The following is a 72,089-nucleotide window of genomic DNA, read 5'->3' on the forward strand; positions in this document are numbered from 1 at the left end:
CCAATGACTGGCTGAAATTTATAGATACTATTTACACACATATCTCACACACATAATAGACAGATAGATCAAATTCACTGTCATAAATGTACCTGATTTGGGTCAAAACAATCCATTTTCTCTTAAATGGTTTTCTACGTGCCGGGAAAAGTTAACCCAGTGTTGTATTATCAATGTAATGATTTTTAGCAGTGGTGCAACTACATTTCTCCAAGGGCCAGAATCTTTCTAACAGTGTGGGGGCCGGACAATCAAATAATAGAAAAGAACATGTATTTAGGGATAATCCTTGTTTAATATTTTCACTTTCTTACAAAATGAATGTTGTTTTTATTGGCCTGTATCCGTGTGAACAGACGCCTAAGAGCATGGGAAATCCATAATGATAGATGCTCTCGGACCTCCACCAAGGAGCTAGTACCCTGAGGAGTGATGGTTAAAATCTGTAATTACGGAAACGTAATTGCAGAATGCAATCCTATAATTCCTGAAATGCAGCTTGCGCTCCTACAGGGCACGCACACCAGACTGACTAAAATGCCCATGTGAAGGCACATTGTTGTGGTTACCATAAGTTTAAATTTAGTATCGTCTAATTGAGTGTGGTTGCATGTACGCAGTGATAAACACTCTTATAGGAGTAGTTATTACTTTGGCATGTTGTGAATCTGCATTCGGAGGCTGCCTGAACGATGTGGAGAGACGGACTCTCCGTCCAGTCTGTTTTTTGTTTTTTTGTTCCGCTAATCGAAACATTCGGTTGACACCGTCATAAATTAAATGTTTGAAGTGTATCCACAGATATACCCGACTTCAGTTGACGAAGTTTGACACCAATCGTTCTAAGTTGAGCTTGACAAACCTGGCTCACCAGGCTAAGCCAACTTGCAGCTGAGCTGATAGACAATAACTGGTTCGCTGCCAAAATGGGTAAAATTCGCACTCCAGAATTTTTGTTCCGCAGGTGCGAGTAGCAGACATAAATAGACTATCCTGAGAGCTCAACAGGCTGCACCTGCTGTACCGGTCGTGGTGAATTCATTAATATTCTGCCGGCCGGATGGGAAGTTTTGGCGGCCCAGATGTGACCCGCGGGCTGCCAATTGCAGATCACTGCTATATTGCATCTTGTTGTTTTCTCTACAGGAAGGGCACTTTTTTAAAAAAAACATGGCTCCAGGTTTTGCCAACACTGATTATTAGTATGTAAGGACCCTCAATAGAGGTATATGAAACTATAAAGACATAAATAAATATTAGAAATTGAACTAAAATTAAAAACTAGGACCATACTAATATTATGTACATAGTTAGCGCAAGTCTACTGTATATTGTCCTGTATTGGTATGACAAGGTGCTGCTGCACTGATAGCATGTCTTTTCTTCATACAAACAAAACAAAACATTTTCCACATAGCCTAGTGAAATTAACCAGAGTCCATCTGCACCCTAAACTGACCCTGAGCCTACTGCTATTAATATCACTATTATGGCTGCAGTATACTTTTTTTACTTTTTACGTTTTTATTACCACTTTCCATTGCTGTCACTGCAATCAGCAGGTTCCAACAGAGAGATAAGACTTCATATTGGTTCAACTTTCCTTTTCAAATCAACAGTATATCTGAGTGCTTTGGAAACATTTGTGATGATCAGTAGAATAAAGAGAACCATATGGAAGCTGCCCTGCATCTGGATAAGGTCTGCTTAGTGTCCCACAGAGTCACAACTAAACATGCAGAAGAAGCAGCGTTCAATTTTTATGCACCAAATATTTGGAACAAGCTCCCAGAAACCTGCAGGACCAACTCCAACTCTGAGTTCTTTCCTGTTTGCTGCTGCTGCCTTTTATTAAACCAGATAATGATCTTATATACTGCACTAGAGCTTGTGTTATACTTTATTTTAGCTTCTATCCTAGCTTTTATTTTTCCCTTGTTTTTATTTTCTAATCTTTAACGTTTTATAACTGTTTTAATTATGTCTTAATGTTCTTTTGCACTTTGTCGCAATGTTCTTGAATGTTTATGTAAAGCACTTTGAATTGCCCTGTTGTTGAAATGTGCTATACAAATAAAGCTGCCTTGACTTGCATGGTGGCAATCAACCAAAGCAAAATGCTAGTGTTACTAGTGGCTCCTTTTGGCCCACAGTAGTTAACTAGTAAGCTGCAAAAGCTTTGACATGTTAACTAGTAAAGGACATATTCACCTCACTGGTTAACAAGTGACCTACAATTTCCTGAACTAGTTAACTGTTGAAGGCCAAAATGTCCACTAGTTAACTACTGAAAGCCTTTTTAACCTTACTAGTTAACTACTGTGGGCCAAAAGGAGCCACTAGTAACACTAGACGTGGTCTTTTTGACCTCACTAGTTAACTAGTGAGACTGTCAGCGTTACTAGTTGGGTCCAGAGGTCCACTAGTGCGTCAAAAAGCTGACTAGTTGGGCTTTGGTCCTACTAGTGTGGTGCAGTCTCACTAGTAAGGCTTCTGTTGGAACTAGTTGGATAAAAGTGCCACTAGTTGCTGAAAAACAGTGACTAGTAAGAGTTTTTATTCTACTAGTGAGACAAAATGGCCAACTAGTGTGATTAAATGTCCAATTAGTGCTGACAAAGACCGAACTAGTGGAGGACACTGACATCTGATATCAAGGATATGGAATAAATGCTCAAACGGCTTTCCATAAGTTAGGGACAAAATGTTCACTAGTAACACTAGTCGTGGTCTTTTTGACCTTACTTAACTAGTAAGACGTCAAAAACCTGACTAGTTGGGCTTTGGTCCTACTAGTGTGGTGCACAGTCTCACTAGTAAGGCTTCTGTTGGAACTAGTTGGATAAAAGTGCCACTAGTTGCTGAAAAACAGTGACTAGTAAGAGTTTTTGTTCAACTAGTAAGACAAAATGTCCAACTAGTGCTGACAAAGACCGAACTAGTGGAGGACACTGACGTCTGATATCAAGGATATGGAATAAATGCTCAAACGGCTTTCCATACCTTTCTATCAGAGAAGGTTACCGCGCCAAACCTGACGCGTGTCGCGCTGAAGCCGAGCGGCAGAGCGGCAGAGCGCGTCGCGGCACAGCGGCAGAGAGCGGCAGAGAGCGGCAGAGCGCGTCGCGGCGGCCTCACTGCGCCTCTCTGCTTGTCCTCCTTCCTGCCGTGTCTCTCTCAATACAGCAGGCAGTGCTGTTGGTCCGTGTTGGGAGCGCATGCAGAGCGCACGGTGCGGCGCTGCCTCTCCGCAGCGACAAAACAAGCCTCCCTTCTTCACATCGGACAGGCGACAGAAAAGACAGGTCGACCCACCGCCCGCATCACATCCACATCCACGTCCACGTCCACGCTTTGACCAGCTGACTGGAGCGAAGAGTGGACCTTCTGATGCGCACTGCTGAGCCTGCAGGGCCATTTACATCAACTATACTCCCTCTCTCTCCTCTCCGCCTGGAGGCTGGAAGTAGAGCGGTTTATCTGCGGTAGGTTATTGAACGTATGAGATTGACAAACTAACGGTAGTTATCTGCGGATGAAATCTGCTGATCAGAGCGCATTATTTGTCAGAGCGATGGTGGAGATGAAACATGTCAGAGCCGGAGAGATCCTCATCTGAGTTGCGTCCTGTGTGAACTGCATCAACGCATCTGCTGAAGCCTGCTCCTCTTGACTCGAGGTAAGAGGAAGTCATATTGAATTTGATTTGATAAGAAGGTGAAGCTTTAATGTAGCAGCTCACAATGAGTCCTGCAAAATGTGTGTGTGCCTGCATCGGTTGGTTTCATTTGTGGTGTTAGAGAGAAGTCTGTATGGACTCACTGGTATATGAACAAAAAACCCACAAACCCCAGAAATCAGCTTTCCAGGATGTGTTTTAGTATTGTTTTAAATGATCACTGGCATTTGCATTTGAATAAGGAAGCTGTCACTTGTTAAAGCACAGACTGAACAATATACTGCAGTGTCTATTCAAAGGCCATATGCTTTGTTTAGAGCCTCAGGTGATAAAAATACCTGAGGGAACTAGTACCTAGAGGTCCAATCTGCTCTCTCTGTGTCTATACACCATACAGTGAAACCCAAGTGTATTATTCTGTTTATTGGACTAGTTGGCTGATACAATTGAGAGGTTTGTCTTATTATTTTTCTGTAATATGTTCCTGTTTGTTTGTATGCTGCTGTGTGTGACAGACATGGAGGTGCTCTCTCCATTATCACATTCAGTGGGCAGTAAAAATGCATTAGTGTCTAACCAGGAGCCTGGTTGCCTGGTGGCCCGCAGGCTGAACGCCCTCATCATTTTACCCAAAGTGTGAAGTCGCTGACTTTCATTAGAGCACTCCTGCTAATTTTTAACCAGAGCTGCAAATCAGAAACAGGCAGGAAGCCTGCATTTCCATCCCTCATGTGTTCCTTTACTTTGTAGATTTTAGTGTTATCAGTGTGTGCAGAGCTTCACTTTTTTGTGCTGTGAACCATTTATTTGTGAATGTTTTAGAACAAGAGTTCAGCTGCTCTGTCTGACTGTGTTTGTCTTTTGTTTTTTTAAGCAAGTATTATCTGGTTCCAGCTTTTCAGATGGGAGGATTTGCTGCTTTTTCTCTGTTTTTCTATCATTGTAAATTGAATATGTTTTGGGATTTTTTTGGACAAAACAACATCAAAATTCAATAATTTATTGCCACATCAACAGTTGATTAGGAATTTGTTTAGGTGCGCTTAACAACAAAACATATAATAACATAACACACACAACAAAATCATACTGCCACATTAACAATACTGTAACCATACAATAAATACAATTATTAAAGCGCATGCTCGTTTGTACAGTTGTTGAAGCATTTAGGATTCATATTGCTTCAGGATAAGATATTTGAATATGTCCTCATGGTTTCTGAGAAATTATAAAGGACATCATTTTCTGACACGTTATAGAAAAATTAATCGAGATCAAAATATGCAGGGTAACTCCTCATGATTTTAAGGAAATTATGCAAATCCAGCTCTCCCGCTCATTGTTTCCGATGACCTCGGTGTGCTGTAGATCACTCTATTGAACCAATCGCTCAGTGTGAAGTGCAGAAGAAGAACATAATGGCTGTGAAAATCAATTCATGAATGGCACTAATTGCTCATTCTGCTGCTATTTCAGCACTTGCATGACAGTAAATAAAAAGCACAGAGCATGACAGACCTCTAGTTATGGCAGCGCTGAATGTAGACCAAAGCAGAACTGATCAATATTATGAATGTCACTGTGAAATAAAAATCAAAGCTCCCTTTCCTCCTAGTTCTAATTTAACCCTCTGGTAATGGCAGTCTCTATCACATCATATAGTAATGCGGTTTCAGCTGGCAGAAAACTATGGACACTCATTTAAAAAATAAAGTCACGTAGATTTTATTTTTGCTAACGGCGGCTGTGCTGTCCTGTGAGCTCAGGCCTCCCTGAGGCAGAAGTGAACGGACGTCAGAGGAATATTCAAAAAACATATTTGTACATATGAGAGGGTGCCGTTCCCACTGCTGCTGTTGCTTTAGTGAACAATCAGGGTCAAAGTATGAGTATCAACCATACCGACTGCACTTAAAAGATTGAATCCAGACGGACGTTTTTGTAAATTTGATGTTGAATTTCAGAAAGAGGCTCAGATATGAAATCCCTCGTGTAGCGGAGGGGTGGCCGGCCACAGAGTGAGAAGGCTTTGAATTCCTCCAGAGCTTATCTCTTCATCCACTTGGCGACCTCTCAGGGACGTGCCATGGATCATATCCCGCGGCCTTTGAAGATCGGCAAGAACTGACAGGAATTACAGTTTGCATGCTTGCGCTATAGCCATTACAGTGAAATAACAGTGGTGTGGTGCGAGCTGTGTGTAGGCTGGGGGGCGGTTACACGCTCCTGATATATCAGCATCAAGAAAGGATGTCAAGATCCTCATTAGAGCGCCTACAAAAATAGCTTGGTGTTAAATACTCTGCTGTCCTCGCCAAAGACGTGCTGAAAGTTTCAGACTGTGATAGTGTCTGACGTTCAAAAGCAGGACGGTAGTTTCGCGCTCGGTGGCTTCGAATTCTATTTTTATTGGTGTGAATTCAAAAACACAAAGGGTATGCCTTAATGTATTATAGTGTGGAATAACTTATTTTGCTCTTCCTCGAAAGAAAAGATGAATCTTGAAAGAGGATCATCTTTAAAACCGTGTTATGGTTACACAGATCAGAGGAGTAGGTCAGCCTCGCTGCATGTGCATCTCAGCCAGATTTTCAGCTTATAGGAGGATTTTATCGCGACACCGGACCTCTTCTGTAAGACGTATCCAGATAATCACCGCCTAGACAGGACTCAGGAAAATACTGGGTGGTGACATCAGAACCAAAACGTTAACTTTAACGGAAGTCTTTGGGATTTGTTGATAGATGTGCATTTATTTCAGGTATGTTACAAACTCAGACTCAAACCTTGAATTTAGACAACACAGCCAACAAAATATATCGTATTAAGGTCCATCTACTGTCTAAACCAAATGCTACGTATTAAGCTTTGTTTTCCATCCTAACTGCTAATGCCGTTAGCAACGACTGAAGAAAAGCTAAATAGCCAATTATGTTTTTGACCTGCTGTTCAGGCTTTTCTCTCAGACAGAGACAGGCACCCTGCTGAGGACATGACTGTGGTTTAATCCAACGAAGGCTAATATGAGGCGGGAAATGGTGTGTGTGTCTGTGTGTGTCTGTGTGTCTGTGTGTGTGTGTGGTAGAGTCAGGGTGCAAGGTTGTGTACTTGTCCATCTCTGAACATGCTGGGAAGCAAATGAAGGCCGTCCCGAGTGTGTTGTCCTTGGAGACGGAGTCATTACATAAGATCATCATTGCACCATGTTACTTTTCTACATTGGGTAGTGAATCTAGCCTGAGTCTTGATAGTTCATGGATAGTGCATGAGACTTTGTTTATTGTTCCTTCATTAATCAGTTTCCTTTAACTACTAGGTTTGTTCTATATCCCCACCCTGCAAGTTTGAGAACTTTGAGTAGTCCATATACTGTGCTCAAACAGCAGCATGTCTGTTCAAAGTTATATCATTTACAGTGTAGTAATTCGATGTAGAAAAAAACCTCTCTCGTCTTCCAAAACTTTGCCCCCGAATGTGGATTATTACAACATTTGCCGTTCATCAGGAGGTCAGTTGGACTCCCAGATGCCAGCGGCATCAACTCTGGCTCCTCTCAGTCTGACCCAAACTCTGTTTGCCCTCCACACCACCAAGACTGACTCACAACTGTGTGAACGTCCATCACTAAACCGCTCAGGGGAGGTAGTTGGGCTTGAAGAGCGAGGAGAGGGGAAGAGAATGTGAAAGCTGTGGAGAAAATGAAAAAAAGAAAAGCGAGACGAGGAGTAGAAGATAAGGAGAGAACAGTGGATATATAAAATCCACATTCTCTGTGGTCCACGGCCGACCTTGAGATGGTGCCAGTGGCCGAGATTAGCACATCACCACTGTAATTGCTCACCTCGAGTAGCAGACCCCCTTGTCCTTTCTTCAACTCGATCCCTGCCTCACAAAAAGGCTTTTGTTGGCATTAAAGCGCTGGGCTCTGTTTTCTGTACCTGCTGCACCAACAGAGCTCCAACCTGGCAACAGCCGAGCCTTGTGTTAGTCTGAGGGGGCTTTTGTCTTTGGCTTAATGCTGGACCTCAAACTAAAGCACCATTTATACTCTAAACTAAATGAGTTCCCACATTAAAAGGTATTTATATATTAATAGGCCAAAGAAAAACGGACTAATGTAGGAATAAATCAGCTTATCCTCATACAACGGTTCGTATAATATCTTATGAAAAGTTAATCCTAATGTTTCATGCGTTTTCCTACGAATGTCCAACAACATGTGACGCACATGTCAATTTCCGCTCCAGTCTTTTCAAAATAAACATATCTTCACAGGAAAAAACTTGGTTAGATTGAAGAAAAGATCGTGGTTTGGGTTAAAATAACACCAGAAGTGGCGTAAGAAGCCATGATAATCAAACTCCAAATCAGTATTCAAATGCTTCATTTTGTTTAGTTTTTTATATATATAAGTATGCTATAATAATGTATACATCCCCAAATAGTCCATGAAAAAAGGAATAATCCCATAAATCATGTTCAACATTAATTATTATTAGTTATTCTCAGACGGATATCGCTGTTTATTGTGTGTAGAGGTGTGTGTGTGTGTGTGTGTACAGTACTGTGTCCATGGTGCTGTCCTGGGCACTGAAACAGGGGAGATAGAGACAGACGGAAGAAAATCTCGGCCTGCTGCGCCGTGCAGCGAAGCTTCAAATACCTTTGAATATTACTCACCGAAGCACCGAAGCCTCAAAAAGAGGTATTCAGGACAGCCTTTAACTTAAGTACGGAAGTTACGTGACAAATAATTCAACGTGGGTATCTGGTATCACACAGGGAACGAACACCAGTCTCCTGGGCAAAGGTCCAGTGTTTTTGACACACCCATCCATCCTTACCTCCTCCGTACGCGATGTTTGACGATCTTCATACTTCCTGGTTCACTATTACGTGGATTACATATGAATTGATTTTGCGGAATATATACGAATTACAGAGCATTACTTTTCATAGGTATGAACATTGTAGAACAGCCTGAATAAATATAACATCCTAATTTTAAGGATGTTGGCTGGAAACGCATTTGACACGACAGCAAACATATAAAGAAGTGTTGTTAAAGCTCTATTAGGTCGATAAAGTAGATATTATATCCAGCCCTGTGGTGTTTTCTCAGCTTTCAGAACATCACTTCAAGCAGTGTTAGTCGATCCGTGAAAACACATCCATCCAAATCCAGACTGCACTGTGAAGATTTAAACAGGCGTTTTGCTTAGAAGAGGATGTCAGGAGATTTTGATAAGCCCTGTCCTAACAATGCTGCGATATACAGCAGCGGGAGCCCCGATGTGCTAAAGAATCAGAAGGGGTGGAGCCCCCTCCGGGTCTGTCAGCCTGTGCAGTCAGTGTCAGCAGCGGCTTCAGATCTCCTTTCAGCGTGCCGGGACCTAATTGGGCTCTCACACTTGCCAGAGAAATTTGTCAGGTTGCTGTGAAATGAGGTACTTGGCCAAATCAAGATGTGCATCCCCCTGTTCCAACCCCTCCACCGCTGTGATTATCATGGAGTAACAGGAGCTTTTAAAACAGATAAACTACTTTTGCTTATTTCCTGTTGGGAATATGTCATTAAAGGGCAAATAGCAGCACGTTCTCATTATAGTTTTGTGCTCGGTAATTGCACCTGCAGGGATTTTGTGTGAAAAATGTACAACGGTAAGCAAGCCTTGTCTATTTATACACACCTTATAAGTAAGGGCTTATTATTTTTACACTCAGCCTTACATGTTGTTCCATTAATTTCCAGCAGCGAGCGGGATGAGCGCCTAAGTCTATCCCCTTATCAGCTACTTTTCTGAATCTAGCACTAAGCAGAGTGCACACATGAGCTCCTCTTGTCTGCAGCGCTAATGTTCTCCATCTGTCAGTAGAGCTGCCCAGGTTGGCCGTGATGTTAGGAGCTATCACATGCAGTAAATGAAGCACGCCCGGTCAGCCACAAGCCCGTTTTGCCACGCCTTGTCAACCCTCATCACCTCCGCTCTCTCTGTGACTGTGCAGATGTCTTTCCCAGGTTGCTCGAGGGTGGGATGACTCAGCTCGAGCTCCCTCTCAGCGCCTCGCTGACTCCGGGTTCAGCCCTCTCCTCCGTCAACCGTGGCAACTCAAATACGGTCTGGCTGAACCGTTAGACTGAGGCCAAAACACAGGCTGCATCATTTGCTGTGTTAGACCCTCTAATGTTGTGGTTCCCAACCTTTTTTTGTCTCACGCACCACCGCAGCACTATGAGATGAGAGGAATGGCTTCATGGAATTGTTCGATAATAATTCACCACAAAGAAAACACAGAGAGGCTGCTGTGGATCGGTAAAAGACGGATTTTACTGGAACTGTTGATGATTAAGCTCACTATCTCCTTCTCTCAGTTTTTTTCTGTCAAGTTTGCATTCATACCACTTCCATTTCAGCCCTTTCGCACGAAAAGGCGTATAAATTAACAATAATGCGATAAGAAAGCCTTTCTTTCTTTTGGCGTACGCTATGTAGTCTGTACTGAATGTAATGTAAACACATCCGCGTAAATATGCTATGCTCAGAGTTAATGATGTAGAATAAAAAGCGAGAAAGACTGCTTATGGCGGAAGGGTGAGGAGGTGGATGGATGCAACAAACACATGACATTTAACCATGAGACCGGTGTTTTGTCACGTTTTTTGGTGACATTTCTGACGTGTTCTCCGTACTTATGTTGCATTGTTTTCATACATATTTTACGTACTTTTTTAAGCCCAACCATGACGTTTTTCATAAACATAAGTGAGTGGTTTTGTTGCCTAAACCCATAGTAACTGCGGATGTTCCCGTGGTCTTGTTGCGTGGGGTACGAATGACACACGAAAAGCCTAAATGCGTCCTCATGACACACGGCATGTCCTTGTAATGTTGTGCTAGTTATACACCTTCCGGCTTGTCCATTTTGAGAAGCAGAAGTTGGACACTTCAACTATTTATTCATTATTTATTATCATTTCGGCTCTTCTGCTTATTAGCTAAGTCGTAGCAGTTTGCGAATGTTACAACTGACTGTCATAGCTGGAAGGTTCCTGCTAATTGTGACATTAACTATACTTACGTTCATCATCAGGGGACCAAAACTCTTTGTATTTTGTGAATTCTGTGCTAACTGAAGCTTAAAGCTGGTCAGTTCAGTCACTTACAAATACTGTGAAATCAATCCATGCAGGTAGTTTCAGTCTAATTTGCTGAAGTTTTGAGATATCTGCCTCTGAGACTGAAAGCATTGACGCAGCATTGAAAAATGTCTGTCCAGAAATGTCTCAGTTACTCAGGAAAATCCACAGGCCTCACTGAGAAACGTTTTCTTTGGAACTGATTTCTACTGAAGAAAGAGTCCCTTTACATTTCAGGGGCAAAACCTGCGCACATAAAACCAAAACTATCTGCATGGCAAGATGCCATTATAGGGAAGTGAGAATATATGTATGAGTGAACTGACCCTTTAGGTAAATGCAACCACGTCCATATTGGATTGAAGTCTAGGTATTCTCTTATGAAAATAATTGAGCATCTCGCTCGTCATCACCTCGCTCTGTTATTTCTGAGATTTCTCTTTCTGTATCTCACACACACACAGTCATAAACACTCGGTCTTTCTTCCGTTGCTTTCGTGATGTTGTCCATGTTGCATCAGAGCAACACTGCTGCATGCTCGTCATATTTTATTCATCTTAGGAGCCGTTGCAGCACTGAGGCTCGCTCCTTCCTGCGAGCGCAAAGCAGGCAGCTGCCAGAAAGCCTGAATCCCCAGACACTTTGCCCATTTCTACTTCTACATACACACGTACACATATAATATAGGCCCATTTAAAGCCCTACTACAGTGCTCCCCTGTGTACACACATACATGTAACCTTTCCATCATTGCAGAAGTGACCATTTCTCAATTTCCTTTGGATTTTAGCTCCATGAGGTAACTGATGACGTTTCAGATTCTGAAATACATGACTATTACAGTAAAAAGTATTACAGAACAAAGCCTCTATCTGGAACCCTGCAGTGAGTACATTATCAACAATAGTATTCACAATGTCCACTGATACTAGATTTTGACCTTTAGTTAGGTCTGACACATTGTTTAACATTTGGCTGTCTTACATGGCTTAAAAACAGACCAAAAATTGGAAATTAAAGAAGGAATAACAGTGAATATATCACTTGTTTAAATTTATTTCCAATCAAACTCACAGACATATCGCCCCCTTCTGACACAAAATGATTTGCCAATCAGCCGTCAGTTAAACGAGTTTGGTTACATCAGTGACGCCGTAACATTAGGTGGTGTAAGCAAGCTATCATGCGCACACCATTTGACAATGACCGTAGACAATAACAAGTCAAATAAAAAGCTACAAATATATTATTTTCATGAGGAATGGTTGGTTTTGTCACGAATGTGAATGCCAAATGTATGCATCTCATTTGCGGTGCGAGCGTGTCAGTTGGTAAAAGATGTAAGATGTCGAGCACCACTTTACCAAAGTCCACGGCAACTTTTCATGGGACTTTCCGACTGTTTGCAGTCTACGAACAGAGAAGGAACTGAAAACAACGCTTAGAAGACAACCGTCTCTGTTTACCTAACCGACGAAGAAGGCCAACGCAGCAACACAGGCTTCGTTTAGTGGCGCAGATCCTAACAAAACACAAAATCTCCTTCGCCTGTGGCGGGATTGTAATTGAGGCGATGACTGCGGTGGCTGAAACATTATTAAAAGACCATAAAAGTAAGACAGAAATTATGCCTGCTATTGGCGATGTAAACTTGGTGCTGTGAGTAGCTCTCTGCCACTTTCATTTAGTCAAATTAGCTCTCAGAGGGAAAAAGGTTGGAGACCCCTGCACTAATACATTCATAACCTCATTTGTAGACTTCAATCTGTATATATTTTAATTCCCCCAGGAGACTCAAGCTGTTCTCAGACAAAAGTTGTACTCTCATTACTTCAACATTTAAACCCACCTAGTTTTAGTCCAGACTTACATGTGAGTTTAACATGTTAATTTACTGAGTAATGGAATTTAATTTCATGTGGAGCTGATGGGACCAACAATTAGGGCATTACTGACAACTTGTCAACAACAACAGTTGACTAAAAATAGGATGTATGAGCAACAAGGACTCTAATGGTGTTCATATTTAATTGGAGAGGATTTGTTGACAGCAGGCCTCTGGTGTTGCTCGACCTTTACAGGCTGATTTGCGTGATGCTGATGAGGCCCATTTGCAAGGCATGCTTACAGAGCACCCTTCTACATACACACTTCATGTTCTTCAGATGGATGCATCCAGACCACTGCACACAGCTTGATGCCCTGCGTGACTGTGCACATCGACGAGATCATCAGAAACTGCTAAGTAGCTTGTGTACAACAACACTCGGAGTGGCAGAGGAGCTGACTGCTCTCATGCCATCCTTTCATTCTCCCTTTATTAAAGGAAAATCAAGTATCAGTCTGTGATGATGTTCAATGCAATTCAGAGGCTCTTTTGTGATAAAGTTCTCTCTGTTGTACCTACTTTCCTCCATCATTTCATCTTCCTTCACTTCATTTAGTGTTAATTTCATAGACAGACTTTGAACACCAAGCAGCAAATGCTTTCGATTCTGCTGTGGGTTGTATGTGTAGGTGGTGTAGTGAAAGCAATATAGAGCTGCATACTTATACTTGCAAGGATATATTTTTCCAGTGGAGAACAAAACAAGATCTGTGTAATGACTCAAAACATGTGCTGCATTATACTCTGTGGGAGTATAATGTGGTAAAAAAGTTGAAACCTCTTGTTTTTGTGGTTGATTTCTCCTCATTTAACTGTCAACTATTATAACAATCTGGTGAGCAAACTCAAATGTTTGTTATTAAACTCTGTAGTTTTACAATTATTTCCAAACATCACTGAACCTAAAAAGAAACAGATGCACTTGACATGTGCAATAAGTGTTTATAAAACATATCTTTTCGTGATATAGATTCCAGTTGGGTCATCCAGTGTAATCTACAGTCAGTGGTGGAAAGTAACCAAGTACGTTTACTCAAGTACAGTACTTTAGAGCTGTCCTTGACCAAAGAACGTATTAATCGACTAACACTCATACGATTTTGTTGACTAATCAATTAGTTGATTTCATCAAGAAATCTGGGAAACTGAGTTTCTCCACAAAGAATCACACAAAAGCGACACTTTAAATCTTGTGTTTACCAGAGATGTGCTCAGAAATGTCTTGGAATAAGTCACTCAGCACGAATAAAGCATAAAACAATGACTAATCAATTAAAAACAATGACTAATTGACTAAAGAAAATCTAAGTCAACTGAGACCAAAATGACCGATTAGTCGACGAATCGACTAAGAGGGGGCAGTCCTACTGTACTTACAAACAGTTTTGAGATTCTTGTACTTAACTTCAATATTTCCATTTTATGGTACTTTATACTAGAGGTCGACCGAGAGCGGATTTTTAAAGGCCGATAAAATAATGATAGTTTGGAGCAGGAAAAAGGCAATAGCCGATTAATTGGCCAATATTAGGATTTAATCACATGCAAAGTCCGAGAAATGATCAGATATGGCCCATATCATGCCATGCAGTTACGGCTAGCCAAATTATACCGACCATGCTTGCTAGTGAAACAGAGACAGTGTGCTTTGGACAGAGTAACATCATATCATCATATCTTCAGTCTAATACATTAATAATGCCAGACTACCCAACTACCTTATCATGCTCATCATTTACGAATAAAGCTGTCTTATATAAAGTTAACTTTCATCAGAATATATCCCAGGTACACATTGAATTCATGTACGGAGCATCCATGCATGAATGAGTTACATCCCTGCATGACTGGTGCCGGCTGCGCAGCTATCGACGACTATCGGAGCCCAGTTCCGTCTTTAATGATAGTTTGTAAAAATGTCCTATCAGTGCCAATTGACCAAACCGATTAATCGGTCAACCTCTAGTTTATACTTCTACTCCACTACATTTCAGAAGGAAATATTGTACTTTTTAATTCTACTACATTTACCTGAAAACCTATCAGTTACTTTGCTGTTTCAGAGTTTCCACACAAAACATACAGTATAATCAAGAAATACAATACAGTGCATTTTTATAGATTAAACTACATACATCAGAATGTAAAATAGAATCAAAAGAGGGATGTTGTAGCTATACGGTAGGTGTCTTTAACTACAGGGCCACTAGGGCGACACTGTATTTTTTATTCTCTTTGAAGACCATGAAAAGTAGACTTCTTTCACACAAAAGTCACAAACTGTGACAGTATCAACAGGATACAAAACACTTGACCGTTTTGCTGAATACTTACTGTTAACTGTGCTTCATGCTGAGACAGCAACATGCAGTTTCAGGATCTTTTATTATCTGAAGTGACCTCTTCTCTAATCCTGTCTTTGCAGACTTAATATCTAGCTCTCAAGGATATACGTTGGTCAAAATCTTAAATGTTAAATTTGTTGACAGTGAGCTGAAAAACGCAGCGAATCAACAAGGCAGGTGGCATGTGCAATGATTTTTCTAGTTGAAAAGGGATTCAGCTTTGCAGGATTAGCCTGTGAGACCACAGAGAGGACTGTAGCAAAGGGGAACTGAGATTTAGTCAATACTGTTAACTTCAAACGCACCCAGCCTCACCCATCTCATTTCACCCCGACTGTCTTCAGTGCTTCTGAAGCACACACTTACTCTAATAGTTGGTGCCTTTGGCAAAATAATTTCAGACTGAACCGTCCTTTATTATATTTCTTTAAAAATAAACTCCAAATGCTCTTTTCATTTCTCCCTCACAGTGAAGGCTTAGCAGCAGAACAACAGTGCTGGAGGATTCAGCTTGTTGCTTAAGGACACTTCAGCAGAGTGGCTGCTCGTTGACACAGCAGCTTGAATGTGTAGAGGGTCTGTCTTCCCTCTCACCGCTCCGCCGAGCACTCGGCTGTTTTTCTCTTCTTACTCCGCTCAACAGAGCAGAAGAAGCTCTGTGATACAAAAGGACAGTTGTGTGAACATCTTCCTCTGTGAAGAACTTCCCCCAGCAACATGATTATTATACCACTGGAGGATACTGCTGTTTTTCTATTTTGGTGTTGGCCAAAAAACTTGAGTAAATATGTTTTTGTGGCAGCAGGATTTAAAGCTCTGATCAATATTTAATGTCACCAATGGATCAAATGACTACGAATACTGTGAGAGGGGTCGCTAGTGGTGATGAATGATGAACTGGAGACCAGCCGGTGAAAACAGTGGAGCATTTAGCAGCTAAAAAGCCAGATATTTCCATCAGGAGTTGGTGGAGACCAAAACAAAGCTAAAAGACATATACCAGCCGACCAGAAACATGACTCCAAATTAATGCTAATGTTGCTCTGTAACTGCTGGATGTGTAAATAAGCAACTGTTTGCTAACAAGTCGACAAATAGATGATCATTGTTTCCACTGATCCTTTAATCAGTTAACGCCGTTTTAACAGAATAATTCAATGTTTTGGTTACTGTGCTTTTTCACTTTCGTTCAGCGAGTGAGACGAGGAGATCAATATCAATCTCATATCTGTGTGTTAAGTACAGAGTCAAGACGGGGTTAGCTTAGCTTAGCATAAAGACTGGAGGTGTGGGGAAACAGCTAGCGTAGCTCTCTCATTGGGGCACGCTCACATGCACGAGCATGCACTAGAAGCACACGCAGCTATATCAACGAAGCGAGGAGAAGCTCTGATTACAACACACAGAGGGAGAGTGACCTCTATATCTTTACATAGCAGATAGTTGTTTGCTGCTATATTAATGCTCTGGATATCGTAAAGAGCACCTTTAATATTGACATTGACAGATTGGCGTTATGTTTTTCTGGCCTCTTCTTTAACAGAACAGTTGTTCAAGATCAGAAATAGTAAATACTGAGTCACATTAATATTAGAAATACTGAATACCAAGTGGTTCCAAATATAACCGAGCCAAACACCCACTCTTTGGCGCTGCCGAGAACACTGAGCGTCCAACATGGAAAAAGAAAGTGCTTTATTCTCAGTTAATGAATAACTGTATTTCTTAGCTGCATGTTGTTTGCCTCAGTTGTGCTTTCACACTTTAACTAATGATGTGCTGTTGAAAATTGCCTCAAATTCCATTCAGAGGCATTTCCTCCTCGTAACCAACTAAACATTTGCTGAAACCCACTGCAATCCCCTCTTAAGTCTATTCAAGCAGAGAGGACTGAGATTCGCAGCAGAACTGAGCCGGGAGAATTCACTTTTAATTAAAGCAGAGAGATCCTCTGTGCTTAGTGAAGGTGGGAGAAGAAAGGGGGAAAAGCTCTTTTCCTCTTTGAAAAAAACTGAGCTGCAGATATATTCTGTAAGGCCGTGAATGAAGAGCTTTGTTAAGGCTGGATAGTGGAAGACATCATTTGATCTCCCATTGACAGCGCCTCCCCGCTGCAGAATAATTACTTCTTTTATGAAGCCATTAGAGAGGACCGATTCAAGTGATTGTTTCTCAAATGTCCATCCGTGTGGCCAACTGGGATCTGGGAGTGGCGGCTACTGAGGGAGGGTCTGAACTCACAAGAGGAATCTGGGATAACTCTCTCTGGTTGGAGCTCATTAATGTCAGGACTGTCTTTCCTGTTGCCATCAAAGATTTTCTTCTTAGTACTTCTCTTCCCAGAATAGCAGAAGTTCCCTCTCCTTTCATTTCTTTCTTTCCCTCAGATATACAAGCGAGAGACATACACTCTGCATAACCAAACGAGGCTACAAGTAGAAGAATTAGTGCTAATCCAGATTTTGTGCAAATGACTTGTTTAGTTTTTGTCTCTCTGCTCATGCCTAATTGAACTCTGCTGCTTTGTGTCCACAATCACAATGGAGCTATTATTCCTTCATTCCCCCATCTTCTTTTTGACTGCGCCATATTGCTTATCACCGTGTACTGGTGGAAATGACGATCACCAGTCACTCTATTACAATGCTGCAGCTTAAAGCTACTGTGCACCAGTCAAAGAAGAGGATTACATTATTTTTAGACCCTTTAATTTACCTCTTCTCTTTCAGAGGAAAAGGTCACCACTGAGCTTAATGGACCATTGAGTATTATCAGGATTACAATGAGCCTTTTCCCTGCCATCCTGGGCTTCATTTTTAAGCTTCATAGGGTGTACTTAAAAACCCTAACTGTGATTGGTCTGCTCAACCTCTCCAATACCAAATGTACTCGTATTTCTAATTATCTCCAGGCTTTGGGAAGGTAACCAACAGGGCTAAACACAGCAATCATTTCATGACAGCAGTAGATCTTTTCGGTAAGTGCCGGTTTAATTTTTGTGCAAACCTAGTCTACCACACAACACAAATCTCATGATTTCTGCCACACAAGATCTGTCAGTGTGTTGACTGTTTCTAAAATTAGTATATAAAAAGAATGACTCTAAAGCCCCTTTCCCACTGCATAAAAAATCCCACTAACATCTGGCTTTTGCCTTCAGTGAGAAAGGTTAGAATCGGCATTCATTTGCGGGACAAATGACTCCAGCTCCGATCGGCAGTGATGGATGACATGGTAATTTTCCCCTTTTACGGTGCAATGCTATATGACGCACATTGAAATGAATATATAATAAATAAAATTAATGGGGACAGGGACAATTGTTTTAATTTATAAAAACATACGCTCCTCAAAGCCACTAGACTCCAGTCATACAACAGTAATTCTACCTCGTCGTAAAACACTCAAACTCGACAGAAACAAAATAAAAGTCGTTCCACTGTTCCAACAATCACCGACTCTGGTTTGAGAGTTTGAAAGAGAGACTAAGAACATTTTTTACTCTTTAGTAACCATGCTTCCGGTGCCGGTGCATCTGTGACGTTGAATGTGACACACCAGGAAAAAAAACAGGAAGGCATACTCATCTAATGGCAATGGGAAAGGAACAAGCCAACCAAATGTTTTGACTGTGTAGTGGAAAAAAGGTGCTGAAAACCTTTGATGGTTTTGAACTTTAAAACCCCATATTTCACAATTTACGAATACATATCTACTGTCAGACCCTTCTGTTATGTAAAATGTGCTTGTGTGCTTTGTTTTTACAGTCTTTTCTTTCCAGTTCAGAACTAGCAGGATTTATACTAACGCAGGTAAAATAGAGCTTCACAGTACAACTGCCACTTTGTTTGCTAATGCGCATACAAACTACCGTTTAGCTGTATTACGTTCATTTAATATATTACTATAATACATTTCATAAAATGAAACCACACAGGTAATAAATCTAAAATGAAAAGTAATGCAATTTTATTAAAATCTTGTATCATTAACCTCTCAGCAGGTCGTTAATGAGAGGTTAATGAAGGGCGAGTGGGGTCACTGGATATCTTACCACCGATCTGCAGCTTGTCTACACTCATTACAACACTAATTTGTTTACTTTTGTCCAACATTTGTTCCACATTTTAAAGACTTCCCGACACATTACAGACAGAGGTTTTAGTAACATAACATACAGTGCAGCGCGTATAGTGAAACACTATTTTTAGACACTTTATCACAGGGTAAGTGAAGTGGCACTTTTAAGTGTCAACACTGAAGCGGAGGGGGATGTCGTCTGCAGTAAATGGTTCATATTTATCAGTATAATAAGGAACAATTTGTAGCAAAAAGCTTGTCAGGAGTTTTAAAACTGCTTTCCTAGCTTCAAATAATTTGTCACTGTGCAGAGATTCTTCCAAACATCTTTGCTGATGAACTTCCTTCTGAGTGGCCACCAGTAATTAAGTGTATTGGGCATTAAGCCAATCACTAATGCGGGCACACACTGAGATCAAACACAGGTTTAATTAAAATGGCTGGCATGAAAACGGGAAGCCAAAACTGCAGCACACACCGAAGTAACTTTTGCCAAACACTAAGAAAAAAACCTTGCTTTGGCATTGAGATCCTGTTGTTATTGGAGGCAGCCATGTTCACACTCCAGCTCTCAGGGTCATACACTCCTCAGAGAGAGCCGCTTGACCTGCTCTGCAGAGCAGCAAAAGTTTGGCATCTAACTGGTTTACTTGAGCTTTCTCGGTTTTACACGTGAACTGTGGTCGTTTTCACCTGCACCACTATTTACAATAATAAATTCCTTTTGTTTTATTCTTATGCATTAAAGACATATTATGTATTAATTCCTCATTCAGAGATGCTCTCAACAACCGTGCTGCTTTCTGCTGGAGTTTTCTCTTGGATGTGTAATGAGGCGTCAGGCCATGTTGCAAGTAGGACGGCGTGGAACAATCTGTGTAAACTTGAACGCAAGCATGGCCAGCATTATCACCGGGGGTGGAATGTGATCTTTAGTTTGATTTGATTTGACAAACACGGCTAATACGCACTGACAGGCCAAACACACCAGGAGAGCGGAAAGACGGGCCCCAGGGTTAGGGGAGGGTCAGGGCTGCTGCAGCCAACGCCGTTAACCCTCCTGCTGCCGAAGAACCGAAGATATCCGATATGTTACAGTACAGTACTTTTACAGGATGGGACTTTAAGTTGAGTGTGTGTGTATGCACGTAAAACAAGCAGGGGGATGGAAAATAAGTACAATGAGAGGAGACTCAAACGGTTTCCTTTCCCACTAACGCTGGCACACCTGATAACCTCTTCTTCCTGCCACTGTTAATGCTGACTGTTCTACCACTGTGAAAACACAGCAAACAAAACCCACTTTAAACTACGGGAGAACTAATCTATTTCAGCTGGTGTGATTTGCACTGGGGATTCTGAGGTCCAATAGTTAAAAACCTCACCCACGTTCGAGTGAAAAGAATGTTTTTTGGCAATAGAGAGACGGGGAGGATGGAAATTGATTACATCTGCCAAGAACCAAGTAACAATAATTATCTGCTTCTTTCATGATAATATCCAGCTCCTAAATATCCAACCTCCTCAGAGTTCAAATCTTGTCTACACTTTTTGAGTACATAAAAATGAATATCAGAAACATGCATTTTTTTGTCCTTTTTTACATATTTTCTTGGCAGTTTCTTTCCTTCAAACCACAAAACAATAATGCATAATCACACTGCTCTTTACTGTCTCTGTCGAACCACAGTTCTGCTCATGGTTTTGTCCGTGCTGGCTGACAGTAAAGTGTCCGTGCTGGCTGACAGTAAAGTGTCTGTGCTGGCTGACAGTAAAGTGTCGTCTCTGAACTCGAGAGGTGTCACAGAGTTGACCACAGCTCTTGCTCAACCCTGCCCTCTGGTCAATGAGTCCCAGGACAGACATGAAGAATATTTATGGACCGACTTGTGGAGCCATTTGCCTGCAGCACAAGCTCAGCTGGCTGTCGGCCCGCTCGCCAAAGATTAACTTTGACGTTTCCTCCCCTAAATCCGCTCTGATTAAATATTTGCTGGCTCATTTAATATGAATGTGAATTAATGGTCAGTCAGTGAGTTCATGTCTGCTCCACTTGAGTAATTGCCATGATTTGGCGGAAAGACCTCTGCACCTCCTATCTCTTGTCTGTTGCATTTCCTCTTCGTCCGCCTGTCTGTTTACAAGTGTCGCAGCTGATTTTAATCCACGAGTCCGTGGATGTGAATGAAGTTCACCCATAGTGGCTCTTAATAGCAAAAACTTGCAGTATGTGAAGCTGTAATGTGAGGGCCTGACTCTGGGAATCACGTTAGCAGCATGACTCTAGGGATGACAACGTTGGTATGTCAGTTGCTCTTTGCACCACTTTGGTCCAGATTGAAGAATCTCAGAAACTTGAAACACATTCATGATCCCAAGACAGTGAATCCAGATGACTTTTCCTCCAGCACCACCACGAGCTTCACATTTGTATTTTCTAGTGAAATGTCTCAACAACTATCGGATGGATTACCATGAAATTCTGTATGATATTCATGTTCTCCTCAGGATGAACTGTAATAGCTTCAGTCATCAACTTCTGAAAAGTATTTCCTCATTTTTGTCCAGCAACACGTGTCAATTTCTACTCGTTACATTCGTACAGTCTTTTCAAAATAAACCTCCATCTTCACAGGAAACAACTTGGTAAGGTTTAGGCAAACAAAAATACTTAATTAGGTTCAGGAAAAAAGATCGTTATTTGGGTTAAAATAAATCCAAGTGTCCAGTGTTTTTTGACCTACCCATACATTCCGACCTCCTCCCTACGCGGCGTTTATTGCTCTTTATACATCCTGGTTCACGATTATGTGGATTACATATGAATTGATTTTGTGCGATATATACTGTATATAAATTACAGTGTATTACTTTTCGTAGGTATAGCTACGAACGGTGTATGAGACCAGCCTGCACAGAGCTGCTAGCGTAACAGTGTAGATTCAAGTCTTGTTTCTTTTTACCTCATACAACATGAAGGATCTATACCATTGCAGCAGTCCACCCACACTCTTGTTACTGTCATTTGAACCTGCAAATTAGCCACAAGTTCAATTTCATTTTCGTAACTAGGGGGATGAATTATTAACACCAGTAATTAACCTGTGTGTGGCCCTGTTACATACGTGAGAGGCAGAGTGGGGATCCTTATGTCATTTGCTCCATCTGCTCACCCTCATAAATATATTTACTTTACTTTCAGAAGAGGAGCTCCTCGCTGCTTTTTTGCTCCAGCCACCATAACATGGCCTGCTCACACACAGCCCTGAAACAGTGCTCTCCTGTGCATCTCTGCTTACAGGACTTCAATCCCACCAAGAGGCCACTACACATGTTCAGGATACTGTTTCCCTCCACAGTGAGTTAGCAGAATAAGAAGCATGTTGAGACATGCAGTTTTATTTTACTATTTAAACCTTGTAACCCTGTAGGAAACCTAACCGAGATATGATTACATTTCTCCCAGGCAAAACAAAATGAGCAAAGACTAGCTTGTTTGAGCGTTACTGTGTCGTTCGTCTTTAAATATGAATCATTTCTCCATTTATGAGGAACAAAATACTGAGACAGGACTGAAAAATTGTCATGGTTACAGAGAGAGAGTAGGAGTCACTTTTCAATAATGTTTATATTGCTGTAGCAACGAATATAAATAATTATTAAAGCTGCAGAAAGCGTTGAACGGGCCCTTGCCCCTTTGCGCATGTCGGGGGTATCTGCTGCCGTGCATTTCAGTGAAAGTCGGACACTGCACACAGCAGTTAGAGGATATTTTCTGCGTGGAGCGCGTGACACTGCAAATGACCCAATGAGAACCTGTGAGGCATCCTTAAAAGACACTTCTATGAGGGTGGGTGGCAGTATACAACCATTTCTTGTTGCCACTAGGTGGCGCTATCACCATAATTCAATAATGGAACTAATATGTCTTTAAGCCGGGACTCTTATCCAGCTTGTGAAATTTGGGGCAGATTGGAATATGTAGAGTCAAGTTACAACAGCATCCTGTGTCATGTCGTATGCCTCGAATGGTTGAGGTTAGGATAGGTCGTCTGGCAGCGAGTCTCACGAGAGTTTTTGCAGATCTCAGATTAAATTTCGCAATTTACAGGCCCCTTTAAGGGTTAAAGTTGAGTAGAGTGAACTTGCTATAACCAAACTGCTTATCACTGGGCATTTTCATAATGTAGTAATCACATTTAGTACCAGCCCGAAGGGACTGGAAGATCTTTACTCATTTGTTGTACATCTGAACACTTTGTTCAAACTCTGTATAAGCTAAACCTGTTTGTCCTCTGAACACCCACACGGGTGTTTTCAGTTATTCTGGCTGATTAGACCTCTGCTCAGGTTGAAGGTGGAATTCATGAGGTCACAAATCTCCATCTACCAAAAAGAATGATAAGAATGCCCAAACAGGTGCAATGAAAGCTGACAGGAGACTCAGGAAGATGTTGTATTCCAGTTTTCATGAGTTTTCGTGCATCCTAAGTGCCTCAAAAGTGCCTCAAAAGTGCGATCTTGCAGCAGAAAAATTATAATAACCCTTACAAAAACAATAGGTTTCCTCGCACTTCGTGCCAGGGCACCGTTGGGGTCCTGGCACTTTCGTGCTCGGGCCCTAATTATACTGTGTAACTGCATTTACTGTATGTGAATCCCTGCGAAATAGAGGCTGTTCACGGCAATGAAAAGATCACGTTTCAGACAGAAATGTTTAAAGGAATAGTTTGGGAAATTTATACGGCTGTCTTCGACCAAATAAATTCTTAGTCAACTAACACTCATACGACTTTGTCGATTCATTGATAAGTTGATTTAATCAACAGATCTGTAAAAGTGAGTTTCTCTGCAAAGAACACAAAAGCACCACTTTAAATCTTGTGTTTACCATTTTTACATATCTATTTGCACATGGATTAAACATGCAAGATATAACATGTTGCAGTAATAAGTTAACTTTAAAGGTATTTTTTAACTTAGGCTGCTGCAGCCAGGCTAACTGTTTCCCTCTGTTTACAGTCTTTCTGCTAATCTAGCTACCTGACTGCTGACTCTAGCTTTATATAATAGCACACAGGCATCAGAGTGGTGTCAATCTTCTCATCTAACTCTCGGCAAGAATGGGAATAAATGTATTTCTTAACATGTCAAACAATTCTTTAGAAAATATTGCAGATGTATTTGTGCAGGCCTATGCTTTAACTCTATAGCCTACCAGCAATTAGACACCATAACAGATTTATTTCTAGGACAGTGTTATTTTAAAACTGAAGCCTGGAAAAATTAGACTCTTTTATGTCCTGAGCGTGAACCCCACTAATATGATTTACTTTGTTTTCTATTAACTTTGACTCATCAGCTGCAACACCCTTCATTTATACCTCAGAACATTTAGTGTTTGAGATTTGATCTAAAACCAACAAAAGTATGAATAATTAAAATGCAGACAAAGGACATCAGTAATGAAAACCGTCCTTGCAGGTATTGAGAAGTTACTGAACAGGATATGGAGGCAAAGTTTGGAGAAGTCAGACAGGATGTGGATTGTCTTTGTGCCCGGATGCTGTGGGTTCAAGCACATAAGCAGAATGTGATCCATTTCTCCTTGAGGGTCCCAGACTCTTCCCAGACTACCGAAGGGAAAGTCAAGGGGAGGTCTGCTGTGCCATTGAGGTTTCAGGTGACAAGCATTCTGCAGATTTGTCCCGGGGCAGACAGAGAGCCAAAAGGGCGAGTGTCCCCTTGAATGTTCTGGAAAATTCCCTGACCCTGAGGAGTGTTGCATTACTCCTTCCAATTGTAGCCTCCCGGCCTCGTCCCAGAACAGAGACTCCTTTGAGAGAGGCTGCCGAGGATTTGGGAAGTCGGGATTCAGCCCATTTAAAAAAAGTTATCAGTAAAATCTGCTGAAACTCTGAGAGCCAGTCAAAATAAGACCGCTATCTTCAAGTGTGGCGTCGGTCTATAGTTTACATTGGCCATCTTGGTGTTTCCTGTGCTACTAACTGGGGTCTGTACAATCCGTGTGCATTTGGATAGTTTGTTAAATTCAAAGTGTCAGAAATGAGAAAATGAATCGCATTTTCGTTTCGTCCTCCAACAGGAGACCGCTCGGACCAAGCAAAATTCAGCCAGCGCAAACCACAGCTGCCATTTTTATTTATTAATTTATTTGACAGGGACAATACATATAGGCATTGTTACATTTAAATAAAGTGCAACCGATGCAATATTTGTTGGACTTCTAGTAGCTAATTTGCAGACCTTCTGGATTTAGTCCAATAAACAAACTATCAACACGTACACAAACCTTCAACGCGACTGACAAGCCCTCGGTGCAGCTCTACTTCTTCGTCCTCTCATGTTGGACCGGACGCTACATTGACTCACTATTACCTCTTGAGGTACAAGTGGTATTACAAGACAGGATGGGCACAACACAATACATAGCATCTTTGACATAACGTCACTGTAACTCCTTCAAGGTAGTTATTTTTGTTTTATGTTTTAAACAAAAATGCTGCCCATATCTTCCACATATCACTTTTAAACAGAATTATAATATAAAAAAAGACAACCCATTGAAGTGTACTCTCTAGATTTAATGGATGAGCAGACATTTTAACCTCAACCATTCTTTGAAAATCAAGTGAGCCTTTTTTCATCTTTTCCTGTCACACATTCACACAAATTATCATCACCTTAGATCATCTTGAATAATGTTTTTATTTCTCTTCAATTCCCCGCATGCGTTAGTTCCCAAAGACATCAGTGAAAATGCAGCAGGGTAGAGCTTTGTTTCTGTTTTTCACCCTTTCAGCTTAACCCAATTCATTAAAGATAATGTAGAACTCTGAGCTTGATGCAGTGACGCCTTACCAACTGTTTTGTTCACAAACTAACAACAGAGATAAGTTTTCCATGTACTTGATTGCTTTAATCATTTTATTTCTTTGCTTATCTCTGCTCCTAATTGTGTTCTCGTTAATATGAGTTTGACAGAATATGAAAGAATGAGGACAGTTTAACAACAGCATTATGATGTATTTCCTTGCAGGTGAAGCACTGACTTCATCCTTTTGTTACCTGCTCATGTTATTTCTCCCTTTCCACGTGCGATAAAGCTTACTCAGGTGTGTACTTATTCTTCCTTTTGTGTGTGTGTGTGTCTTAACTGCAGATGGTGAGTCACGCCCTCTCTCTCGCTGAATAGCCGGCCTCACAAAGGCGAAAGGATCTCAGCTCAGCCTGTAAATAAAACCCTCTTCCTTCTGCTCAGCGTGGGAGAAAGTGCCACTGTGGTGCTGGGGTGGCATCTCTGTGGGCTGATAACTGGAGTGAAAGCAGCGTTGAGGGATCATCTTTCACTCTGAGCCACTCAACTTTCATGCCGTGGCCCCGGAGCCGGCTCTCAGGGCTGGACCGTCAGCGGGAACGCAGAGAGACTCTCACGTGGACTCAGAGCAGCACAGAGCACAGGTGTAAAGCATCTTCCTCAGGAGACTGAAGAGGCATACATGAGGGGAAAAGTCATGCTATGGTTTGGATGACCTTCCAACAACAGGATTAAGACACTTTAACTGACTTTTTCTCCATCTTTGTTGGGGCCCATTTGGGCTGTGTGGTAGGAACAGGGACAGCTGGTGTTGATGCTTCTGCTTTATGAGTTTTCATCACTTGGAGAGCGTATCTGAGTGGCAGGGGGAGCCAGCATGGCCAAGCCTCTGCTGAAGATACAGCGCTATTTCCGCAGGAAACCCGTCCGATTCTTTTCCCTCATCCTCCTCTACCTGACCGCTGGGAGCCTCGTCTTCCTGCACTCTGGCTTCGTCGGGGACAGCGGCCCCGGGGCCAGAGGGGGCCGAGACTCTGTGGTAGCTGCAGAGATGGGGGGCCGGACTTCAATGTCTGATGCTCGGGGGCTTGGCATCATGAGTAGAGTGTTTAAGGAGACGCGCAGGTCTGGACGGAGGTACGGCCCTCCGTGGATGAAAAAGGCCAGACAGGAGGGCCATGAGACGGTGCGCAGGGGGGGAGACTACACCAACAACTGGAACCGTGCACTTAAAGGACGCAGTGCCAAAGACGTGGACGATGGAAGAGGTGGGTTATACCGAGACTACTGCAGTGGTATTGCTTTCAGCTTGACAGTTTTCCAAATTCAACAACAGATCATCTCCCACATCTCAAAATGAGTTGATAAATTATTAAAACAAAAGATGGTTGAAATTTGCCCTTGGCTTCTACCACTTAAAAAAAGAAATGCAATAATTCAATGCAGTGCTCACTTAAGCAGATCAGCAAAGCATAAATAGAATTTACTGGAACAATAAATTAATTTTAAATGAGGGAATAATCACAATATGTGCCAGCCATCACAGTGTTGCAACACTAATGACTTCTCAGTGTTTACGACTGGATTCTCGTGTGAAACAATTAGAACAGTTATTATAATAACCCGTTGTTTTTTTGTCATAGTTGCTAATGAGAATATTCATCAAATTAAAGGAATTTAAGACATTTTACTACAGACTGATTTATAATACACATTCACTGGCAAACACACAGGCAGCACTTGATGTTAATATGAAATTGATCCAAAGTAATCTCTTAATTACAAACCGCATCATCTTAATGACTGAAAATTTCTAGTTGTAATTGGTCATGTAGGAAATCCCTTGAGTGTGGAGTGAGATGATGATTATGATTAAGTCCTCTGTCTCGGCTCAGAGTGAATCCTTCAAGGGTCTCACCCACAGAGCTGCAGCTGCAGCTTCGCTTCGTGCTGCTCGGCTCACGTTCAGCCGCAACACAATCACAACATCTGAATGTCTTCAATCATCACAGCTTTATCTCTCTTTTTAGAACTATGCGACTACATAATCCTGTGAGAAACCGTTTACATGTAAACTCATGACAGGCATGTGATATCTTCACAAATCACAAAATGTTCTAAAAACACCAATGAAAGGACAGGAAGTGTCTGTCCTGAGCCGACATCTCTGACCTTGGCACGAATATCCTGCTTACTTATCTCTTTCCAAATGAAACATGATTAAATGATCTGATTAGAGGATATCATTTTCTCCTGACTCTCTTCTCTCTTCCTCCTCTCGGCTTTTCTTACCCCGCCAAACTCCTCTCTCTGCACTGTTGGATAAAGTCTAAATTATTAAAAACAAAGTCAAACAGTGGATTTCTCCAACATGTATTCAAGAAAGCCCTCCTGTGATAGTACGGAGCCAGACCTGTAATCCTCTCTCCATAAAGAAACACAGTTGTGGAAGAAGTACTCAGATCCTTTAATTAAGTAAAAGCAGTAATACTGTGTCACAAGTAAATGTCCTTCATTCAAAGCACCGGAGTATCCTCATCAAAATGTACTTAAAGCAGTCAGGCAGAATACTATATATATATATAATATATATAATATATTTAATATATATATATATAATATATATTTTTATATATATATATATATATTATATATACATATATTATATATATATATATATTATATATATATATATATATATCATAGGATTATTATTACTGATCCATTAACATGCAAGCACCATTTTGATATTGTAGCTGGTTGAATTGGAGCTAATTTTAACTATTTTATTGGGCGGTCAAAGTTGATCATGTGTTTTGATTGTAAAATCTTGATCTTCAAAGTAACTGACAAATGTAGTGGAGCAAAAAGTACAATATTTTCACTTTCAACATTGTAGTTGAAGTACATTACTCCCATCATGGGAATCCAAAGATGTCGTAGACATCGTATCAGTATCATAGATGTCATATCATTTCCAGTTCGCCAACAGAAATAAATAACGCTTTGCATGATGCAAAAACCTTTTCCTCTCTTAGTGGTGGAATAAATATTCAGATATTTTGCTTAAAGGAGCAGTGTGAAGGATTTGGCGGTATCTAGCGATGAGGTTGCAGATTGCAAGCAACTGAAGCCTTTCCTGTGTGCCAAGTGTGTTGGAGAACTACAGTGGCAAATGCAAAAACTAGAGCCAGTTGTTAGAGAGAGAGAGAGCGACGGCGACTGCAGCGAATAACGTTATGGACTCTGGCCCAAGCTGGAAAAGTTAACAGTGTTTGGTTTGTCCGTTCTGTGCATGGCGGAGCAACATGACGGAGCAACATGGCGGACCCCGTGAAGAAGACTCACCCCCTATGTAGATATGAATGTCTCGCTCATTCTAAACGAACAAAAACACAACGATACTTAGTTTCAGGTTATTATACACTAATGAAAACATAGTTATTAATATTATATTCCATTTTTGCCAGTAGATCCCCCTAATTGTTACACACTGGTCCTTTAAGTAAAGGCAGCAATACGACAATGTAAAACTACTATGTTACACATAAATTATTATAATTCTACTTAAAGTAAAGACGTATTAGCATTTTATCTACTTGATGTACTGTCGGGCAGTTAAAAATCTAAATCTGTAAGATACTGTAACGTCAAATACATGTATTGGAGTATAACGTAAATGGATATACTAAAGAAAAGGACAAGTAACTCAAAATTGTATTTAAGTACAGTGCTTGAGTAAATGTTCCTGGTAATCATTCCACCAGTAAGAAACATTCAGTTCCTCAGCTGTAAACAACATCTGGTACAGATACCAATCGACTCAACATGCTCTATTTGGGTGTTTCTGTTTATTCATATCCAGAACGCCATCAATTTCCCTATAACTTCATTGTGGTTATGTGGGGTTCTGGTTTCCCTCCAGAGTGCAGTACAGGCAGGCAGAGAATCTAAACTGCCCATAAATATGAAACACGAGTGTCAGTGACTGCTGCTCTGTGTGTGTGTTAGCGTTGGGACACAATGTGGAGGCAGCTTTCCTGATTTTTATCTCCCTCTACTTGGGCACAGACTCCAACCTCTCTGAGCCTGAAGAGAAAACAAATAAGTGATTCTATTACAAAAACTATGAGTCACAGCACAGCGTGGGGTATTAAAGAACAATGTTTTTCTAGTCCAGTGCTGAGCTATTTTTTTTTTCCAGATTCAAGGCCAGGAAAACAAACATGTTTACAATGTATATTGAAGCTTTGGGTTATCTGATAATCTGGCTCAGTGCTCCTCCTCCCCCTCCCGTCCTGAAACACTAACCTCACAGGACTGCAACTGAAAGTGATGATGGAGTAATTAGCAGCTTCAAAGCTTTCGTTTGCTCTCATACATCCAGCATTACGCTGCAGTTTTTTTTTCTTTCCTATCCTCTCACTGCAAATGGGCTCATTCCCACTGGCTCTGAATTTAATTTAGAGGGAATATTGGAGCATAGGATGCAGACTGCAGCGCATAAACACATTTGCTCTGTGTGGTGCAATGGCACAGAAGCATACTGTACTGAAGGGAAAACAGGGGTGGACTGGGGATAGAATATATAGCTGTAATACACTGTTTACATAACGATCCACCAGACACAGGGAGGTATTGTGGAACGTTTGTCTATTGAAAGTATAAAACAGATAATATCATCAGTTGCATGTGCACTTTCATCCTTTACCCTCATGTCATACTAAGAAGAAATGTACCATTCAAAAGCCATTCAGCTTAATTTAAATCAGCATTTCCGTTCATCATAAAGCAGATTATTTTCAAGCTCAACAATAGTTAGGAGGAAGATTACAGCCGAGTCCTGCAGCACACCACATGCTGCACGAATGCAGCAGGCCTTTAGTCCATAACAATTAAAGTAATGCTATCATGAGAGGCTCAGAGGGGTAATGGCACTGCACTGCACAGCACAGCACAGCACAGCACAGCTGGAGAGAGGTTAGTTTGTTAAAGGTATAGTGGAGCCAGTGCAGCTCAGTTACACAGAGAAACAGTGTTTAAATGAGAGGGAAGAAGCTGTCGGAGGGTTTCTGTATCCCTCTGCAGAGGTTCACTGAAGCCCAACCCCCACACACTCCTGAACAAAATGCAGAGAGATGACAGTTACAGTTTCAAGCCACTAGAAGGGGATGTGCGTCTTTATAAATAAATAAAGACTCTGCCCCAGTTTGGACGCTGTGCTCTGTTACCACACTGTGTCATGTGAGGAAGATACTGTGGCGGACAGTATTCACTTTTGACTCTTTTATGGCTGTTGTGTTAGCTGAAGTAAACATCATATACTGTATATCTATGTATTTTATTTTGAAAACGTGTCTGTGTTTCTGCGTAACTAACTTCTATATATCTTTCCTCTTTTCTCTCTTCTTTTTAGCAAAGTATTTTGGCTGCTACATCGATGACACACAGAAAAGGGCGCTGAGAGGAGTTTCCTTTTTCGACTACAAAAAAATGACTGTATTTCGTTGCCAGGACAACTGTGCAGAAAGGTATGACATGCAGCAAACAACAAAAATCACTCATCCATTAGATATCCTCTCTTTCCCATTTCTACTGGCAGGCTGATAAATAAAGTACAGCCGATATGGACATTAAAAACTCCTGACAGTGATTAAAAGATTCTTCATCTGTGGTGTTTTATGGAGCCAGAATCATAGATCTGATGGCCAGTTAATGATCAATATACAGGCTTGTCTCATATATTAACTTCCACATATATCTTGATGTGCAAAATAATTTCCTATCAATCTTATCACATTATTAAGTTTTCCCAAATTTCGAGTTTCAAAGTTCATTTTTTGACCTTGGAAACATCATTTGACAAAATTTGACTTATATTACCCTGAAAAAAAAATTGAAATTTGAGCATCTATGTATACATCACCATGACAACTGGGCAGAATGCATCTGCTTATGAAGCTCCAGGACAGCCATTAAATGTACCTTAAGGTTAATCACCATTTTGTCATAGTTGAAAACACTACACTGAAGAATAACATTACTTTCCAACTAAAATACACTGTACCCGACGTGATCATCATCGGTCCCAAATCCCTCACCAAAACCACTCACAACTTCTGCCTCACCATCGACAACTCCACTCTGTCTCCCTCCCCTCACATCTGCAACCTCTGAGTCACAGCCACCCTTTCCTTCAAATACCACATCAATCAAATCACCACGACTGCCTTTTTACACCTTTAAAACATTGCTCATCTCCACCCGTCACTCTCCTTCTCTGCTGCCGAAACTTTGATCCATGCCTTCATCACATCCAGACCATTGCAACAGCATTCTTTATGACTCATCCTCAATAAACTCCAGTACATCCAGAGCTCTGCTGCCCATCTGCTCACCCATTCCCGCTCCCGTGATCACATCACCCCTGTCCTCCAGAACCTCCACTGGCTCCCTGTCCCCCAACAGATCCAATTCAAAATCCTTCTCCTCACCCACAAAGCCCTCCATAACCAGGCCCCCTCCTACCTCACCGACCTGCTCCACCACCACACCCCTTCCTGCTCCCTCCGCTCCTCTGATGCAAACCTCCTGTCCCCACCACTCAGAACCAAGCACTAAAACACATCAGATACTGCACCAACCTGTCCACATTCAAATCACTAGTCACCTTTTTAGAACTGCTTTTAATGTGTGATTAATGATGTGTGTTTTATATATTATGATGTTCTTATTAATGATAATTTTAACTGTGTAAAGTGTCTTTGAGTTTCATGAAAAGCGTATTATTATTATTATTATTATTATTATTATTATTATATGGCCAAAAGTATGTGGACCTTTTTGTGTACTCTTGGACTGGGGCTGTTGGTTTGGGCTTTTCCCCTTTGTCTTAATGAAGGGAAAAATCCTATTTTAGACAACATGTGTTTCCAACTCTGTGTCAACAGTTTGGGGAAGGACCTTTCCCTGTTCCAACATAACAATGCCAAGAAATAGTTTTGTTTGGTGTGGAGGAACTTGACGGGCACAAAATAATTTTTCATTAAACCCTCCAGTAGTTCCATTTTATAGAAAAATTGCCCACACACTGACAAAGTAAGTACATAAGTAGAGGCTCTTGAGATGCAATAAGAATCGATGTATTCCTTGTGCAAAAGGAGACACAATGGTGACACTTTGTCACATTTTCTTATATATTGTGTCACTCTTTGCACATAGAATCAATCAAGACCCTCTTCTGCTTTTTTGTCAGTGTGCGGGCAATTTTTCTATGAAATGGGACTGCTGATGTTAGCCACACACACCTGACCCAATCTTTTGAAAAGCTTGGATTCAAGAGCGCAAACCCTTTTACAATTCTTTGAGCCTGTGGTAGCTGTCTGCTTTGTCCGGTTAATAGTCCGGCCTCGCATCTAACACCTTTGATGATTGAATAGGAGAGCCGACTGTGAGTCAGACCTTCAACACCAATGCTCAACCTCATTATGTTCTTCTGGCTGAATGGGAGCAAATACCTGCAGCCAGGTTAAAAACATCCTGTGGAAGGCCTTCCTTGAAGAGATTAGGCTCTCATATCAGCACATTATTACCAGGTGGCAACCTCCGGGTCTGTAAAGTGAAGCCAAATGCTGAAGCGTCTTAAACTTGCATTCTTTCTAATAGCCAGCAGAGGATGACTCCTCTGGTTGCAAAAAGAAGTCAGATTGTATAGAAGTCTATGAGAAAATGAGCCTACTTCTTACTTGATTTATTACCTCAGTAAACATTGTTAACATGAATTTATGGTCTCAATCACTAGTTTCAAGTCTTCTTCAATACAGCATGATGTTCATTTAGTAAATTATGGTCCCATTTAGAGTCAAATAGACCATAAAGCAGAGTATGCTTTAAGGCATACCTTGTGATTCACAGTGTGTTTTCAGTTCATGAAAGTTAATTGAAACATTTTGGTCGCCTACAAATGTCTAATACAGCGTTTGGTAGTGCTTAGCGCCATCCTCTCGCATCACTTCTGGTTGCAAAAAACTAAGATAGCGACGGCTAAAATACCGAAATTGAATCTTCAAAGCCGTAGTCCACAAAGCAATGGGTGATGTCATGGTGACTACGTCCTCTCCTTATATGCTATTATTATTATTATTTTGGAATGACACGTTCAACAGTCCCATATGGGTGTAATGTGAAGATGTCCGCATACATACATTCAGAAGACCCTCATACGTTTGTAACAACATTGGAGGGAGCTGCTGCATATTTCATTTATTGATTTTAATTTATGTTTATGTACTTCAAAAATCCAATCCTGATGTTTGTATGGGGTTAAAAAAAACAGATATGTATGCTCCAGTTTTGAAAGCATTTATCTCTCTGCTCCTCTCCTCCATTTGTCTCCCGTCTCCCCCTCTCTGCTACCTCAGCCATCTTTCTTTCACCTCTTTTCTCTCCCTGTGGAATACCAGGGACGGCTCTATCGAATGCATTGAATTACACCCATCACTGATTCACAGAGCGGAGAATAGGAACAGAGAGAGGCGCTCGTTTTCAGCTCCTTCCTCCTCCCGCTTCTCGCTTCTCGTAGCCTGCTCGCCTCCTCTCCCGGAGCAGCGGGTTAATATGAACAGACAAACAAATGAGGGGCAACTGCAGCATATAGCAGAGCACAGAGGTTTGGGTTTGATTGACAGCCCAGGGGATTTGTCCTGTGTGAGGGGCGTGTTAGACGTCTAATTGCACCCGAAAGGCCTCTTGGGAGTCAAATCCTCCATGCAGCAACAGAAGCTTCTGTGATGGATTCAGTATAATTGCCTTTAGAGCCTCACAGCATCTTCACCAAAGAGAGAGATGTTATTCCAGAGTAACGTCTGGATGTGTTCTCATCTTTACTTCAACATCTGTGCTCCATTTGTTTGGTTTTATTGATCACTGCTTATCCAGTTGCTCCGAATGATAATCTGCATTGGCCTGTGAAGAAAGACACGTCATGCAAGCTCAGAACAATCCCTTAAATCTCTGTGTTTCCTTTACTAACGATTGTTTTCTCCCATTTCTCTCCCCTCCAGAGGGTACATGTTCGCAGGTCTGGAGTTCGGAGCAGAGTGCTACTGCGGTCACAAGATCCAGGCACCCAATTCTTCAGACAGCGAATGCAATATGGAGTGTAAAGGAGAGAAGAGTAACCTGTGCGGAGGAGCCAACCGACTGTCCATCTACAGGTTGGAGCTGAGCCAGGAGTCGGCGCGCCGCTGTGAGTCTGACACTCTGCTACAACCACAAAAACTCCCCCCGGGCTGATGCTTGATGTCCATGTGCTGAGAATGAGCAGACCTGAGTGTACCAACAGTGTCCACTGAGGCACAAAGATGCTATTTTGATACAGAAATCTAACAAGCCCGGCTGTTTCGAGGGAAAATATTTGTTTTATTTTGGGTTAATGCCACAGAGTTGGGAGCAGGCTGCTCTGTTGTGTTTACCTCTTTCCCCGGAGAGCTGTGCTACCTACATAGCCCAGCCAGCCATGGTCTGCATCCTAAACACTCGCTGCTGCCTGCTGCTGGAAAAGTGAAGTGAAGTGAAGGGCTGATTAGCAGAAGTGAAAAAGATCTGTGTTGAGATAGTTTGTTGAAATGTTTTTTTTTAAAAAGTCCCGGCCATCGGGTGAGGTCAATTTTCACACCTTCTACTTCTTCTCTGTCCTCTTCCTCTTTCTTTATCTGCCTACTTCTTAGAAATAGTCTGCTAATGTGAAAGGAGAGTTAGTATATACACATATCGGCGAATATTTAAGCAACTCCTGAATGATCTTACTTTCCTCATCCAGTTCAGTTCTGTTTGTTTATTATTATTTTCATTTCTGCTTTTTTTCCCCTCTATGCCTGCCATCAGACTGCTGAATAAGCTCTTCATGTTTGTGTTTTCACCTCTGACCGTAATCTCCGTCATGTGAACATCAAAGAGGAAATGCAGGAAATGTGTCGAGGTGGCTGTTTTGTGGTTTTCACCACATTACGGTCACATGGTTGAGTGATTTAAGTAAAGGTTTACTGCTATGATAATCCTGCAAACATATTATTCTGTATTATTTATTTTGCCTCGTCGTTATACAGCCGATCATTAAGCAAAGCAGATTATGTTCTACATTTCACTAAGCTGTGCGTTTGCGTCAATGATCTTATTGCTCAAGACCTTGTTTGAGATATATGTTTGGATGCTGCATATGTGTGATGCTAGTCAACGGAGCACAAAAAAAGCATCTCGGGTGTATTTAAAAAGCTCTGCCACATGCGAGGGCAACAGAAAGAGGATGCAGTGAAGATATACTGCAGAGAAATAAAGAGGGCAAGGACATGGCATTAAAAATGCAACTTTTAGTCAGGGAAAAAGGTCAAAAATAAATAAAACATTAGATACACACACATGGCTGGAGCTAATTTGCAAGGGGGTGTTACCTGAAAGCCTCACAGCCCTGATAGTTCAGAACAGCTCAGCAGGTTTTGGTAGCATGAACTTAAGTAGGAAGAAATACAGCAGACGCACAGCTCCATGCGCATATTTTATTCAGCAATGTTTGAGCAAGCAGGCGTTCTTCATCATGGTATCTGTCACTGTGAAAAGCTTTTAGTGTGTTTTCTTCCTCTTTTATAAATGCTTAACAGTCTGTTGACAGCAGAGAGCTTCATATGTACATCAGCACAGCTGACACGTTGACAGCCTGAAATAAATGTGAAATGGATGTTTAGATTTTCTTCTGAGGTGACTTAAAACAGCGGTTTTCAACCTGTAATGAAGCAATTCTGCTCTCGACCTTCCCGTCACAGGCTGCAACTACTTCCTGTTTTCAGCTTGATTTGTTTTGATTTTTCATTGGAAAAAAGTGGTCTAATCATTCTGTAATTAAGATGTGTGTGCAGGAGTAGCAAATCGAAAATATTGAGTAGGGATGCACCGATCCGACTTTTTCAGTCCCGATAGCGATACCTATGATGATACCAATACCAGTGTTTAATTAATAAGCTGTATGAGCCACAGTGCCTGGCGCACCGACTGCACCTGCAGTAGGGTGCTGCTCTGCTGAAACTAAACAACGCTATGAGCAGCGCACTGATAGAAAATATTGTTGCATCTTCTGACATGACAATGGAGTCAAGTAAACACTACGCACACAACGATAGGAACCATAATTGACCATGCTCATTTCACCACTAGCTGTGGGGCTGATAGTTATATAGTATATACAGTATACTGTAAGCTATATTAAGGCTGGACTTGAATATTTAACACCAGAATCGTTAAAAAATAGTGCTTTTAACTAAACCAAAAAAACGAAAGGCGGTGCATAATGCGCACAGACATCGACCTCAATATGCCGCAGTTTAGGGGGAGAGAGCCCGCAAACGTAACACTGAGGTACGTCTACACTCGCACACAAAAAGAGATGAGGAGAGGAGACGCTGAGCGCTGTGACAGAGTTGTGTGTGCACCATCAACACAAGGCGTAAAAACTCGTAGTCATCATAACACATTTCCTTAGAAAAAGTGAGCGCTGAGAGATGCTGATGCATCCAAAATAGGCAAACAGGCGATTTACGAGTAACTTCAGTGGAAAATAAAAGAGCAGATTACATTTAATATTACACAAAATGTGTTTACAGATTTTGATAGTGACAGAGGAGGTGCCGGATCCAATCAAATAGGGGCCGGCCCCAGTCTGGGAGATCCAGGATCATGTTCCGGTAGGATCCAGCACTGATTAAGCCCTGTGTATGCCTCGCTGTGTGGAAGTGACTGGGATCATTATTTTATGTGTAAGGCAACATCAGGCTTGGCTTACAGATTGCTTTCCTAACTTTGCGAAACTAAATTTAACAAATAAAAACAAAGATATAAATTTACTGAATTGTTGTTTATTATTAAAATAATAAATAGTACACCAGCCAATCGGTAAAAGATCTTCAAAATTAACATAAATTGCAATTCAAGTGTAAACCTTTTTAATGAAGCAACAAATTGATCAAAACTTATACAGGAATTCAAATTCCAGTATATAATGTAGATAGTATATAAACATAAAATTGAATTGAATAGATCTGCCTCATTGTCATCAATACCTGTTCCAACTATTTGAGTCAGTATCGGCCCGCTACCCGATCGGTATCGGTGCATCCCTAGTATCGAGGAAAAAACAACAGCATATGAGATAGAATTTTACAGCTAAACTAACAACTCCCTGTGAAAGAAAGCAGCAGCTCCTCTCTGCTGTTGTGATTTATGGACTATCCATCAGACCGGAGAGAGGATCTGAGATTAAAGGTCATCAACACACTGCAGGGATGTTAGAGCTGCTATTGGTTGAGTCTCCTGGCCGGTCAGGGCCTCATAGACTGGGGGAGAGTCCCAGTGGGATCTCTTCATGAGGGGTCAGTGAATAGAGGCCAAGCTTATGAAAGCTGTGCTCAGTAACCATAAAACTGCAGTATTTTGTGTGTGGTTTTTTTCTATCTGTTGGTGAAAACATTTTGGTTTGTTCTGTCTGTTTCAGATGGCAGTGCCATTTTCAAAGGGTGTTTCCACAGGCCAGACAATGTCACTCTGGCACTTCCCTTCAGCGCGGTCATCCAAAACATGTCTGTGGACAAATGTGTGGACATGTGCACAGAGAGGGTGAGGAAGGTTTTTGATTCAAGCATCGTACATTTGTACACGCGAGTTTGTCTTCCGTGTTTAATGGCAGCTATATTTCAGGAGAAAACGCTGGCCGTCCTGGCTGGAGATCGATGTCACTGCGGCTTCCCGACTCCTCTCTTCTCCCTCCATGAGCCGGAGGACGAGGGCATGTGTCTCCACCGCTGCTACGGGGAAGAGTTCGAGAGCTGCGGGAACGACGAGTACTTTGTGGTGTACCAGACGCAGGTTCAAGGTAACGTTTGGTGGCTCACAGCAGTATATAAAGAGCAGATTAGAATCATAGGCATGTCAGGAAAGTGTCAGTCACACCCTGCGTGCAGGAAGTACATCAGGCTGCCCCATACACTGTTCGTAGCTATACCTACGAAAAGTAATGCACTGTAATTCGTATATATCCCACAAAAACAATTTGTGTATAATTCACGTAATTGTGAACCAGATAATATAAATTGCGGCGAACGCTGTGTATAGAGGTCGAGGTAGATGGATGGGTGGGTCTAAAAATACAGAACTTTCGCCTAGGAGACTGGCATTCGTGTCCCTTTTTAACCAGAAGTCAACGTGGATTTATTTGTCACGTAACTTAACGCCACTTCCGGAGTTATTTTAAGCCAAACCACTTTTCCTAAACCTAACTAAGTAGATTTGTTGCCTAAACCTAACCAAGTTGATCTTTTCTTAAGCTTAACTATGTTGTTTTGTTGCCTAAACCTAAGGAAGTTGCAAAATTGGTAGCATTTCTATTGCTTTTGCACGGCTCTCAGCATGGCGGCGGCTTGCAGCTAACGGTGCTAACAGTGCTGACAGAGCACACAGTGTGAACCTGAGGGGGTTACGGTGTTATCAGCTGTCACCACAATCTAAAGGTTTATTTAGTTCAGCTGTAAAATTATTTGTCCCACTCATACCTGTATCACTTTGATAACCAAATTTCAGGTGTCTTTATAAAAACATCTACATAAAAACAGATTAACAATTTTTAATTATTCCCAAATATCATTATCCGCTTCCAAAGTCTAGTATTAGTCTTTCTCTAGTATATGCGTTTTTGTGGACAGTGTTCCTCAAAGCACTGGGAAGCTGTAGCTTGGATCAACAGAAACATAGAGCCCAGTAAACAAAAAGAAGGTTTAATGCTGTGCAGCAAAAAAAAAACAAGAACAAGAGCAAGCTGCAGCAGGAAGTGAACTTCACGTAAATATTCAGGACAAGTTGTACTCCGAAATCTGCACGTATTGTTTACCTTGTACACCGAAATCTGCACGTATTGTTTACCTTGTACACCGAAATCTGCACGTATTGTTTACCTTGTACACCGAAATCTGCACGTATAGTCTATTTTACTTCAGTGTTTTTCCAGTATAAACGCAACACATTAATATTAGTAAGTGGGCATTGTTAGGCAATATATGATGAAGAGGAAAAAGTCGAGTTAACCCACGCACAACAACACATAACACCAGAATGTGTCTATATGCCTGTATTTAGACCTTTTATGACCTTTTTCTCCAATGATGTCAAATGTCTTTGCCACAAACTTCCAATGTTTCACAACTTCTTTGTCTTTAGCCCCTGCTATTAGAAAATAAGTCGATAAGCAGGAAGTGACTAACTTTCAGTATCTATTTGAAGCTTGATTGTGTTGAGCAACTTGTCAAATATTTTGCAGTGTCATAATTCACTTTGTCAACATCTTTCACCCCACATGTGTAGGCAAGGTCACAGATGATGCCCGTGTTTATCACAGTAGAAATATTCAGTAATTCTATAATACAACAAATCTATAATGTAGCTTGTCTGTCATGTTTTGTCAGATAACCGCTGCATGGACCGCCACTTCCTCCCCAATCGTGCCAAGCAGCTGGTGGCCCTCGCCAGTTTCCCCGGAGCCGGCAACACCTGGGCTCGCCACCTCATAGAACTCGCCACAGGCTACTACACCGGCAGCTATTACTTTGATGGCTCCCTTTACAATAAAGGTATGCATCGACATTTATCTGACATGATTCACAAACACATTCATTAATAAATACGGTGATATGATTAAATATATCCACGGTGGGATCGTCATTGTTTCACAGGGTTTAAAGGGGAGCGGGACCACTGGCGGAGTGGGAGGACGATCTGCATTAAGACGCACGAGAGCGGCAAGAAGGAGATCGAATCCTTTGACTCCAGCGTCCTCATGATCCGAAACCCCTACAAAGCTCTCATGGCTGAATTTAACAGAAAATATGGCGGCCACATTGGATTTGCTTCCCAGGCCCACTGGAAAGGAAAAGGTGAGCTGTTACAGTATGTAATAATGCATCCTGTACAATGATATACACAAACAAAAAAAACTTTTTCAAACTAAACAACTGAAGATGTTTCATTTTCAAATTGACAACAATGTAAGAGTTTGATGTGCAGGCTGACTTTGAGTAAAGTGAAAACATATTTTTGGTAACTAACTGCAAGATAGTCAAGATAGGAAATACATGTTTTTTAGTTTACAAGGCAAAGTGTAAGAATCTGTGAGCATAAGGCCAAACTCTATCCTGTTGAAGGACAAATGAGAGTCTCAGTCCTTGCACTGTTGTTTCTAAAAAACTTCCTCCAGCCCTACTGATTAAATTAAATGGAAAACTAAATTTGTCTTCTCTAAAAGTATGTGGTAATATTCAAAAAACTGGGAAATGGTCTATGGTGACGTAAAATGGTAAAGAAATGGAGGAAATGAGCAATAAATCTCGGACTGTTTCGGTGGTTTTGACTTTATAAACCGATGTGGCAAGTTTTGAAAACGTTCCAAAACCATTTTAACCAACGTGATATAAAGCATGTTCTGTCTGTTTTTAAAAATGAGAAATGAAACAATTACAACCTCAGTCACTCTGAGTCAGATCATGAGTTGTGCCATCAGGTGAAATCTGCTTGTTCCTCAGACTCTCGTGCTACATTTAATTAGGAAATGTGACGGGACTGTGTGTAGAAAATGTATACATCCTTCACTGACATTTTACCAGTTGTTAGGATTAGACTCTTGGAGCAATAGTTTGAGAAATAGGTTTGTTTGCTTTCTGTGGGAGAGTTAGATGAGAAGATTAATACCAGTCTCACATTGGTCTGTTCAATATGAAGCTACAGCCAACAGCTGGAAGACTGGAAACGGGAAAACAGCTAGCTAAAGTTAACACAAAATTAGCACCTCGAAAAACTCACTAATAAGCATGTTATATCTTATTTGGCTCTGAGCAGTTGCCAGGCATCCAGGAAGTCACTGCTCCCGGCCAAGACACCGCCACATAAACCCTCATAGAATGGCGAAGTGATGTATTTATTCCTCGTGTTTGTACGGATTAAATGCACGAGATATAACATTTTAATGAGTGAGCTTTAGAGGTCCTGGTAGGTGACTAGGATAGCGGTTTCCCCTTGTTTGTAGTCGTTGAGCTAAGCTAAGCAAATGTGCTGCTGGCTTTAGCGCCATATTTAATGGACAGATGTGAGAGTGATATCAAACTTCTTATCTAACCACAAAAACAAACTATTCCTTTTATAAAGCTGTTTGCATGTGGGAACAGAACATGTTTAAGCCTTGTGCATAGCTCCTTTATGTTACAACATGTAAGTCTATCCAATTAACTTCCACTAGCTACTTGATTTATAATGTTGTTAATAATATATAATATTAAGACGTGCATTGTTACATGCTTAATTTGTCCCTTTTTGACCATTTGGAGATTTTGTCTTACGTCCAGTGCGTCATCCTGCATTGTGCAACCACTTAATAATGTGTCAGCGCTATTTAGTCAATTCCTCTTTGGTCTACTTGATGATTAAAAAAAGGTTATAAAAAGGCCGTTGTTCATGGCATCATTAAAGAAATGAACCGTTTGGGTCAAGTAACTCTTTGTCTATAAAATGTTATGCGCTTTGTTGAGCTATATCTATATTTAATGCATATTCCGCTTTTCTCAGAGCATTCACCCTCCTAAAGTGTGTCTTGGTAACCATAGCAACTGGTTTTGTCTGGTCCGCGTACCGTCTCGCTCACTTTCTGTGAGGTTTAATCGATTTTCCAGAGGCTGGAGAGTTGCCGACCCAGCAGTTGCCTCTCTTTTTTGGAAACATCAGCACATTTGGCATGCCGTTTCCAATGAATGTTTATTCCTTATGTTGGTGGGGAAATGATGCACTGACATCCGTAAAGACAAAAGCTTTTTGACAGCTGCCACTTCGAATACAGCGAGAGGATCCAGTTTGAGAGTCAGCGTGACATTGTGTTTGGGGCGCCACATGTACGATCTGATGCACTCACCTCTGTGGGGGGAAGCTGTGGGGCTCAGATGATGTTACTGACACTGATGCCTTCCAGTGTGGACTCATAAAGTCAACTCAGGGGCAAGTGTAACTCTATTTTGGAGGGCATGTCATTTTACAAGTCTGTTATTCTGTTATCTGGTGGCTTTAGTTAAAGGCCCTTACACATAAACCCCTTTATTTGGGTTTTTTAAAGTCAACCCCCTGCTAATAAGAACATAAGTATCTTAACTACATCTGATATTCAGTCAAACATTAGCAGAACAGGATGTTCACGGGAGAGCTGAAATTATTTTGGTTCCTTCTTATTGTGAACTCTGGATTCTTTTGAAAGCCAGATAACAAGAACTGACCCAGTGTGGTCAGAGACGCAGTTCCTCAGTGTTTCTATATAATATTCTGTCCACTGTGCCTTTCTCATTGGTTTCTGAGACAGCACTGCCAACTCAGCAGGCTTTAAACTTTAACGACGACCTCTCTTAACAGTAAAGATGTGTGCTAATGCAGCACAGCTCCTGCCAGCAGACGCTTTTATGGGCCAGTAGATTATCAATGGGTAAAAGTTGCAAGCAAAGGATTTTCCTACAGTACCTCTGCAGTTTGACTGACAACCAAGAGTGACTTTACTGTCAAATTATTTCAGAAATGACTTCATATACCCTGCCGTGAATTGTGCCAGACTTAAACTAAATGACATCAGTATTTGGCTATCCTGACTCTCACTTTCCCTTTATTCAGTCCCCAATTTGACTTTTTTTGTTTTATCTTTTTTTTTTTGTATTATGTAGATGCTTTCTTATGAGATCGGGGCCTGTATTTATCAAACTATTCTGCTATTCCTGTTCTGAACATGCATGTGATTAACTGTCTACTTGAGAGCTACTCTAAAACATTACTCCTAAACTTCACTATAATAAGGAGGAAGTTGCTTGATAAATGTGCCTTATTCTTCAGTTTTAGCAAATAACCTTTCACTGGCTCTTTTTAAAGTGTTTTTCTTAAAGGTTTGATAATACGGCCCATCATTGTTTCGGTAAAATGAGCCGAGTAGTTTTTCTTTCTCCCATGTTTCAATTTGCACAATATAATGGTGTTTCCTTATTGATTTATTTTCTGTTCTCTCATTTGTCCTGCAGAGTGGCCCGAGTTTGTGAAGAACTATTCCCCTTGGTGGGCGTCCCACACATTGGACTGGCTGAATTATGGAAAGGTCGTCCACGTGGTCCACTTTGAGAACGTGAAGAGGGACCTGTTCTCCCAGCTGAAGGGGATGGTCCAGTTTCTGGGTTTGAAGGTTGCTGAGGACCGTCTTCTCTGCGTCGAAGGCCAGAAGGATGGAAACTTCAAGCGATCGGGGCTACGAAAGCTTGAATATGACCCCTATACTCCTGAAATGCGAGCGAACATCAACGAAATGATCAGAACAGTAGACGCTGCCTTGAGGAAAAGGAACATGTCCGGAGTTCCAGAGGACTATATGCCAAGATGATATATGTGATCCCCTCATTTTATTTTTGTTCCTCCTCTAATTGGACAGACTCTGCACCATATTTTGTAGGATTACATGAATGAACATAGGTTGAAGCTGTAGTGAGAAATAATAGTCTCTTTACCCTCCTATTTTAATTTTCTATTCATGTTCTTTCATTTTCTGTTGAACCTCAGCAGCTTCATGCATTAATAGAAGAAGCAGTTTTAACTTGGGAGGAAAAGCACTTCTTATCCCGCTCTATGCACATGTGCTGTGTAGGCATGTGCACATGCCTTAACAAGAGGAAGGTACAATAGCTGTGACTACAGAGAGGCTCATCTGACTGCGCTGGGTGACTAGTTGCCAGTGACCCAAAACATATTATACAATACTGCAAAGTGTGTTGTATGAGCTTATTTTGTGCTAAAGAGAAATATGAGAAATCAAAACATTAAAATGTATGAATCTTCTGCTGCTATCACAGTTACAGAAAAATACTATTTTATACATAAAAACTTTAAAACGTTTAGCCCTTTGTCAGAGGGAAAAAATGCAATATGCAGGCTATAACTACCTGATGATGATACTGTGTGTTTCCAAGTTTTTGTAAGTTATTCAGCTTAGAGGATTCTTGTTTTCAATGATGAAGAGGTAAAGAACTCAGCTCCTCGTATTCAAGAAGATGAATAATCCCTCTTGAAGGCACTGACTCCAGGAGAGAAGAGGATTTATCTCGACAGCATTTATTTATCTCTGGTGTGCAGTGCACATGTCGACTAATTTGGTTGTGAATATGTTTTTTTAACACTGGACCCGATGCAGAAATCCAAAAAGCACTTTGCTGTGCAACACTTGCCCCAAAGATCACTGAGGAATTAGGCGTTACACTCGTGTTATAGATCGGAGGTTACCTTTAGCAGTAGTGATCGTTATAGGTTGATTTTATGACAGTTATTCATATTGATTGAAAACAGTTTTTTGTTTTGTCGCTTTGTTGTAAGAACAGTTATGAAGCAGTTAAATCATTTTACTCCTTATAATTTAAAAAGAATCTCTACAAAAGTGTGAAAAATTCTGCTCAGATTCTGTAAGCAGCACGTCTTATAACGGTACTCAATGTGCTATGCCATATGCTTAAAAATAAACAAATATATTAATAGATACATGAGTATATAAATAAATAAAACTCTGGTAATTGAGAGCCAGAAAACATGAACTGACTTCCATTTTCAGAATGATATAAATATATTTTTTTAGAGTGCGCTGACGCATCGACAATATTTCTATTGCAACGAGCAAAACGGGAGAAGTTGTTTCTATTTTTAACACATGCTTTAAACTTTATTGGCTCTCGCTCTCATTGACAAGCCGGCACTTTCTGAACGTAGGTGTCACATATGAATGTATTTTCTATGGAACGAATGTAATGTGATAAGGCCCAATAAATGAGTACATAAAATCATGTGATATGGTCGACTAATTTCTGAAGAAACGTTGGAATTTACATGACTAGTAAAAAGGTGATTGTGTGTTTTTGAAGTTCAAAGAAAATGTATTATAAATGGATCTCACTACTGCGGTCTCTCCAGGCTCCTCCATTATTCAGTAGTACTTAGTATACTTAATATAACCCAGCATATGTAAATATATGAGTAAAAGTTACTACTACACACACACTGGGTTTATGGTCCTGTGCGCAAATTCTTCCTGTATAACACAGATAAGGTCAGGCAGCCAGGAGATCAAGCTTCATATTTAATGGAATATGATTAGGGCGGCAGGATTTTGAAAAAAATATCTAATCGCGATTGATTTGTGATATTCGAGGGAATGATAATTTTTACATCATTATTCTCATTTTCAGTAATGAACTTATTAAAATGATTATGGTGTGATTTTTGCAGGGATCTTTACCAAACACAGATGTTTATAAGTCTGTAGAATATGATGGGTAGGCCAGGACATCTCTGTAACACCACAATATTTAATTTAACAAATATTTCCTCTTCATCCTGCGATTCAAAAAATTGATGAAAGCCATATTGCGATCTTGATACAATTTCAATTAGTTGTGCAGCCCTAAATATGATATATGTCTACCATGTCCACCATACAGCTGAGGATCATGGGAATGTCATTACTGGTGGTGGCGATAGATGGTTCAACCTGAGGGGGACATGAATGTCTGTACAAACTTTCATGGCAATCCATCTAATAGTTGTTGAGATATTTCAGTCTGGACCAAAGCGGTTGACGGAGCAACCAACAGGCTGAATTGCATTGCCATCCATAGAGCCATGCAGGGCAGAATTTTTAGCAACTGACAAATACAGACAGCAGCAAAACAAGCTTTGGCGAACATGTTAGCATGCAGTTGCCTATTTGCACATTCAGCAGATACGGAGCAACATTATCATGTATTTGTTTCTGACCACCTCATGGGCGCAAGTCCAATATTCACTCTCATTTTAGCTTCATTTTTGTCTCCATCCACATGCTCCAGTTGTTACAATAAAACATTGATTAATACAGCTTTAAAAAGGTAAACTGCCCCAGTTTCATTGTAATTCACTGCCATGTAACCTCTGCAGTCTGGGTCTTCCCCCTGCCCTCCGCTGTTTCAACATAAAAAAAAAATCACCAGGCACTTTCGTCATTGTTATTCCTTTTATGTTGTTACTGAGAAGGAAGTGAGATTACTTTTGTTCAAGGGTTCACCGTTCACAGCGCATACACATTAATCATGTCCTTTTGTGCATTTTACACCCTCTAAGGGAAGAATCATTTTGACCCTGGAGATGTTGCACCACTTTACTTTTTTGTCAAAACATAGGATGAGCTCATATTTCTCCTTTGGCCTTTATTGTTTCAGAGGTGTTGGCAAAAATGCTAAGAGGTCACACTACTCTACTTACTGCTGGTGAGCAGTGATGATAGGGGGGATATCATTGCATTTATCACTGCAAGTGCAGGTAAGGTATCAATGAAATAAATTATGCTGTCTATGAAGTGCTGATGCTTGTTGCCACTTTTTGACTGCATATAAAATATTCTAATTCTTCCAATCCAAGCGCCACAGTTTTCCTGAACATGATCATACTATCATGACCGCGGATGAATTATAAATTAATACATTTTACTTTAATATTGAGAAATGAAGCTGATACACAAGCTGATTTTGATAGAACACAACTTTATTTCAGAAAACATAAACATTTATTGCACAAATCACATCCACCGTACAGCTCTCATACATGAAATAACAAAAACACAGGTTCATTCAACACAAGCTGTTTTTGTCAACTGGTAAACAGCTGGGTGTGTGGTATTTATATTCATGAGAACTAACTTGATCAGCAGTCCTCCACACTTTCATTTGCACTTTGTATTTGGGCCAGTCTGACACAACCTACATAAATGCTGCGATGCAAAAATAGTTGCGTACTCTGCTGTCAGTAAGTAAAACCCCAGAACATCCCTTTTGGGACAGCCGAGGTTTTATGTGCAGGAAAAAGAAATACCAGTAATACATTCTTGGCTCTTTTCCTTCAGTGAGTGGTCTTCATGATCTTCTGTTTGTTTCCAATTTTGTGGCCTAGTGCTTATCATTTTAGATCAGAGGTCAAATGAACACTGTACAAAAAACAATTCTACAAACTGATGAGCAAATACTCCCTGCAAAAAGCCTGGAGCCAGTCCAACCAAATTTGCAATACAAGATTATTTCCTTTCCTGCTCATTTTGATATGTTTCACTAATCAAAATAAATGCCATACTTGCAATCCATGCAAGAGCAATGCAAGTCTTGCAAATGTATCTGCAATTTGCAATGTATTGCCACCATTTGTGTTCGCAAATATACACAAATTGTTTCTATAAAAAGGAGCACCTCCACTGTCTATTTGTTCAATATAATTTCAGACAATGCTTGACATAATGATAATACATTTTTCACTGTGTTTATTATCAGAAAATATACCTCATATTTTACAGTCCTTGTATTTTACAACTAAAATTCCTCTACGTGCTACAGTTAAAACCTTCCACAAACACTGCTCTGAAAACATTCCTTCTGCTGGGTGAGATTGATGTCGCCCACCCTGCGGTGCACAATGAGCAAAGTGCATGTTTAGATATCGGCTCAAGCTCGCAAATTCTTCAACTACATTATGTGTTTGTGAGCTTGAATTGGCAACAGCTTTCTCCATGCTGCCAGCAGTACAAAAGTGCAACAAAAATGCTCACTGTGAATCAATAGGCTACATATTTCATATCTTGTGGTAATTAATTGCATATTTGAAAACAGTATTTTTGTCGTCACATGAGTGCCCGGCGTGAAACTGTTTTGGATTAACGTCTCTAGATGTGCGTAGAAGCTCTGCCGTCCATGGAGCTGGACCTGGACAGGTATCTGCTGGTGGTGCGGCCTTCCTCCCCCATTGCGTTCTCCATCTTTGAGAGCACGGAGCTCTTGAACTTCTTCTTGAAATCGTTGCCCATGAAAACATACAACACGGGGTTGAGGAAGCTGTTCGCCGCCGCCAATGAAGTGCCGATTTTGAGTCCGGCAATTAAAATGCCGTTGTCGTAGTTTTGATGGCTGAGCTCAAGTAGGACGAAGACGTGGTAGGGCAGCCAGCAGATGAAGAAAGCAGCGACGAGTGCAGACATTACTTTCAAAGGTTTGGAGGATTTGGCCATCCTGTTGGTTCGAAGTCTGAGGATGATGATGGAGTAGCTGATGATGATGACGGCGAAGGGGATAATGAACCCTGCAAGGAAGCGGCTCACTGCAACTATCTTGTGACTGTGTTGGTATAATGTGTAATTGTTGTAACAAATGGTCCTACCCATGTGAGTGCTAACTTCCCGAAAGATGACGGAGGGAAGGCTCAGCACGATGGCGAGAAGCCAGGACATTAAAACGACAACGGACGCCTTTTTAACAGTGCGATGGTTCTGTGCCCAAACTGGAAACGTGACCGACACGCAGCGGTCGACGCTGATGACGACCAGGAGGAAGATGCTGCTGAACATGTTGAGGAACATAACGGAGGAGGTGAATTTGCACATGAAGCGGCCAAAGATCCACTTCTCCATCGCCATGTTGGTGATGCTGAACGGCAGGAAGGCGCAGAAGACGAAGTCGGAGATGGCAAGGCTCAGGTACCAGGTGGTGTTGACCGTCTTCTTCATCTTGAAGCCAGAAATCCAGATGACCAGAGCGTTTCCGCAGAAGCCCAGCAAAAAAATTACCACGCTGACCACGATTAACGACACACACACAACTTCCTTTAAACACGTTGATTGGTGCTGAAAAACTGTGGACTCCTCGCGTGGAGTGTCGTTGCCTTCTACAGTGTAGTTATAGTCAGTATAATAATCGGAATAATCATATGAAAATTCCATTTTGCCGTGTAAAGAGATTTCTGTAGAAAAGAAAAGAAAAGCATTTAAAATGACAAGCATTTTATCATATTTAACAATTTTCCAACAAAGCTTCCTAAATAAAAATGTTTTTGAGTCTAATTTAACTTCTTTATGACAACAACAAATGATTCGTACCTGCAGCACAGACCTTCCACTGCTGTTGACTTGATGGTGTCCAGAGCTGAGTGTCAACAGAGCTGCTTTTCTTTAGACTTAAATGCCGCCCAACCCCACTTAGCAATCAGCTGACAGGATGTTTCTCAACGCTTCCATCCCCTGAATAGTTTCAGTACTCTATTTTGAGGTGTGAACATTTGTTTTGTAACTGAGAAAGCTCTTTAAAAAAAACAAACTCAAGCTTTATTTCAAATACATATTAAACTCTTTATTCAACGATAATGCACAAAAAGATAACTGGATTATAAAAAGTATTCAGTCATTTCCCGTACTGTTGTTGGTTTACAAGTACATTATATTAATGTACCTTCATGTTCTTCCTCTAGCCTATGAAAAACAGAAGTATCTTAACATTTTATACATATTATTTCCCGTACTGTTGTTGGTTTACAAGTAAATGATATTAATGTACCTTCAAGTTCTTCCTCTGGCCTGTGAAAAAGAGAAATATCTTAACATATTATACATATTATACTCCCCTCTGTCAGAGTTTTATGATATGGCTCTGATGTTTCCCTTTTCTCTGCCAGATGCATGTAATGGGCCAGATGCAACTGTTCAAAGCAGTCTGAGCAGGAAGGCATATAAGGCTACAGTATTCATTAAACCATAAAGCATTCTCAGGCAATGAACACACTGATTTTAATTTGATATTTCAGCCCCAGCTTTTGATGCAGATGTTTCTAATAACATAACACAAAAAGCAACAGCTGTTGTAAATACAGGCCACAGAGCATCGCTGCCAGTTAGTGTCTGAGTCAGCTCTCGTCCTGCTTCACGGAGTCATGATCATCGAGGCAGATGCATCCGAAGCAGCAGCAAGGAGAAGAACCGCAGATGGCAAAGTTACTCAATTTAAAAGATGTTATAATGAGTGGGGAGGACAGAAACGCTCTCAAACAGAACACTTGAGTCCTGATTTCATCTGAAACTCTCACATTTCTAGAAGATAATAAACTGATTAGGTTTAGTGGGATGAAGAGTCGCAATCAGTGACAGAAATTATGTATATATATACTGGGGAAAAAAAGTTCGGAAACTTGTGTTTGGTCGATTATTTCTCTGTTACAATGCTAATTGGCATTGTATTTTACATCGTTGGAAAGCCTGTTTATTTACCTTCACAATGATGTCCAACTTGTAAGGATCATGCATTTGTGGGATGAGCAGCACAGCTGATTATGTGGGTAGCGCCCAAGAAAAATTTGCCAAAATGCTCTGCCAATTCTTTTTCCAGTTTATATATATGTATAAAAAATATCCAGAAATTAAGAATTAGTTTGAACCTTCATGGTGAAACTGAAGAAAGCTTTTTGTGGTTTTGTTGTTTACCTTCACTTTCTATTTCATTGTATGATTTGAGGGGAATTTGTGTAGGTTTCACTTAGTAGTTAGAGTTTTTATTCTATATGGCATTGACATGGAAAAATATCTAAGATATGGAAAGAGATTGAAAAAAGACTTGGCAAAAAAGAAAAAGAGAATTAATTTGTGGATTATTTAGAGTATATTAAGTTTTAGATTGAGATGCAATCTTTTTTTAACAATTCCATCCACCACCATCCCCCCACCTTAGCTTTGTGTAGAGATGATACAACCTGATATCACGCCAAAGCATGTTATAGACCCGCCTGTCCACCTGAGGACAGCATGTCAGTGTCACATGAAGGTGTAGTACGAGAAGGGGGCAACAAAACCACTTAGTTAGGTTTAAGAAACACGTCATGGTTGGCTTTAAAATAAGTATGTAAATTAAGTACAATACGTACGGAAACAACGTAACATCACTACGGCAAACACATCACACTATGTCAATAAAAACACATCACAAACGTCACTTATATAACATACAAAACAAAACACAGGTCTCCTGGTTGAAAGTCCTGTGTTTGTTGAACTCCCCACCTCCTCTCCCGCCCACCATAAGGAGTCTTTCTTACTTTTTATTCTACGTCACTAGCTCTGAGCGTAGCATATTTACACGGATGTATTTACATTGCAGTCAGTACATATGACATGGCGTACATATGACATGGCGTACATATGACACGCCAAAAGCAAGAACAACGTTCTTATTGCACGCTTTTGCCTTGTCATTCCCACACCTTTGCATACAGTCAAGCTGTATGATAATATGGATGGGAGAGTGCCAAATATTTAAAGCAGCAGTCTGACTTGTTTGAAACTAAATCCCAAGCTCTCGCCTGCTTAACAAACCTAAAGTGCCAAAAGTCCTCCACGCTGTTTATAAATGCCGATATTGAGACAATGGGAGATACTGTATTAAAGGCCCTGCACACCCATTGTAAACACACACACACACACACATACAGGTGATTTTAATTTATTTGGCTGATTAGACCCCTTCTTAGGACCATGTAGGCCTGTACAGATGTTGCACCTGATAGGTAGTGATGTTACGTGCTGTGCCGAGGCTTCGGAGCGTGTGTCGAGTAATCCCGGAAGTTTTCCGCGATGCGCGTATCGAGGCTTGTATTGTTTTAGACCGATGACGTCATTGATGACGTCCGAAGCCTCGCTGCCCAGCCGTACCGCGTGACTGGTTCAGGAAGTGGTTCGGATCTTGGCGCGAGGTTTTGACAGCAATATAAACCCCATGGGATCCCTTCAAAATGTGTGGTTGTGATAGAGGCGAGTTTGGATAGTTGGAGATTTGGACAGTTGGAGATTTTTGATAGTTGGAGATTTGGACAGTTGGAGATTTTTGATAGTTGGAGATTTGGACAGTTGGAGATTTTTGATAGTTGGAGATTTTGGATAGTTTGAGATTTTTGATAGTTGGAGATTTTGGATAGTTGCTTGGATGGAGCCAGCAAGGAAGAGAAGGACTTCCCCTGTATGGGAACACTTTGATCTGATTTCTCCCAATAAGGTAGGCTTCATATAACATTATTACAGGTGCATTAAGTTTGCTTATCAAAAACTTTATTTTTCACTATCTGTCTTTAATTCAAAGGTGAAGTGTTTATTGTGCTCAAAGGAGTTGGGTTACAATAATAACACGTCATCCATGCTAAGGCATTACCGTGCCTTGCATGAGAACAGGGAGGCAACTGGAGGTGAACCCAGCCAAGGTAGGTCATTACAAATATTACAAATATACTGTCTCAATTTTACTAGGTTGACTTTTGCTAATCATGCAAATAAAAGAAAGGTAACAGACACTGTAGTTACATAGATTCTCTTTTTTCCAGCCACCAGAAAACAAGAGCTGGATGAAGCCTTGGTCTCCATGATAGTGAAGGATACACAGCCCTTCAGTATTGTGGAGGATGTAGGATTTAGGGACTTAGTGTCTAAATTAGACCCTACCTATGTTCTCCCCACAAGGCAGGTGTGTACGGGTGCATGGATAAAGCAAAAAGTATTTTGATATTACATCTGACAATTAAGCACTGTTTTTTTCTTTCCTTTAGGCTCTAAAGGCCATGGTGGATGTGAAATACACCTCAGCAAAGGAGAAGGCCAAAGCTATAGTGCAGAAGGTGGCTGCAGTGAGCCTAACTTCTGATATGTGGACATCCATTAACATGGATGCGTACCTGGCAGTTACCTGCCATTTTGTAGACGAAAACACCCGTCTGCGTTCAGTATTGTTAGGTGTACTTAAATTCCCTCTCACACACACACTGCTGAAAATTTAGCGTGTGTGAAAGCCTCCCTCATGGAGGAATGGGGAATCACGAATAAGGTAACATGCCTAGTTACTGATGGTGCAGCTAACATGATTGCCTGTGGCAGGGAACTGAGGCTCCGCCACACTATCTGCATAGCTCACACACTGAACCTGATAGTAAAAAAGGCTCTTGAACTGACCCTCGTGCTCTCTGACATCCGGACCAAGGCGAGGAAGCTGGTTGGATACTTCAGAAGTAGCACCACTGCTAAGGTATGTTCTTTGACTTTATTACAATTTTTGATAATGCTAATATTTTGTTTGTGTTACTGCTGCTGTGACGGAATTAATTGCTAATCTGTATTTTTTTAAAAGGAGAAGCTTGCACAGGTGCAACACGATATGGGGAGACCAAAACTGAAGCTTCTGCAAGAAGTTGAAACCCGATGGAACAGCACCTTCCACATGCTGCACCGTCTGGTGGACCTCAGAGAGCCAGTGGGGGCGGCTTTAGCCGGTCTACAAACCGACATCCCCTCACTGACCTCAGAGGAGTACAACACTGTCAGTGGGTGCCTGTCATTGCTGTCATCATTTAATGATGCCACTGTGGAGCTGTCAGCAGAGGAAAATGTTTCCGGATCGAAGGTGGATCCACTGCTGAAAATGTTGGAGCAGATGCTGCAGGGAGACATTTCAAACACGGCAGCTGCAGTGGCGAGGGAAATGGGAGACCACCTCATAAGGCAGCTGAGGGAGAGGCTACACACATTTCAATCTATGAGCATCATGTCACTGGCAACCTTACAGGACCCAAGGTTTAAGGTAATAGGGTTTTTCAGCTCAACCAAAGCCACAGAGGCTATAAAAAGGCTAACATCTGAGTGTGCAGATGTTATTAGGTCTGCTCAAACCCCAGAGTCAGATCAGCCATCAACATCACAGGATGCTCAACCTGCAGCCCGAGGTAGTTTTTATTTGGTTTTGAGGTCAATATTTATTATTACTACACTCACTAACATGGTCTGTGTGTATTTCTCAGGTAACAAACTGTGGCGTCACTTGGATGAGAGTGTCATGCATGCCAGGAGAGTCCAGAATGTGACGGCAGATGCCACTGTGGAGGTCCAGCGGTTCCTGTCGGAACCAAACATTGGACGAATGGAGGACCCTCTCTTGTACTGGGAAGGACAAAAATGTATCTACCCAAATTTATATAAACTTGCTGTTGTATTTCTGTGCACCCCAGCCTCATCAGTACCATGTGAAAGAGTCTTCTCAAAGGCGGGAGAAGTTGTATCGAAAAAAAGAAATCGCCTCAGCCCGAACACGGTTGAGAAGCTTCCGTTTCTAAATAAAAATGAATAAAGGAATCTCCAGGAATCTCCCCTGTACTGTACATCACTGTCTTAGTTACACAAGCACATTCAATGCCCTCTCCCAAGTTACACAATCACATTCACTGTCCTCTGCCTGGTTAAACCAATGCCACTTTCCAGAAGTAACACAGAACACTAATATTACCCCTCCTGCCATTATTATATTATATTACACTACCCTACAATACAATTATTGACCAAAGGATTGGTTTACACACATAAGATTCATTAGTCACAAAACAATTAAAGTTTATTATACATGTATATTATACACTCATAATATACTTACTAGAACATAGAAATTATATTAATTATTATATAGATATAAATGGATTACATAGTAATGGATTTTTTTGTATTGTTTATAGTCATTTCCAACAGCCTTTACTGGCTCAAAATACAGTATATCACAGATCAGGTGGTTAAGATCATATCTGCCTGTTTTACACTCTTTGACCACCAGGTGGTTTCGTGAGCACATGAAGCCTCGAGCAATGAACCCTTTTCCGAACCAATTTGCTGGAAAGCTTCAAAGCTTCATGAGGCTTCATCTCGCCATCACTACTGATAGGTGGGGACACCTTGGAGCCTGGTGATCTCACATAATTTCCAGCATTGCGTCGCCCACTTTCAACCTGAGCAGAGGTCTAATCAGCGCGAAACGGCGAAAACCTATTTATTAACAATTTATTTGACATTGACAACTGTTATACGGCAGTTTACTTCGTTGAAATTAGCAGGATACTTACATGTTTACTCCTCTATGAAGTGTATAACCTTGTTCTAAAAATAAATTACTTTTTTTCCCAATTAGATTCTACAGTAATTAATTTTCAAATGTTAAAAAGGAAAAAAATATTCTTTGTTGAGCTAACGCGGCACCTCAGCTTAATGTTTGGTAGAGAAACGTTGAAAACATTACTTTTGTGTTTCCGCATGTGTCTTCATGTTCTCTTGATTATTGTAATGAACACACACATTTCACATGTTCTGGAAACAAGCTTATGAGTGTAAATCCAGAGCCACGTGCAGCTCTCTGGTAAATTATGAAATATTTAATTGCGTACAGCATGCCCACCTGACCTATTTAGATGCATTTCAGCAAAATCACTTTCACTGCTGAGAGGACACACAGACCTGCTGGTGCCCTGCAGATTAGATTTCCTGATGAAGGCTGAGGTTATAAATAATCAAACACACACAATAACCTGGTATAGTCTTTCTCTAGGAAATGCACTGCAAGCCTTACTGAGCAAATGTCGATTCATGCTTCATATTTCTACACAATATACAGTTAAGCGGTCATTTAGATACGGTTGAGTGATTTAAGGAGAATTTACAGCACTACACATGTTGTTGGTTTAAAAAATATGATTCTTGAGGTTTAGTGGAGTGTAGAGCAATCCATACTTGTATTAAATTCACTTGTATCCTTGGACCATTCTGCATTATTACATAAACACAGAGAGCTTTTTGTCCAGTGTACCTAAGCTGAATGCATGGCTGCGTTCAGTTCCGGCCTTGGGACGTTTGTTGCATGTCAAACCTCTGTCTCTCTCTCTCTCCCCCCGCTATTTCTACACTGTCATCTATCAAATAAAAGTGAAAAAATGCCCCCAAAAAGTAATCTTAAAAAAATAAAATGAAATAAGGAGGCCATCCTTCAACAGATGACATTAGTTCAAGCATCCTTTGAGAAACTCAAGCTGTGCTGCACTCTGACTTCTCATTAGAGGAGGGATGTTGAGACGAGAACTCCCCGATGAGGATAAATATTATCTTTAATTTATTTTCAGTATTCCTGCAGAGTTTTAGGGTAAAGTTGGAGAAAGCAAGGTACAGGAATAAGCTATTCAGTGTCACGCTGGGCCACAATGTACTGGAAGATTCACAATGCAGAAATAACATATATTTGATTCCTTTCCCCTTGAGAGGAGTCTTGTTGAGTGAGCTATCAAATGTGTATCTTGAGAGAATCCAATAATGTAACATCCAAAGGTCAAGTTCAGGGTGTCTTATACATGTAGTGTTTTGTGTATTTTTACAGTAAATGTTGTAAAACAGAGCAAGTATGTAACAGCACTGTACAGTACATTGTATATTTTTTCTCCTATTTGAACAACATTTACAGTACTGTAAAAAAAAACTTAAACAAAACTGTTATTTATAGTCAGATATGCCTCATTTTTATCTTTTCTTTTGATGGCACTCTTTTGCAAAGTCTACTGTCTCTCCAGTTAAAAACAAAACAACAAAATCCCTTCAATTTCTCTCCTTCATACTACCTTCAGATTTCTCTACTTGCCCCTAAAGATACTAATGGTACTAAGAATTGTCACTTTGTGCTGTGTACAAATCTTTTGATAAAGGAATTGCATTAGTTGCATGTTTAAAATAACTGTACACTGTACTTAATGCCTCTCATGTTTTGTGAAATACATGCACGACTTTTCAAAAAATCATCTTTGAGTGTTTGTTCTCAGGCATCCAGCTGACGATGCTTTCATTGAGCAATCACTGCCTTACTCACTGACACTTTGACAGGACATACGTACATATGTGGGAACAAACCGCTGATGACTATTCTCAACATTGAGCCATGACTGGAAATTTCTTCCATGATATGTAACTGAAACAAAGTGAGTTGATCAATAATCCTGTCAATCTAGTTAATACAGAACCTTGGTTCCATATGGTTCTACCTGCTGGTGTGTGATCGTTTTCTCTAGTTCAGTCTTTCCTGATTTTGAGGGTCAAATGATGAAACTTGGGTTTAGACATTTTCAGGAAATGAAAGCGAGTACTTCTATTTCTATAACCTCTGACATCATTACTTTAAATCTGCGGTTTCCATGGCGTCCCTGTGGTCACAATACTAATCCAATAGCTCCACTGATGCATTACTCATTTATAGGCTGATCTTATGCTTTAAATCGTTTTTTTTCCTCAAGCTCGATCATGACAGCCACAAGAATATCAGCATAGATGTATCCTGAATTATGTAACTTTCCTGTGTGAAATACCTCTGGATACCAATCAGCTGCTGTGGTTTTCAAGCTTTAAAACCCTGCAACGAGCCAGTAAACACTTCTATTTATTCCTGCAATCAGGACTGGTCTCCCCATCCTCCCCTGCAGTTTGAATGAGGGTACCCTATCAGTTTCCACTCTGCCAGCCAGCGTGCCATTTGAATCGTATTTTAAAGTAACTTGAGCATGATCACTACATTAGTGTCCTCTGCTTGAAACCCATCATATAGATTAGAGTGTAGCACAGATGCACCAGTCAACAGCATAAATCTGCTTACCTAAAATCCACCTCCACAATGCCGATTAAAGTGGACTGAGTCTTTGAGTTTCAGAGATAGATAGTAATCGCTGAACTCGTACGCCAGTTATTATTAGAAACACAATGATTTTGCAGTATTTCCGTGTGAGGCGAAGCTACATGGTGCATATTTAAATGTGTACAGCAGTCGGGCTGAAATAGACCTTTTGCACAGCAGACATTTAGGCTCGTCATTATACGGAGAATGTGACAGAGAATTAAGAGACTCACAGGAAAGTCTTTTTTTGTGGTTGACGATATCTGAATTTCTGTGATGTGGTGAAGCCTTCACCACCTTTCTGCTACGCCAAGCAGGTATAAACAAATGTCAAGATTTATTTGCATACATGTATTATTGCACTCATGTCTGACTGTCAACCCCATAGGCGGATTATGAGAACACCCCACCCCCCTTCTCCCGGCAGGCCATGTACGCTGCAGCCAACAGCACAATAACTACATTTTACAGCACACATACAGACATACACAATTAACTCCAACAGCCTATTAAGCATTCACCTGCATCTCAACAGGATTTACAGCACAGGAATACTCAAAGCCAACAGCACAATAACTAGAAATAAATTCACCTGTATCTCAACAACACAGGATTTACAGAGCCGGTACACAAGCAACAGCTGGCACATTTATAAAATACAACGCTCTTAACCACAAATAAGAAAAGCCCTTCTAGGAACGGGTGTTGCAAATTAGCATTTGCTATAAACTATGATGCATCGGATAGCTGTTTACTTTGTCTACGTATTTTGTATCTGTCCCTACCAAATAAACCATACATAAACAATACATTTAAGCCACCTCTAATATTGATTAAAATCAAAGCCTAAAAAAACAATAGTAGTTTTTATGTTCATGTAAGGAATCTCACTTTCCCAGTTAGGGCCTAACACTAAAACATATAAAAAGGAGCATACAGACAAGTGATACACCACAAAAAAAATCAAAAAAAAAAAATCAATGACGGTCATCTGGCATGCATAACATTTATATATTTATTTAGAAGAACCTTCTGCAACAGGCAGCACTCTCAGCACCTCAAATATAGCCTATATCGCCGCCCTGCAGTTGTAGACTGGTCTGCAGGCTCATGTTATATGATGGAGGGGACCCATTCAGACAGATCAGGGGTGGATAATAACATTATGGAGTCTTCATGAACCACGTCTTGCTAATACAAAGTTTATAACAGCGACTTCAAACTAGGCAGCGCTAATCAAATATGAATCAATATTCTGTAACTGTAATGCCTATTTCTCTCATATAAAATGTTTTCAGAAACATCTTGTAGTGTACTGTTTAGCTGTAAAATGAGAAAGTTTGTGAACCGGCAACCATGTTGAGATCTGTTGAGGAAATACCAAGCACCGCCCACCAGCCGGAGCACAGCCAATAGGAACGCTTAAAAGGCAAAAATCCCCTAATAACCTTTCAGCATATTGTAATTCAAGTGTTCTGAGAGATAACTAGACTTCTGCTCCTCCTCATGGCTCTGTTTTCAGGCTTTAATAAATCTAGCCCGTGACTGGAGACTTTGACCAATCACTGGTCATTTCAGAGAGAGCGCGTTCTCCTATTGGCTGTGCTCCGGTCATGTGAACGGTACTTGGCCGCTCGTGCCTTCACCAGATTTCACAATGGCGGCGGCGTCACAAACTTTCTCATTTTACAGCGAAACAGTTCACTACAAGATGATTCTGAAAACATTTGAGGCGAGAAATAGGCATTAACGTAACATAATATTGATTCATATTTGATCAGCGCTGCCTAGTTTGACCGTTTGGTCGGAGTTCACGAGTGATTGACAGCCGGCTCTCAGAGACAGCAGCTGGACAGCAGACCTCAGATCAGCTCTACTGCTTGTTTTCCTCCGGTCTGTGAAATCTTGCAGATGCCGTTAGGAGCACCGGAGGACACAGAGGCACATGATTTTTTTCAGGTTACCTGTTTCATGTACTACTGTCACAATATAGCGACCATTTTATAAAAATAACTTTTTTTTAAAATCCTATTTGCTCCAATCTCGTCTACTTCAGCTTTAATAGAGATGCTCTCTCTGAAATGACCCTAGATTTTTCAAAGCCTGATAACAGAGCCATGAGGAGGTGCAGAAATCGTGTTATCTCTCAGAGCACTTGAATTACAATATGCTGAAAGGTTATTGTGGAATTTTTGTCCCATGATGCCAAAAATATTCTGCCTACTGCAGGTTTAAATAACACCCTTCTTATAGAGTCAACAGCAGAACACAAAGCAGACACAACACAAAGCTGTATAAACAATATAAACTCCACAACGGCAGCAGCCACAAACCCACATATTAAAGCAAAACAAGGAGCTGCATGCATGGCACAGCCTGCAGTGCACTCACACCCTACCTGTTGGAGAAGTTACAAACTTACAATCATCACAGTGAGTTTGTTGTACTCACCTGTCTGAAGGTCTCAGCGGCTTTGAGGCTTAAATCCTCCACAGCCTGCTCCAGGTTCAACATCTCTCTGTTCGTCCATCCTCAATGCAGAAAATAGTCCACTCAGTTCCACTGAGCTCCTCAAAGTTTACAGACATTTTTTGAGCTGAATGAGGCTCTGCAGTCACTTCAGTCACAAACAGAAGAAAAGGCCTCTCACAATGTCAAAGTTCTTCAGTGAACGCAGACGTCACCTGGAAGACCCACCATGGGCCTTTTACCACGTTACCATTTTACCATGTTAGTCAAACACAGCGCGCACCTATTCGTGGTTGTTGCTAAATCACCAGACTGAGCTCATTAACACCAATTAGAGAACAACACCTGCCGGACATACTGCGCATGCGCATAGGCGAATGCGACTTGATAAAAAACATAATTATTTTTTAAGTCACACGAAAGTGCACACAGTTTGTTACAGTAACGAGATAAGGTTTGATATGCCCTTAAACTGTGTTTAAATTCTAATATTCATTTTATCTTTATCTTTTCTTTCATTCAAATATATCCTATTGGGCCTCTATTGTTTGAATTTTTTTGTTACAGTAAATGTTTAGGATTATTTGCTTTTATGTGAAGCAGTCTTCTTCTTCTTCTTCTTCTTCTTCCTCTTTCTCCTCCTCCTCCTCCTCCTTCTTCATCTTCCTCTTCCTCTTCCTCTTCCTATTCATCTTCTTTTCCTATTTATCTACATCATCATCATCATCATCTTCTTCTTCTCCTCTCCCCCCTTCTTCTTCATCTTCCTCTTCTTCTTCTTCTTCTTCTTCTTCTTCCTCCTCCTCCTCCTCTTCCTCCTCTTATTATCAATATAGAAGAATATTACTATACAGTCAAACTATATTGATATATTAAATCATATTGAGTTCTGCGCGACTCTGCGTGAGAGTGAAGAAAGATAGTATTTAAAAATCAGTTTAGCAATACTTGACATATGCTCAGTAAAAGCTGTACAGTACATTGTTAGTTGTTTCTTTATTATTCAAAGTGATGTGATGAATCCTGGTAAATCCCATGATACTTTATTGATTTATGTATTATAAATCCACACCAATCATGGAGGAAATTATATACTTTCAGACAATTGAGCTGAGATCAAAATAGGCTCCAGTCGTGAATGTTTATTTGTCTTGTGATTTTGTATAGAGAGGGAGGCGAGGGAAAAAGAGAGACAGAAGAGGACACATACATGCATTGACATATGTGAGTGTACACACACACACACACACGCACACACTCAGGAGGATTAGAGCTGACTGTTTGCACAGATGGACCAACATGGTTCAATGTTAAATCTTTACATTAACAGAATTTAATCCTTCCAGACCACAGTGGGAGGAGAAGAGTTCATCTAGAGATCTGATAGAGTTCTGCTTCACATTCATACATGAGAAAGTAGAACCACTTTATCATCCCTGACAATATTTCCCCACAATATGATAACAAAAACATTTTCATCCTACATAAAGATAAAAAAGTCCCTGCATATATAAAAGCAGGCAACGCAGGTCATCCTCCCTTCTGCTAATATGCAAAACTCCACATGCATTTACTGTAGCTTCCTGTAAAAATGAGAACTACTTGCTGTTTTTTTCCACATTGCAAGTCTTGCTGTTCTGTCATTGTGACAAACTAGAAATATTTATGAGCTACAAGACGCTGACAGAGATCAACAGCCTGTGAACACCCCTGCAGGAGTGGAGGTCACGTGACACAGAAGTAGCCGAGGAGAAAACTTGAGAGCTTGAAAGGCTGGAAAAGAGCTGCTTCGCTGACCTTTGACCTCTTTGCTCTCAAAGAAGAATACAACTTTAATAAAGCAGAGCTGATGCCAACCGACAGGTCAGAAGTGACCGCTGATGGACCTTACAGCTTGAAGGAAAGTGAAGTGCAAAACATACAGAGGTTGAGCCCGCACGGCTACAACAAAGCTGAAACAATATTAAAATAATATATAGTGTTTCTATTATAATGAAAATCTAAATGTTTGTTCTCCCTTTTTCACTTCCTTTCTTTCATCCCTCTTTTCACTTCTTTCTTGTAAGATGTTTTTTATCCTTACTCTATCAGGATAACAGTGACTGAATGACATTGCTGCATCACTTTTCTTTTTTTAACTAATAAAGTGGCTTGTTAATTATCAACCCTCCCTTTGCTCTGTGATAAAGGGAAACAATATATCAGGAGGTTTTATATCTTATATCATATTACCAAGTGCAGCATCTACCATAGCTTGTCTCATCGTTCTATTAATATATATTATTTATTAAACCTTTATTTAACCAAGTAAGTCCCATTGATTAGAGAATATCTTATCCAAGGGAATCCTGGCCAAGATAGTAGCAATAGTGTTTCAAATGAGACACACACAAACATTTAAAACACGTAAAACAAAACACACACTCACACAAATTGAAAGCAGGCATCTAACAAATAGCTGAGAGATATCTTGGCATCTGTTTGGATAAATGTGTTTGAACCATAATACCATATATTTTATCATTTTGAGCACACATATTCTACATTAAACCATCTGTTTGAAAACTAGCTTTTAGATCAGGGAAATTGAACTAATGGGATATAGAGCAGAAATGTCATAGATGATGCAGTTAATCCAATATGGCTCTGGATCTATGGTTTTATGTGATCATCTGTGCTGCTTTTAACCATCTAAATCCTGTTAAAGTGATCACAACAGATCCTATGGCACTGAAAGAGTAATCCTCAAAGTAACGCAGGCTCATCATCATGGGATTTCTGCTTGTAATCACTTGTGTCACAACTTGTATATTAGTTAGATGGTGATTATCCGTTCATCTGTGGCATCACATACATCAGATTAATAACAGGATTACTAGTATGTTTAATTTAAAATCCTTTTTTTGAGCTAAATGCTCATGTTAGTTCATGTTCAGCAGTATAATGTTTACCTCGTTCACCATCTTAGTTTAGAATGCTAACACGCACTAAATACAAAGCTGAAGCTGATGGGAATGTTATTAGTTTTGCAGATATCTGGTCATAAACCAGTGTACTGGACAAATCTGACTTTCAGCCTGCTGGTGGCACTGGAAGAAAAGTGTGGGGTCGCCAAGATCTTTAGAAATCATCCTGTGGGCACCATAAAGATGAGAGACATCTTGAGGGACAGACACCACCCAGCTCACTCTCTGTTCAAGTGGAGGGAATCAGGACACAACCTGAGGCACCACAGGCCAGAGAGCATCTCCACTCACAGAGCACTATATGCTTTCAAAACAGCTTCCTCCCAGCTACAATAAGACTAGTGGCAAAGGACGTTAAAGAGGGACACAAATACCCCACACCTCACCTCACCTCCATACCATTATTGACACACAGTACACCTGAACTGAATGGACTGTAATGCTGTGCAATATGCTGCCTTCCACTGTGTAATTATCTGAAATATAATAATTATTTATTTTTGCCATGTTGAATATGCTATTAATTTAACAGTAGTTAGCTAGTCGAACGGTTTTCTGCCAGAAAGCCATGCAGGGAGTAGGTTGTGTTGGATGAATGGGTCAAACTCAGGAATTTGACCCAGAAGCCTATGATTTCAGTACCATGAGAACCTTATTTCTTACACTTAGTTGACTTATTAGTTTCTGTTTTTTATTATTACTATTTTCAGTATTCAGTTTGGTTAAGTTTAGGCAACAAAACTACTTAGGTTTAGGAAAAATATACACACAGTACATATACACATACAGTATCTAATGTGTGCCCGGGTCGGGTGCAAATAGTATTGTTGGCTACTGACACCTGGGGGCTAATAGCATCTGCCATGATTAAATCAGCATTATACAGTTCACTTAGATGTCACTGACCAATTGATTGGTATCATACTCCATAAAGCACAATGAAAGAATTGCTGATTGATTTGTGGCAGCAGACATTTGATGCAGACATTATGACTGATTATTATAGTATTGTGTGTCTGACAGTTGGCTGCAGACAGGCACATTAAACAGCAATCCAAACTGGGGCTGTGAGAGCAGTGTGATTAGTTTCCCCTGCCACAAAATCATCCGCCTGCATTTGAAAAGTCTCGTAAACAAGTTACAAAACAGCTAAAGGCGAGCACACATAAGCAAACATTGTCATCCGGTAGTATTGTGTTATATTTAATCGTGTTATAAGGAGCTATAATTTTATTTTGTACTCCCCCCTGTATGTTACCAAGGAAACTAAACAAAGTCACAAGCCAGTCATCTCTTGGTGGGTGAAGAAAATAATGAGCCGCCCACAGTTGCTGAGTCATCGCTGGGTGCTGTAAGATATGCCCGTTAGTGCTGGAATTGGTACATTTGACAAAGCCGGCGGCTTGCACACCCCCTTCTCTGAATGGCACAGGCCAGTGTGGAAGTGAGATAATAGGAGAAACAGCAAGAAGCGCCTGAGGGAGGTCCCTGGTAATGACTGCCCCTCAGTGGAGACCTAACTATTTCTGTCTCCTGTCTTTCCAACAGATCATGTTCTCATCTGTTGGCCCTGCTGTGGCCTTCGAGCAGGTGACCAGCCTGAAGGACCTGATTGAGACAGGGTCTCTAATCTGAAGGTGTATGCTACAACTGACAAACAAGCAACAATGACAAATGTTGAACACATCATGTCTATCACCGTGACCAAAGATCAGATAGAAAAAACTGCCTGTCTATTCTATTGCCCCCAAAACAAACACGAATTGTTTTTGTTCAGTCATTCATAAAGGGTGTTTCTATGTGAAATGGCTCCCCTTGGGGCCTTGTGACAATGAGATAGAGGACAGGCAGCTAGAAGCATGGACTGAATAAATCATCTCCAGGCTTCAGGCAAGAAGTCATGAGGAAAAACCATCCACACTACCTTCTGCACAATCATTCAGTAAAATTAATTATCCATGATCCTCCTGGTTTATGTATCGCTGCATTTTATGGACTCTCTGTAAGATGTAAATTCAGTCAGCCACCTCGGGTATATTCCTGCACAAAGTCTTCATGAAGCTCGCGGACATGACAGACTGTAGGACAGCTTCTTTAGGAAATCCCAGATGAAACACACGAGCGGTAGCAGCAAGTGTTTTGCAGCAGAGTTCACAAAGGAAGTGAGCAGAAGAGCGGGGGCGGAGAACTAACAGCTTAAATAGACAACCTTATTGTGAAGGCTGTGTTGGATATACTGTATGGTGTTGCCAGTAAGAGACTCTCAAACCCCACTGGAGTAGTCATAGTAGACATTGATGTATTACGAACCAAAGGTCAAGGACAGACAGATGCAACCCAGAAAACACAGTTTTCACACTAGCCTCATGCAAAAATAGCCACATTATATAAAGACATTATGCGTGAACAAGACATTATTTTTTTTTTCAGTTTGCATTCCAGTGATTTGACTTGCAAAGTGAAGTCGACTTAATATTCTAGTCAAGTCTTTTTATGGAAGAGGCTGTAGATATCTGCAAAGCACGTAGAAAACAAAATAATAGGGAATCTGAATATACACAAAGTGTTTTTATTTCCAGAATATAAATATGTATGATTTAATTATAAGTTAAAATGCCAAAATACAAAATTCTACCTAATATGGATGATTCAGTCTGATAAAGTGTCACATTTTGACAGCAATAGACGTTACACTACCTCAACCAATGACCAATGCAAAGAAAAATAAGAATCTAACAACAAAAGTTGTTTTTACAATATAAATAAGCTATATTAGTATTATTTAACTTTGTTGCATTGTTGATTGCAAAATAATTATATTTGTTATTATATCTATATTTTACTCAATTGTTTGTAATTTTATTGGGTGGGGTGTAGAGGGGATATTATTAAGTAAGAGTTTAATTTACTGTGTGTAGCAAAGGCAAACATTTAGGGCTGCAGCTAACGATTATTTTCATTGTCGACTAATCTATCGATTATTTTCTCAATTAATCAATTAGTTGTTTGGTCTATAAAATGTCAGAAAATTGTGAAAATATCAATCAGTTTTTCCCAAAGCCCAAGATGACGTCCTCAAATGTCTTGTGTTTGTCCACAAATCAAAGATATTCAGTTTTCTGTAAAGAAACCAGAAAATATTCACATTTAAGAAGCTGGAATCAGAGAATTTAGATTTTTTTTTTCTTAAAAAATTACTCAAACCGATAAATCAATTCATTTAATAGTTAATAATTAATCGATTAATCAATAAATTGTTGTCGCTACTCAAAGATTTGTTAAAAAAACAGATTATTTTAATATTGACCCCCAGAACAGTAGCTGTAGCCATGGTAACAACAAATGGGGATTATTTAACATTAAACAATGAAACCAATTAACAGCAACATTTTTAAAAGGACCATAATTTGTTTCATGCCCTTCTCAAGAGCCGACAGAGGAAACTTTGGCGTCCCACTGTTACAGTGTCGTGGACTGTGGCAGTTTGTAAGGACAGAGCTCCAGTAATTACCCGTTTGACACCTGGGGAGGCAGCCACATCTCTTTGTTTTCCTCTGACCTACTCTGACGACAGCAGAGGGGAGTCTCAGCATGCACTGGAGGAAAGAGGGAGATGGAGGAAATATCAGATTACTGTTGTTGTGAAACAGGGAAGTTTAGAGCCTGTACACTGGTTGTTTTGTTGCAGGTGTTTTATTCTTTCTGATTTCCTGGAGGAGCTCCTGGACAGGCTGTCCTCTGTCAGAGAAAAAAAGACGTCCTGACCTCTCAAATCGTCTTGTAACAGCTCTTGTCAGTCTGCCAATGAGTGTTTGGATCTTGCATTTTGGAGCAAGCCCTCCTTTTAGATAGGTGTTTTGGATGCTGACAGTCGAGGACAGTTGTTGCTCCCAGTGCAGCTCTCCTTCACTCTGCCATCCATTTTAACGGCCCCCTCATCCCTGCTTTCTGAGCCATCCATACTCAGAGGGTGGAGAGAGAGCCACCATCCCTCTCCCTCTGACTGTCTAACAAGATCCTCTATCTCTGACACCCAGCTCTGTCACCCAGAACAAAGCCTCTTCTCAGACAGAAAGGCGAGCAGGCTGATGGCTCCACAGAGGCTAGAGAGAGGAGCAGGAGCCGGTAGGGGAGGAGGCGAGGAGCCTGTGCCAGAGGGATTTATTTCCTGCCCTGACAGGTCGCTTTTTTTTCCAGGTGGGCAGATGGATTTTCTTCCTCTTGAAGCACAGTTCCAGCAAGTAGTGAAAAGACAGGGTGTTATTTTAATAGTCTGCGACAGGTCATCTCTGGAGTGTGCTTCAAGTTAACGTGTCAGCGGGTGTGAGGATCATGCTGATGCATTTAGCCACTTATTCCTTTACATATATACTCTGCAAAATATTCACTTTTTTCCCTTCACAGTTTAATAAGAAAACCTGTAATTCATGTCCCATGCATCACGGTCACTTAACAACACTGATATGGGAGATAAAAGCATACCGCAGGAATGCATTACAGATAACAGACGCCTAACTTTTCATGACACTGTTCCATTCTGATAATAATCCCAAAGTGACATGAGGCATTTAATTGCATAAACACAGCAAAAAAACAGAATTAGCGCTCATCAATGATTTTCACTGCAGACTCAGTTTTATCTGTTTCCACAGCCGAGGGGGTTTTAGCTCATATGAGCATATGCCAGATGGGCATAGAATTAGTCCACAAAATGACCCGAGGGCCGTTCATTTCATGCCAGTTCATTTCTCCTTCATCAGTCGCCCATTCTGCCATATTTGTCCTTGCCGAGTTGAAACTCAATTGTTCTGCAGCCTCATACTGAAAAGTGGCAAAGATATCATTGCCTTTATGCCCGTCTGTGGTGTAAGCAATTGGACTGCAGACAGATAACAGAATTGATGTCTCACACTAGTTCAGCGTCCATTTATTCTGTTAACCCTCAATTTAAGGAAAACAGATCTTTATTCATTTCCTCCTCACATTGGTTGTTTTCCTCCGGTCTGTGAAATCTTGCAGATGCCATTAGGAGCACCGGAGGACACTGGAGGACACAGAGGAACATGATTATTTTTCAGATTACCTGTCTCATGCACTACTGTCAGGATATAATGACCATTGTATAAAAATAACTTTTTTTTAATCATATTTGTTCCATTTCTACCCACTGCTGCTTTAAGAGCTACAAATAAATGGTCAAAATCGAAGCAGAAGAGGCCAAGATATTCTGACTTTTAGTAAGTAGTAGTTATGGGCAAAACTCCAACAACACTCCTACATTTCCCATAATGCAACAGAGGGCACCTTCTCATTAGTCCCTCCCTGCCTGGTAAACACCCATGTCTTTCAGACTCTACACTGCCAGCTTGCAACTCAGGTTTTCTGTTATAAATTTTAAGTCTTCAAACCCAAGCTGACATAACCCCGATGACATCACCATGACATCATCAGGGTAATCTTCTCAGATGTGACAAAGCTCCTCCAGAGCCACAGAAAACATCATAAGGCTGTTTTCACAGGCGCTTCACGGCAAGTAATCTGACACCTTGCACGACGGCTGTTACTGACCCCCTCACAGAGCACTTCTGTGACTGAACAAACACCTCCTGACCTTCAGAGAATTGGTATAGCTTGTATTCAAGGTCAACACACAATGTGAAGAGGCATAAAACCTGCAGCCCTGAGCTGTGGAGAGTAAAACAGATGCAAGAGTCAACTTTCATCTGTTTTCTTGCATCTGAGCAGATTCTGTTTTGGTGAAATACCTCCACACACGGCGGCTGTTGCCAACACTTAAATTTGGTATAACGTTTTTTGGCAGATCCGATGACTGTTTCCGCATTTTACCTTCAGGTAATATGAGGCAATTTAGTAAACACATTTTCTGCATGATACTATAATATAAGAAGCTGAAACTCACATCCACACTGAACACCAAGTAAAGCCAGAAGCCTTCATAGGCTCCAAAGATACCTGATCTAAGATACATGATCTAACCCTTTCTGTGAGGTTCTGGAGGCCAGAGTTTAAAGTCCACCTGAAATAGTCCGACTGAATTAGTCTTTTGACATAAGGTGTGTTCTCATATACTAATAGGTTATATAATTTTGTGCACTTGTCCACTGTATGTGTCCTCCTCTCTGAGGTGTCTTAATTACTTTTTCTTTATCTGTAGTTTTAGATCATTAAAATAACTAGTAATACATGTCTACATACTCATATATTGATGCCCTACATATGGTTTTGTTTGTGTTATTAAACCATAAACATAGCGTTTAATCTTATTTATAAGGGAGTCTTCAGGAAGTGGAAGATCTAGAAGACTTTTTGGTTTTCTATTCATCCTTTTTGTAATAGGAAAAAAAAAAGTGGAAATTCAAACCTGTGAAGACTTTGTTTGCTTTCTTTTTTCCCCCCTCATTGCTACCAGCTGCCTAGTTTCATGCATTATGGATTGAAAGCTTCTTCCAAGCCAAAGAGTAATAATAAAAGTGTCTTGGTGCAGTGGCAAAATTATACAGCACTGAGTCTGATTTGAGCCACAGATACACAAAATTCCAGAGCCCATATCCCACAGGCAGCAATCCTCTTCAGTTAATCATTGGCAGCAAGTTGATTAAATAGTCCCACGAGGTTTCTTTCTTTCTTGCTTTCTTTCTTGCTTTCTTGCAAACATACTCTTGGCCACTATAACCTGCGACAGCCTCCTCTTTGCTTTGAGAGGTGTGTGATAGAGCACATGAATAACAGTAAAGGAATAATGCAGCTGGAGCGTGGCTGCTCCATTATCCTCCAAGGTGAAATAGCTATGGGTCAGAGCAGCACAGAGGGACTCTGTGGTGCTAAATGAGGTTAGTGTGCGGCTCCACAGCTCCACGGCTCACTGGGAGCAGCTACAGTGTGCAACATGACTTGACAAATTCAAAACCCCAAATTTCAGACAGACCTACTAAATCTCTAACTCCACACAAAATCATCTACATGGTTGTTCATTCATAACTTTGTGTGTGGTGACATGCAGCGTGTTGCTGCAGCGTTCCAGGCTGTTTGTGTGAATATCAGCTAGTTGGAGCCATAGCCTGCCATCTGCTGAAGATACGTCTAACAGTGTTGGCTCTGGCACCGAGCCAGGAATCAATCCTCATCACCACAGGCTGTTCCCAGCTGGTGGAAATGGCCATAAAGGCAATTCCACTATAAATAGATGATGCATATAAAAGTTTTAATAAAAATACATGAAACCTAACAAACCTGATTACCAATGACATGAAGGACGAATATAAATAGAACTGAAAGATTACAAAATATGAATAGAAAGATGTAGCACATGAGGCTGAGGAGGAAGACATTCATCTTCATAAACACATAGATTCCTTTTTATTGCATTCACAAACTGGATTGCATAAGAAGAAATCTTGATGAAAGTGATTTTGAGGCCAAGAGTGCTGCAGTCTTCAGAGGATATACAGTATATGCTGTACTATGGCTGTGGTGCTTGGAGTGACAGAGCAATGCTGCCCTCTTCTGTTTGTTGGGACAGTTGTATTATAATATGAAAGAGGTAGGACAGCTGGTAGCAAAACTGGAGCAGCATCATATAAGAATATATAGTAATTAAACATTCCATGGCAAAAACAACTTTGCATTCAGTTCATTAATGCAAATTGTGTAAAAGTAGATCAAACACTCTTTGTTTTTTTAACTTCCCACTCCCAGAAAGGCACAATAACGCTATTCTTATATGGATTTCATCCTTTACTTTAATAATGAAAGACAAGAAAATTGCAATTGGCCAAATAAAATCAGATCTATTTATTTTCTATAGCCAATGAATCCCTGTTTGTATGTCATGGGAGGTGGGATTGAGAGGCTTCCTGTGATGACCAGTTGAATTGTAAGAAGTTTCAGATTGGTAGATTTTGAAATGACAAAACCAGTATATTTTCATTCTAATACTTTTGTACTTTTACTCAAGTAAGATTTTGAATGCAGGACTTTTACTTGTAACAGAGTATTTTTACACTGTGGTATTACCACGTTTACTTAAGTAAAAGTTCTGAGTACATCTTCCACCACTGGGTTACAGAAAATATTAGCCATTAACCCCAAAATATCAGACTAGGCCAGCTACATATTTGCACCACTTATTCCATATTAATTGTACTGGAAATGTCTGTTTATCGTGAGAGCAACCCAACATAGTGAGCTGTGAACCTGACATATTTAGTCATTATAAACTAAGAGACACAAATTTGGAGCAGTCTGTTCCAGCTC

General features: G+C 40.7%; 2 protein-coding genes and 1 long non-coding RNA gene across 3 annotated transcripts; 1 reads left to right on the forward strand and 2 right to left on the reverse strand.

Moving 5' to 3' along the window:
• Positions 1–3,179: 3,179 nt before the first annotated feature.
• Positions 3,180–45,894, forward strand: wscd2 (WSC domain containing 2). Its single transcript, XM_037777536.1, has 9 exons — positions 3,180–3,679; positions 26,318–27,240; positions 31,389–31,503; positions 35,035–35,219; positions 38,511–38,632; positions 38,714–38,888; positions 40,471–40,635; positions 40,738–40,938; positions 44,098–45,894. Exons 2-9 carry the CDS (start codon positions 26,850–26,852, stop codon positions 44,448–44,450), a joined length of 1,707 nt encoding a protein of 568 aa, XP_037633464.1. The 5' UTR covers positions 3,180–3,679; positions 26,318–26,849; the 3' UTR covers positions 44,451–45,894.
• Positions 22,723–50,357, reverse strand: LOC119492787. Its single transcript, XR_005207855.1, has 3 exons — positions 50,347–50,357; positions 33,934–33,939; positions 22,723–23,764 (listed from the first exon to the last, which is right to left on the reverse strand). It is a non-coding gene; the product is annotated as an uncharacterized LOC119492787 (long non-coding RNA).
• cmklr1 (chemokine-like receptor 1) lies at positions 47,606–50,063 on the reverse strand. The gene is made up of 2 exons (XM_037777537.1): positions 49,998–50,063; positions 47,606–49,861 (listed from the first exon to the last, which is right to left on the reverse strand). Exon 2 carries the CDS (start codon positions 49,839–49,841, stop codon positions 48,792–48,794), a length of 1,050 nt encoding a protein of 349 aa, XP_037633465.1. The 5' UTR covers positions 49,842–49,861; positions 49,998–50,063; the 3' UTR covers positions 47,606–48,791.
• Positions 50,358–72,089: the final 21,732 nt, after the last annotated feature.

The sequence above is a fragment of the Sebastes umbrosus genome, chromosome 8 (genome assembly GCF_015220745.1).
Source record: "Sebastes umbrosus isolate fSebUmb1 chromosome 8, fSebUmb1.pri, whole genome shotgun sequence".
Taxonomy (NCBI): Eukaryota; Metazoa; Chordata; class Actinopteri; order Perciformes; family Sebastidae; genus Sebastes; species Sebastes umbrosus.

Coding starts and splice junctions, on each gene's coding strand:
- wscd2 (XM_037777536.1), top strand. CDS start 26,850: ATGGCCAAGCCTCTGCTGAAGATACAGCGCTATTTCCGCAGGAAACCC. Junction 38,633..38,713: donor TGGACATGTGCACAGAGAGG/GTGAGGAAGGTT, acceptor GCTATATTTCAG/GAGAAAACGCTGGCCGTCCT. Junction 38,889..40,470: donor GTACCAGACGCAGGTTCAAG/GTAACGTTTGGT, acceptor ATGTTTTGTCAG/ATAACCGCTGCATGGACCGC.
- cmklr1 (XM_037777537.1), bottom strand. CDS start 49,841: ATGGAATTTTCATATGATTATTCCGATTATTATACTGACTATAACTAC.